General features: G+C 38.8%; 3 protein-coding genes and 1 non-coding gene across 4 annotated transcripts in view; 3 read left to right on the top strand and 1 right to left on the bottom strand.

The window, feature by feature from the left end:
- The first annotated feature begins 13581 nt into the window (after positions 1-13581).
- Positions 13582-18962, top strand: MED7 (mediator complex subunit 7). Its single transcript, XM_063087016.1, has 2 exons — positions 13582-13656; positions 17112-18962. The coding sequence occupies exon 2, from the start codon at positions 17129-17131 to the stop codon at positions 17828-17830; it is 702 nt and encodes a 233-aa protein (XP_062943086.1). The 5' UTR covers positions 13582-13656; positions 17112-17128; the 3' UTR covers positions 17831-18962.
- Positions 18963-21622: 2660 nt separating this feature from the next.
- Positions 21623-21813, bottom strand: LOC134371443 (U2 spliceosomal RNA). Its single transcript, XR_010022857.1, has one exon. It is a non-coding gene; the product is annotated as a U2 spliceosomal RNA (small nuclear RNA).
- A 15962-nt stretch (positions 21814-37775) lies between these two features.
- On the top strand, positions 37776-51631 carry HAVCR2 (hepatitis A virus cellular receptor 2). Its single transcript, XM_063088195.1, has 7 exons — positions 37776-37842; positions 38775-39113; positions 40000-40083; positions 43949-43989; positions 45472-45598; positions 49298-49334; positions 51472-51631. Exons 1-7 carry the CDS (start codon positions 37776-37778, stop codon positions 51629-51631), a joined length of 855 nt encoding a protein of 284 aa, XP_062944265.1.
- Positions 51632-70533: 18902 nt separating this feature from the next.
- HAVCR1 (hepatitis A virus cellular receptor 1) overlaps positions 70534-72089 on the top strand; it is an 18693-nt gene continuing 17137 nt past the window's right edge. Inside the window, exon 1 of the mRNA XM_063082877.1 lies at positions 70534-70579. Coding sequence (XP_062938947.1) covers positions 70534-70579 — 46 coding nt within the window. The remainder of the gene's footprint in view (positions 70580-72089) is intronic.

The following is a 72089-nucleotide window of genomic DNA, read 5'->3' as shown; positions in this document are numbered from 1 at the left end:
ACAATAGCCAAGAGTTGGAACCAGCCCAAATGCCCATCATCGGATGAGTGGATACGGAAAATGTGGTACATCTACACAATGGAATACTACTCAGCTATAAAAACGAATGAAATACTGCCATTTGCAACAACATGGATGGACCTTGAGAGAATTATATTAATGAAACAAGTCAGGCACAGAAAGAGAAATACCACATGTTCTCACTGATTGGTGGGAGCTAAAAATTAATATATAAATTCACACACACACACACACACACACACACAAACCGGGGGGGGGGGGAGAAGATATAACAACTACAATTATTTGAAGTTGATATGACAAGCAAACAGAAAGGACATTGTTGGGGGGGAGGGGGGGAGGGAGGAGGGAGGGAGGTTTTGGTGATGGGGAGCAATAATCAGCCACAATGTATATCGACAAAATAAAATTAAAAAAAAAAAAAAAAAAAAGAAAAGGCTTGACAACCCAGAATTCTATGCCCAGCAAATTTATCCGTCAGGAATGAAGGGGAAATCAAGACATTCTCAGCTGAAGAAAAATGAAGAAAATTTGCCACCAGCAGACTTCTCCTAAAAGCGAAAGGAAGTTCTCTAACTAGTAAAAAAAAAAAAAGATTTTTTAAAAGGGGGAAACCTTGGAATAAAAATGTGGTAAACAAAAATATGAAAAAATACAACAGATTTTCCTCTATTGAGTTTTCTAAATTATGTTTGACAATTGAAGCAAAAATGATCTCACTATCTGATTGGTTCCAAGTGTTTACAGAGGAAATATCTAAGATCATTATAAGTGGAGGAGAATAAAGGGACATAAATTGAAGTAAGTTTTCTATATTTCACTCAACCTCGTAAAATGATAACATGAGTGGATTTTAAAAAGTTATGTATATAATGCAATACCTAGAGCAACCACTAAAAAAGCTATAAAAGAGATATACTCAAAAACACTATAGATAAACCAAAACAATTCTAAAAAAATGTTCAAGTAACCCACAGAAAGGCAGGCAAAGAAAAACAGAAATAAAAAACAAAGAAAAACTGAAAAGAAAAAATAGGATGGCATACATAAGCCCTGACATATCAACAATCATATTTAGTGGAACTGGTCTAAATACAACAATTAAAAGACAGAGATTGGCAGAGTGGACTATGACCCAACTACATGCTGTCTACAAAAAACTCTCTTCAGATATAATGACCTAGGCAGATTGAAAGCAAAAGAATGAAAAAAGATATATTTTGAAGACATTAATCAAAGGAAGGCAGAAATAGCCATATTAATATAGGATAAAGTAGCCTACAGAGCAAAGAAAATTACCACAGAGAGACATATCATATAATGATAAAAGGAATATTAAAAAAAAACAAGAAGACATAGCAATCCTAAAAGTGTATTCACCAAACAAAAGAGCTGCAAAATATGTAAAGCAAAAACTGATAGAACTGAAAGAAACAAATCCATAGTTATAGTTGGAGACTTCCACACTCTTCTCTTGACAATTTAAAGAGCAACCACACAGAAAATTGACAAATCTGTAAGAAGAAATCAGTAACACTATCAACTAACAGGATCTAATTAACATTTATAGAGCACTGCATTGATCAACAGCAGAATGCACATCCTTTTCAAGTTACCACAAAACATATACCAAGATAGACCATTTCCTGGCCATAAAACTTCAGCAAATTTAAAAGGATTAAAATAAAACAGAATGTGTTCTCTGACTATAATGGAACCAAACTAAAAATTAATAACAGAAAGAAAACAGGAAGATCTCCAAATACTCAGAGAGTAAACAACACAGTTCTAACTAATCCATGAATCAAACAGGAGGTCTAAAAGGAAATAAAATATACACTGAATTGAACAAAAATTAAAACTACATAAAAATCTGTGAAACACTGTTAAGGCAGTGTGGACAAGGAAATGTATAGCCCTATACGTGTTTACTAGGTAAAAGCAAAAGTCTCAAATCAGCAATCTAAGCTCCTAGCCCAAAAACCTAGAAAAAGAAAAGAAAAATAAATCCAAAGCAAGCAAAATAAACTCGAGCCCAAAGAAATGAGAAAATAATAAGAGCATAAAACCAATAAAATAGAAAACAAAGAAATAATTTTAAAAAATAAATGAAATATGAAGCTGGTTCCTTAAAAAAGAGTCATAGAAGAACAGAACAGAACAGAGAACCCAGAAATAAACCTATACAAATATGGCTGGATAGATTTTTTAACAATGAAAGAAAGATACCATTTTCGACATATAGTTCTGGAGCAATTGGACATCCATAGGCAAATAAATAAACCTTGACCTACTCACACACCTTATTAAAAAAATGAACTCAAAATGGATCACAGACTTCATTAGGTAAAGTGTAAAACTATAAAACTTTTAGGAAAAAACTGTAGGAGATAATTGTTGTGATCTAGGGGCAGGAAAAGAATTCTTAGACTTAACATCAAAAGCATAATCCATAAAGGGAAAAATTGGTAAATCATATTTCTTAAAAATTAAAATGTTTGCTCTTTGAATGACAAGTTACAAACAGGGAGAAAATATTTGCAAACCACATATCCCACAAAGGATTAGTATCTAGCTAGAATATATAACAAATACTTGAAATTCAGCATTAAAATAACGAACAATCCAAATAGAAGACAAGCAAAAGATATGAAGAGAAATTTCACGGAAGAGGATATACACATGGCAAATAAGCATATTAGAAAATGTTCAAAATCATTAGGGAAATTCAAATTAAAACCACGATATAATACTGCATACCTATCAAAATGGCTGAAACAAAACTAATAAAGAGGAGCAACACCGAATGCTGGTGAATATCCAGATAAACTATACCACTCATGCATTGCTGGTGGGCACGTAAAGTGGTATAGCCACTCTGGAAAACAGTTTGGCGTTTTCTTAAAAACTAAACATTCAGGTACCATATAACCAAGCAACTACACCCATGGACATTCATTCCAAAGAAATGAAGACTTATGGGCTGGCCCGTGGCTCACTCAGGAGAGTGTGGTGCTGAGAACACCAAGGCCACGGGTTCGGATCCTATATAGGGATGGCCGGTTAGCTCACTGGCTGAGCGTGGTGCTGACAACACCAAGTCAAGGGTTGAGATCACCTTACCAGTCATCTTTTAAAAAAAAAAAAGAAAGAAAGAAATGAAGACTTATATTCACACAAAAATCTGTACACAAATGTTTACAGCAATTTTGTTCACAATAGCCACAAACTGGAAAGACCGTAGATGATCTTCAATGGGTGAATGACATCCACACCACGGAATACTACTCAAATGAGAAAAAACGAACTATTTATCCATGCACCAACCTGGATGAATTTCCAGAGAATTATGCCGACTGAAAAAAGTCAACCCTCAGTGGTGACATACTAAATGGTTCCATTTATATAACATTTTTTAAGTGACAAAATTATAGAAGTAGACACAGGTTGGTGGTTGCCATAGGTTAAGAAGGAGGTAGGGTCAAAGGGAAGTGGATGTGATATAAAAGGGCACCATGAGGGATCCTTGTGATAGAACTGTATCTTGATTGTATCCATGTCAATATCATGGTCACAATACTGTACTATAGTTTTGCAAGATGTTAACTTTGGGGGGAATTGGGCAAGATGTACATGGGATTTCTCTGCATTATTGTTTACAATTACATATGAATCTGAAATTATCTAAATTAAAAAGTTTATTTTACCCAGCAATTTATGTTGTAGATATTGACGAACTGATTCTAAAGTTTATGTGGAGAGGCAAAAGATCCAGACAGCCAGCACAATATTGAAAGAGAAAAACAAAATCAGAGGACTGACACTACCTGACTTTAGCACTTACTATAAAGCTACAATATGGTACTGGTGAAAGTTTAGACAAATAGATCAATGGAAGAGACTAGAGAGCCCAGAAATAGACCCACACAAATATAGTCAACCGATCTTTGACAAAGCAGCAAAGGCATTCTAGGAAGAAAGGACAATCTTTTCAACAAATGGTGCTGGAACAATTGGACATCCACACGCAAAAAAAAAGTATCTAGACACAGACCTTACACCCCACAAAAATTAACATGAAATAAATCAAAGACCTAAATGTAAAATGCAAAACTACAAAACTCCTAGAAGATAACATAGAAGAAAATCTAGATGACCTTGGATTCGGCACCAAGTTTTTGGATACAACACCAAAGGTACAATTTGTGAAAGAAAAAAATTGATAAACTGGACTTTATTAAAATTAAAAATGGGGCTGGCTGGTTAGCTCAGTTGGTTAGAGCACAGCCTTATAACATTGAGGTCATGGGTTCGTATTCCCATACTGGCCAGCCACCAAAATAAAAAATAAAAAATAAAAAAATAAAATTAAAAATGTCTGCTCCTTGAAAGACACTGTCAAGAGAATGAGAAGACAAGCCATAGACTGGGAGAAAATATTTGCAAAAGACATATCTGTTTACAGGTTTGTTATCTAAAATATACAAAGAACTCAAAAGTCAACAGTAAGAAAATGAACATGATTAAATAATTGGCCAAAGACCGGAACAGACACTGCACCAAGGAAGATATATAGATGGAAAATAAGCATATGAGAAGATGTTCAACATTATGTCATTGACAGATGAAAATAACAATGAGATACCACTACACTTCTATTAGAATGGCTAAAATCCAAAACATCACCACAAGCAAATGGTGTCGAGGATGTAGAACAACAGGACGTTTCATTGCTGATGAGAATGCAAAATTGTATAGCCACCTTGGAAGACATTTGGCAGTATCTTACAACACTAAACATACTCTTACCATTTGATCCATCAATCACACATTTTGGTATTTACCCAAATGAGTTTAAAACATATGTTCACACAAAAACTTAGATACAAATGTTTATAGCAGCTTTATTCACAATTGCCAAAACTTGGAAGCAATCAAGCAAGATGTCTTTCAGTAGGTGAATGGGTAAATAAACGGTAGTACATCCAGACAATGGAATATTACTAAGTGGAAAAAAAAAAAGCTATCAAGCTACAAAAAGAAATGGAGGAAACTTAAACGCATATTACTAAGTAAAAGAAGCCGATCTGAAAAGGCTACATACTGTATGATTTCAAATATATGACACTGGAAAAGTCTAAACTATGGAGACAGTAAAAAGATCACTGATTTCCAGGGGATTGGGGGGAGAAAGGAATAACTAGGTGGAGCACAGGGGATTTAGAGGGCTGTGAAATTATTCTGCATGATATTAAAATGGTGGATATATTTCATTATATATTTGTCAAAACTCATAGAATTCATGACACCAAGAGTGAACCCCGATGTGAACTATGGACTTTAGGTGCTAATGATGTATCAACGTTGATTCACTGACATTAAATGTACCATTCTGGTGTGGGATGTTGATGGTGGGGAAGGCTGTGAGTGTGCGTGGAGGGAATATAGGAGAACTCTTTGCACTTCCCACTCAATTTTGCTGTTTACCTAAACTTGCTCTAAAAAATAAAGTCTATTTAAACAGTGGACTGGCTATGGAATTACAAAGTTTTTTTCCTCCTGGGAAGGAAAGCATTTTTCCCATTGGAGATGGCTCTTCAAATGCTCTTTGAAATCTGTGATATTTCTATTTCTAATTTGTATATAATCAACAATACATACATAGAGAGATACTAGTAAGTCAAATCAATGTCAAATCTCAAGGAAATTTAGAGATTGATAGATACAACTATGAATCAGTGGTTTTCAATCTTTTGAAATGAAAATTTTCAAAATTTTTAAAATGAAATCTTAAATGAATCCTAGGAAACGAAAGAGATGAAGGTAAAGGGGCTCTGACTGAAAGTGGGGATAGCACGAGCAGGCTGCAACCCCACCAGCTTGGCTCCCCTTTGCCACAGTGGACACCTAAGAAAGAATTTTCATGACTTAGAGGCAAATGATTTTGCCAGAGCTTCTCATATTGCCAAGAGAGAATGTGGCTGCCTGAGGTTACCCATCAGACTGGTTGAACTCAGGTCTTCTGAATCTCAGGCCAGAGCTTTCTCCACTCTGCTCCACCTGATTGAATTAAAAGGTTTCTCAGCCCAGTTTAATACACTGGAGGACAAATTGAACTCAAATTTCAGAGTTGGTGGAAGATAAAAAGGAGACAAAGGAAAACAGATTGAGAAGCAAGATAGCCAAATCCTGTGCAAGACAGAAAGAATCTGTACCAGGTAAAGAAGCCTGTAGAGGTCTGAATTAATAAGATGTCTCCATCCTTTGGAGGTCCAGGGTTCTAAGAGAAGTTCATCTTGGACCTGAAGTAGGATGAAACCAAGTAGGTAAAGACTTTTTCAGATAACTTCAGGAAAGTGGCATCTGGACTTGCAATGGGTCAGGCCATTGTATCTCGATAGTAGCTGGCATTCAGTAATTGAGCGATAAATACTGAATGAATGAATGAATTTATTAGGACTGAATAAATCATTAAACTCTAAAGACTTGTATAAAAGGGCATTTCCATCCATACCTTCAGGAAAATGATTCTAATGTTTGAATGTTAGAGTTGCATGGAAGGACCTCTCCTCCTTAAATGGTGGAACGTGAACTACTGATCCTGTCTTTATTTCAAATTGTAATATGTTGTCCATTGTGGATTTTTGCATAATTTCTGTTTTTAAAATATTAAATTAAAATATTATTTATCCTGATTACTGAGTTTTGCTCCTCCCTTAATTCTATACCCGAGGCAGGCACCTCACATGCCTTACCCTAGTCTCAGTCGTGATATGAAATAATATTGAAAGCAGCTAGCTCATATACATACACACTCACCATTTAGTTAACCATTTCTTCTTTTGCTTTTGCTCAATATCCATCTTTCAACAAAAATATACTCAGCATTGGCTACGTGCTGAATGAGGCAATGCTGGGAACTGTCAAAGCTGATGCCCAGATAAGTCAGAAACTTAGGTACAGACATAGAAATGAAGCAGATGCATAATACATAATAGGTAGAGAAATTCTGTAAGAAGTAAAAAGGCTATGAGTGGGCACAGAGGTAACTTTTATGTGGATGAACTTGGAGAAATCTTTTGGAGAAGGTCACATTTAAGATGGACCTAAAATAGGAACCCTAAATGGGTCAGATATAGCTCAGATCCTTCTGGAAGTAGGTAGAAAATCAATCCGTCAATCAACCAATAAAACGTGTAAATTTTGTGATGATTCAAAGAACAGATATGAAAATAGTGTGCCTATTTTTTCTTTGGTGAAATTCCACATAATAATCTAAATGTGGACTTTAACAGTAACAGCTACAACAAATAATTCAAAAAGGCCTTCCTGCCTTTTTGTAGAATTGTAAATCCATTTTAAGTTTTTCAGCCTGCAAGGGATAACTGACAACGTTTCTGAATGGAGCACCATATACAGGAGACAAATCTTTCTGTCATGAAAAACTGTTTAAACTGGGGATAGTTTCCAAATGCTAGTGTTACTGTTGCACCCTGCTGGTAAGAAAAAATATAGCAGGCAAAGGAAACTCCCAGCACCCTCCACTCCCATCTACTGCGGACCAGTCTGGGTTGCTGACATTGTTATTAGTGATAAGTTTCATTAGTACTGATGAAGCAACAACAACAACAACAACAAAAAACCCCCAGTGATTAGAAATTGAAACTATACTGCAGACTACAGGGAAAAACTCACTAAAGATGACTCTCACCCAAAGTGCATTATTTAAGCAATATATATGAGTTGATAAAAATCACATGATACGAAGAAGCAGGGGCTGAAGACGAAAAATTTAATTTGCTAGCTTCCAATTCTTCTATTGGGGCCAATCAACAAGCTGAGAATACAATGTAATTGCCTAACAAGAGCTCAGAGATTATTATTTATGAACCTGTCTACTAATGACAGAGGTATTAAGTCCAACCAAGTCAACAGAGCACTGGAAATAATTGGACTTCCAGGTGCAAAATAAATAAATAAATAAATAAAAAGAATCTCAACTGTTACTTCACATCGCACATGAAATCAACTTAAAAAGGATCATAGACCTAAATGTAAAGCTTAAAATTATAAAACTTCTAGAAGAAAACACAGGGAAAAAGCTTTGTGACCTTGGGTTAGGCAAATATTCTTGGGTAGGACACAAAAAGTATGGCCATAAAAGAAAACCATTGATAAATAGGACTTCCTCAAAACAAAAACCTCTGCTCTTTAAAAGACACTGTTGAGAAAATAAAAAGATTAGCCACAGATTGGGAAAAAATGTTTATAAAATACATATCTAATGAAGAACTTACATCCAGAGTGTGTGAATGTGTGTGTGTGTGTACGTGTGTGTGTAAATATGTATATATACCCTCACGACTCAATGGTAAAAAAATAAGCCAATTATAAAAGGGGCAAAAAATTTGAAAAGAAGTTCAATAAAGAAAAGATAACATATGGCAAATAAGCACATGAGATATACCCAAAACTAGCAAAACACAGGTTGAAGCCACCACACAGCTATTAGAATGGCAAAAAGTAAAAGTAAACAGGACATTACCAAGTGTAGATTGAAGACACAGAGCAACTATAACTCTCATAGACTGCTGTTAGAAATGAAAAATGACATAGCCTCTTTAGAAAATTGCTCGGCAGTTTCTTATATTGTTAAACAGGCAATTATTATAAGGCCCAGAAATTCTATCCTTATGCAGTTATCCACAGAAATGAAACAAAATGAAAGCATATGTCCATACATTGTCTTTTATAGGAATGTCTATAGCAGCTTTATTCATAATCATTCTGTCTTAGTTCATTGTGTGCTGCTATACCACAAGAATATTCCAGACTGGGTAATTTATAATGAACAGAAATTTATTTCTCACACTTCTGGAGGCTGGGAAGTCCAAGAACAAGGGGTCAGCACCTCGCAAGGGCCTTCTGGTTGTGTCATCTCATGGCAGAAGGCAGAAGGGCAAGGCGGGGTGCAGGGGTAGAGAGACAGAGAGTGGCATAAGGGGGCCAAACTTGTCCTTTTATAAGGAGCCCACTCCTGCAATAACAGTATTAATCCATTCGTGAGAGCGGAGCTGTCATGGCCTAATCATCCCTTAAATTTCCCACCTCTTAATACTGTGAAAATGGCAATTAAATTTCAATATGAGTTTTAAAAAGGAAAAACATTCAAACCATAACACATCCCAAACTAAGATAACACAAATATCCACCAACCGGTGAATGAATAAATGAATTATGTTGCATCCATACAATGGAATACTCTTCACCTGCAAAAAGGAACAAAGTATTAATACATGCAACAACACTGATAGACCTCAAAAGTATTATGCCAAGTGAAACAAGTCAGACACGAAACTCTACATATTGCCTGACTCTATTTATATAACCTTCTGGAAAAAGCAACACTATGTTAACAGGAATCTAGTTTTTACTAAGGACTGGGGTATTGAATACAGAGGGGTACCAAAGGAGATTTTTGGGGTGATGGTACTATTCTGTATCATAATTCTGGAGGTGGTGGTTATATGCAAGTATCTATTCATCAAAACTCATTTAACTGTATACCTAAAGTTAATTTCACTATGTCGAACTTATACCTCAATAAACCTAAGCTGAGGGCTGGCTGGTTAGCTCAGTTAGTTAGAGTGTGGTGTTGAAAACATCAAGGTCCAGGGTACGATCACTATACTGGCCAGCCACCAATAATAATAATGATAATAATACCTAACCTTCAGAAAGTCAACAGGGTGGAGAAAAACTATGAATATTTCTGCTTGCCACTTAGGCTCAAATAATATAATGTGCCATGATCCTAAAAGAGGCAAGATGCCAGTTACCATGTAAACCAGCCTGTTTCTGCCCACTTGTCTCCCCCTTCTCTTCCTGTGCTCACTGTTTTAGGGCACACAGGCTCCCTTCCTGTCTCTCTAAATCAAGAGGATCATGTCGGCCTCTTTGCACTCGCTGTTTCCCAGATCTCTACACAATTCACTCATTGTCATCATTCATGTCTTATTTCCAAAGTTCTCACTGCTAGGTATACACTCAAAGGAATGAAAATCATCATGTCGAAGGGACACCTGCACTCCCATGTTTATCAAAGCTCTATTTACAATATTCAAGAGTTGGAAGCAACCTAAATGTCCATCGACAGATGATTGGACTGGATAAGGAAAATGTGGTGTGTGTATATATACATATATATATATACACACACACACACACACACACACACACACACACACACACACACACACACACACACACACACACATACACAACGGAACACTATTTTGCCATACAAATAATGAAATTCTGCCATTCATAGCAACATGGATGAGCTCAGAGAAAATCACATTAAGTGAAATAGGGCAGGCACATAAAGAGAAATACCACATTTTCACTCATAAGTGGGAGCTAAAAAAGTAAACAAACAAATAAATGCAAAAGAAAGAAAGATATAACAATCACAATAATATGCTGAATTTTAAAAGGAGAGAACAGGACTGTGGGTACTAGAGGTGGGAAAGGGGGAGGGGAAAGGGAGAGGAGAAGGGGGGTTAGCAAGAAATTGGTAAAGGGTCACAAAGAATGGTTACGTTTTGTAATGATGAATATACTAATTATCCTTATCTGATCATTACATATGTACACAGATATTGATATTCAACTCTGTATCACATAAATATGTATAATCAATTTTGTTTTAAAATTGAAAAGCAAAAACAAAAACAAAAAACAAAGTTACCTTTGGTGAGAGGCTACTCCAACCACTCTCTATAAAGTAGCTACTCCCCAACACATGTTACTATCACATTAATCTGTATTATTTTCCACCCATAATTTCACTAGTTGAAATTTTCATTTGTTTGTATACTTGTTGTGTGTGTCTCTCTACTAGAAGGCAGGGCTTTTGCCTGTCTTTTTAACCTTCTAGACCAGTGCCTGGCCCAATAGACACACAATAAAGATTTGTTGAATGAATGTATTCCTTGTTAAGCTATAGTAGTCATCTTTAAGGAATAAACTTTCCATTTAGATTCTGTAATTACAACCACATAAATAAACATTTATTGCACCCCATATTTTCACTAGGCCCTCTCATGATAGGGATTTCATAGCCATTATTCATTTGAAATTTATTGAAAAGAACATGACACTGAGAGTCAAGATTCCTAGATGCTAGTCTCGATCTCGCCACTAACTGTAAGAAACTGCAACATTGAGTCCAGTAATTCCATTCCTAGAAATTTACCTCAAAGAAAAAAATTGGACACATGCACAAATATATATGCACCAGGATGCTCATCACCCAGTGTACTTACAATAGCAAAAATAGAAAAATAATTTACACAGTGGGTCTTTGGCTAAATAGACTGTGGTATATCCATCAAAGTCACACTATGAATTCACATGAAAATGATGATTATATTCATTTCACTACATAATAAATGTTTATTGAGTGCTTGCCAATTTCAGGCACTGTCTTAGGTTCTGAGAATCCAGCAGTGAATGAAACAAAGTTTCTATGCTTTTACACCTGATATTTTGATGGCGAAGAAAGACAATAAAAAATAGATGAATAAATATACTGTGTAAGATGCTTTCGGATCAGAAGTTCTATGAAGCAAGGACAACCCATAGCAAGGGATTTGGGGGCATGCTATTGTGTACAGAGTGGCCGAGGAAGATCTGTTTGAGGTGATCACATTTGACCAGAGACCTGAAAGAAGTGAGGAAGTGAGGCATCAGAATATCTATGGAAAGAGAGTTCAAGGCAAATACAGTGAATGACTTTGAGGCAGGAGTGTGCTTGGCAATTTTGTAGGGCCTTGTGTAGACCACGGGGAGATGTCAGATTTTATTCTAAACGTGATAGAAAGCTGTGGAGAGTTTTGAATAGAGGAATAATAAGACCAGTCTTGTATTTTAAGACAGTGTGGTTAAACAGACTTAAGGGAAGACTGAAGAGGAAACAAGGAAATCAGTTAGGAGGCTATTTCAGAAGTCCAGGTGAGAGATAGTCGTGGCTCAGTAGCAGTGAGGATGGTGAAAATTACTCATATTTGGAACTTATATACTTATTTTTAAATATAACTAACGGAACAGGCTAGTATGGTAGTTTCGGTGGAGTATGGGAGAAAAAGGAGGAAAACATCACTCCCTAGATGTGAGCCTCTGCAACTGGGTGAAGTGCAATTGAGTAGAGGTGTTTAATACTGTTGGATGTGGGGGTATGCAGTACAGAAGAGAGGGTGTCCAGGGCCTGCATGACATTACATGGATGTATCACCTGGATGATACCTGACTGAGAAGTGGCTAGTGGGTAGTGGTCAGTTGAGTCCTCGGGCAATCCAAATGACGAAATGTGCCTAATGCTACAGACAGGTAGAGTAAAATAAGGGCTGAGAATGACCACTGGAAGTCACTCGTGTGAGTCATATTGGTGTCAGGGGTGGGGAGAAAAGCCTGATTGAGGTATGCTCAAAATTGCATAGATTTCTTCAGTGAATAAATTAATGGGGGTGGGGGGATTAAGATGGGGGAAAGGAACCTATAGATTAAAAGGTAATTAAAAGATACATCAGTCAGTAGAAAAGGGTGGACCTTATTTGGAACCCGAGAGGATGAGAATTCAGATACTGAGCTGATATTTGATGATATTAAAGAATTATTAATTTATTTTAAATGAGGCAATGGTTCTGTGGTTATGTTAAAAAAATAAATTTTTATCTTTTAGAGATGCATGCTGAATATTTATAGATAAAATGATGTCTATAAACATAATCGTGGAAGTTGGATGATGAATATATTCTCTACTTTGTTATATGTTTGGAATCCTGCATAAATTTTAATAAAATGAAAGCAAAGAATCTTACTTTTAAAGAGGTAAAGTTGAAAACTTTTATCAGAATAACAATCTTCTTTTTTATGTGCAGCATGCTCTTTATAAGACTACCACCAATTTGGAAATTTATGATACTCCAAAAGAAAACGTTAAGTCTCTCTTTTTTAAATTTGGTAATTTGTTTCCTGTAAATCTTATAATAGACATCTCTGAATTTCTAAATGAAAATAAAAATGATTGGATGACGAAGAAATGGAGATTCAGAACGTATTATTGATTCCCAATCATGGGCACAAATATTATCAGATTAAACAATATATAAATAGCAGACAAGAGTCCAATTTCATTTTTTAAACATTGTTTTTGACAGAGGAATTAGAGTTAGTATCGTTTTTTAAAAAACTGCTTATTATTTTCGAATTTTTATGCAAGGCATAATATCTTATTTAATTTTAAGTGTTAAAAAAAGAAAAAGAGAAAGGAACAGAGGCAGCAGCTGCTACTTTTACTAACTGAAAATACAAAGAGACCCACTCCAAACCCTGCAGGGCTCTATGCCTCCCAAAGAGGTGCTGGAGAGGCGGGAGGAGGGACGGGCAATGGAGACTATGCGCAGGCGCAATAGCAAACCATAAGCCTGAGGCGGGACTAGAGCCTCGGTTAAAGGACAGCTCTCACAGCCAATCAAAGGACAGCATCGGAGGCTTCTTTCAAGAGCTGGAGACCGGAAGTCGGATTTCGGCTGCGGTGGCGAAGGCAGCTTCCTCCGTAAACCAAAAGCTGAGGTGAGTGGGCGGCGACGATTTGGGGCCCTTGTTGGCGTGCGTTTCTCCTTCCGGACCCCGCGGCTTCCTCGGGGGCGAGCTGGGAACGGGGGAGGCCTGGCGAGGTTCGGCCCCCGCGGGCGCTCGCCCGCCTTCCTCTCCCCGTCCCTGTGGGAGCGCTGCCTCGCCGCCGCTCGCAGAGGCCCCGCGGTGGACCTCCGGGCGGAAGGTGTCCAAGGCGCGGCCGGCGCCGGGCTTTCCCCGGGTGGAGGTTGCGAGCGCCCGCGCCGCTGGTTTTCTAAGTTGTGTGACCTGGGAGGTTCACCTGCTCGCTCCCGCCCTTCGTCAAGTGAGAAGAACATCCCTGCGCTCCTCCTTGTGGGAGCAATTGTGAAATCAGCTGAGTTCATGGGGCGTGGGGAGGGGCGTGGGGAGGGCGTAGATCCCAAGTATCAAAGTCACGTTCATCTGGAGAGGTTTTAAAACAGACATTCCGGCGGCCCCGTTCACGGTAGACAACATGAGTCATATTTCAGGGGGTAGGACTCTGGAATACCTTTCTTTTGGTGAAGTGTCCACCCCCACATCCCACCCACCCTCTGTGGGGCAAGCTGGAAGGTGGATCTTGAGTCTGAGAATCGGCTATCCTGCTTGGTGCTGGTTTTACTAAAATAATACGTCTATCGCCTTTGAAAAATTCAATCGAGAGAGGTATAGAGAAACCATGTAATGTGTCAAGTTCTTATTGTACAGTTAGAAGCTTCATGGTTTAGAGATTTGAGAGAGCTTGAGCTTTGGAGCTGAAGAGGACCTGGGATAAGAATTCCTGTTGTGCTGTTTACTAGTCGTTTAATCTGGTCCACGCTTCCCCTTGTTGACGGTTGGGATCCTCATCTCTAAAGTGAAACTGATAATAGTACTCAATTCAGAATTGTTATGAAGACTACATAAGAGAGGGTATAAAACAGTGGTGCCTGTCATATAGTAGGCCTTCGGAATAACAACTTCGATGGAGGAATGCACGTGGTATAGAGAAGCACAGAACAGAACTCCCAACCTAAAAAGCCTTCAGTGGGCTGAAACCTGGACTATCTAAAATTTTATCTTGAGGTACCAGATCGAAGGTAATTCCTTGATTTTGGTAATTATGCCGTGGTTAGAAGAGAACATTCTTGTTTTGGGAATACGCACTGAAGCATTTAGGGGTAAAGGGATGAGAGACCAATAAAGCAGATGAGGGAAAAAAATAACATTTGGGAGTCTGAGTGAAGAATGTAAATTGTTCTTTGCATATTCATACAACTTTTCAGTGAATCTGAATTGATGTTAATTAAGAGTTTTAAAAAGTTGCAACTATCTGCAACTAAAGCATGTTACATGTAATTGAAACAATACACAAGTGTTTATAAACACTCCTACCCTTTTTCCCTTAATGGATGTATAGTATTTTATAGATATGTATGTTATCCAGCCCTCATATTGATGAAGGAATGTATTGTTTACAACTATTCCTACTCTTTTCAAACACTGCTGCACTAAACATCCTTGTATACATCTGTGTATACTTGTACCAGTGTTTTTATAGGATAAATTTCTAGAAGTGGAATTGTTAGTTCAAAGAATATTAGTACTTAAAATTTGATATTGCCAGATTAAATTCCAAATATACAGCTGTGCACGGCATAAGAACATTTTGGTCAACAGTGGACCACATATACAACAGTGGTCCCATAAGATTATGTTGCTGGAGGTGTGTAGTAGGCTATACCATCTAGGTTTGTATGAGTGAGTACATTCTATGATGTTTGCACAATGACAGAATTGTCTAAAGAAGCATTTCTCAGAACATGTCCCTGTCGTTAACTGATGTGTGGCTGTATGTATTTGTTTTCTTTTCCATGAGTTGTGTGTGAGAACTTCCCAGTATTCTCTTGGGAGGTATTGGCCTAGCATCTAAGAGAATTATGCAGTAGTTGTGATAGTGGCTTTTATGTGAGAGGTGTAGTGAGTGAGTGCTCTCCACCTCAGAAGGCTTCCCTGCTGTGCTAGAATAGCCAAGGGCCTGTTTCTAAAACTGGGATGACCACTGTGAAGAATTTGAAAGAAGAATGTGACTTCTGGGATCCAGAGCCTGACACATAAGAGGGGTTCTGATATTTGTTGAATGATGGAATATTTGAAATCTTGATAGTCCTTTATATTAAAAAACCTCTGTTAAAGCATGGTGTTATAACACCAAAATCAAGGGTTCACATCCCCGTACTGGCCAGCTGCCAATAAAACAAACGAAAAAACAAAAGCTCTGAGGCACACCAACATTAAAGTTTGAAGAGGCAGAGGCAGTAAAGGAGACTGAGAGGGAGTGGCCAGTGAGGTAGCAGGAAGACATGAACGTTGGAGGTGAGGGAGGATGGGAGTGTGCTGAGAAGGAAGAAAGCACTGCTGAGAGAGTAAGGGGAACTCAGAAAAATACCCATAGGATTTGGTCATGTGGTGATTCTTGATGACTTTGAGCAATTTTACTGGAGCGGTAGGGAGTTGAAGCCAGGTTGAATGACATAAGTAAATGTACAGGTGACTTGTGGGTTGGTTTAGTTGCAGTAACTCATGTTGTCCATGGCTACTGCCCCCTTGACTCTCAGCATCATTCTGTGCACCACTGTGTCTTGGTGGAAACTCAGGGCTGCCTCACAGCTGCCCTGATGACCTCACAAATTCTGAGTATAATATTGCTTTCAGTTTGTTACTTGTCCCACCTCATGTTGGAGGATATATCCTGACACTCTGATAAGATCAGTCTAAAAGCACTAGAAAATGATACATTTAGGCTTTAAATGTAATAAGTAGAGGTTATTGTGGTCATAGGAGATACTGGGTTTAAATTTGGGTTTGAAATTTTTGTGGTAGATGTAGAAAAGTCATTGTGTCCATATAAAATTGTAATTTACACTGTGGAAAAAAGTATGGAATTGGATCTTTTCATCCAGGAATGTTGGATAATACCAGGTAGGTGGTATTTAGCAATGCCAATTTTTTCCAGGTGTTTGAGTTATAAGTGTTTGCTTTTTGGAAGTCAATCTATAATATAAAACGAAAGTGATTGTGACATGAGATTGGGAGACAGCATGTGTAGCTTGGCTATAGAGAGGAGTAGAGAAATGGAGCATAACTGGTGAGGGGTGTAGAATCCATAAGATTTTTTTCATAGATGAAAAGATTCTACAGCATATTTTTTATGCTGATGAAAGTATTAAGGAGAAAAGGAAAAGTCTGTGGTAGTTGAGGATATAATTCCTAATTAGAAAAAGATGGCAGCCTTTCCCTGTTGTAAATGTTAGTTTTAGAAACTAAGGCGATCATCTTGTCCAGGGCCCCAAACTGCCATAACAATAGGAAGAAAATATTCTCTCTGTAGTCAGCAAATGTGACAGGTTTGTTTTGTTGCTCTCCTTTAAATCTTTGGTCTGTTTCTGTAGGTTCTTGATCCTCCACAATGGGTGAACCACAGCAAGTGAGTGCACTTCCTCCACCTCCAATGCAGTACATCAAGGAATATACGGATGAAAATATTCAGGAAGGCTTAGCTCCCAAGCCTCCGCCACCAATAAAAGACAGTTATATGATGTTTGGCAATCAGTTCCAATGTGATGATCTTATCATCCGCCCTCTGGAAAGTCAAGGCATTGAACGGCTTCATCCAATACACTTTGATCATAAGAAAGAACTGAGAAAACTCAATATGTCTATCCTTATTAATTTCTTGGACCTTTTAGATATCTTGATAAGGAGCCCTGGGAGTATGAAACGAGAAGAGAAGCTAGAAGATCTTAAGCTGCTTTTTGTACACGTGCATCATCTTATAAATGAATACCGACCCCACCAAGCAAGAGAGACCTTGAGAGTCATGATGGAGGTCCAGAAACGACAACGGCTTGAAACAGCAGAGAGGTTTCAGAAGCACCTGGAACGTGTAATTGAGATGATTCAAAATTGCTTGGCTTCTTTGCCTGATGATTTGCCCCACTCGGAAGCAGGGATGAGAGTAAAAACTGAACCAATGGATGCTGATGATAGCAATAATTATACTGGACAGAATGAACAACAAAGAGACAATTCAGGTCATAGGAGAGACCAGATTATAGAGAAAGATGCTGCCTTGTGTGTCCTAATTGATGAAATGAATGAAAGACCATGAAGGATGTTTTTCTGTTTTTCTTTTGGTGAATAGCATCATATATTAGTTTATTTTGTTTTGGACGGTCTTAAAAGAGGTTTAAGTAAAAATGTAAACACCTTTTATCTTGACTGTCCAAGTTTTCTGGTTAGGAGATGTCTCAGGCAGTAATTTCACTGTGTAACAAGAGTAGGCAAATGAGTACCCCTGCATTAAGAATAATCACCTTAAAAAGCAGAGTGTTTCCTGCTGTAGTGTGGGACATTCCTGTTTTTGGAGTTATAGTAAAACCGCGAAGATATCCTCAATAATAGCAAGGCTTCATCCTTGAAAAGTAGATATTTCATTTGCTTTAAAGATAATAAGAAAAGGATATCAAGCTGTATAAATGTGAAATTATGAAATCTTTAGACATATTCCATTAAGAATTTTGCTTAATCTCCAAAAAAGTAGTGTAACATGTTAAAAGAGAAGTACCCAGTAGAGTTATAAAACAGGAACTTTATTTTTCCTCGTGACTGTCCCTGTAAACCCACCATCTCAGCCCCTTCTCCTATCCTAGATGGAATCCTGGGTGTGGGGTTAGTGGTCCCATTAGCTGTTTTTTGTTTAGTCACTCAGGTAATAAGTCCTTTGGTCACTTTAGTTATAAATATTCATTTTAAGATGGCTATGTAATTAACTACACATTTTCTTTAAAGCTAAGCTTAGACTTGCTTAAGGCTGGAATCCTGCAATGGGAAAAGAGTTTGGTGGCAGATACTGCTAGATGTCTACCAAAGATTCTTGTTTCCCTTTGAGATGTGTTACTGAGCTACGGCTACCCAGCCATGGACTATTTCCCCACTGTCCTTGCATCTGTGTGAGGCCATGTGACAAAGTTCTGGGTAGTGGATTATGGGTGTAGGAATCCAGGCCTATCCCATAAAAATTTCTTGCATGATCCTCCATTCTCTTCTTTCAATCTGTTGGTTGGATTGAAATTATTTTGGCCACAGCCGAAATAACTTTGGAAGCTACTTGAAGATGGCAAAGATTCAGTGAGTTTGAGTCCTTTAATGACTGTAAGGACCAGGTTCTCTTGTTCACTCCTCTTCCCCCAGCTAATTTGACTTTATATGAGCAAGAAATAAACTTGTTTTGAGTACTGAGACTTTATTTCTGCACTTTCTTCTCTTCCCCCTCTACCCTTCTTCCATCAAGGTTTTGGTGGAGAGCTGGCCTTATATCTGATGACCTCTACCTGCCATTCTCTTAATGTAGGCCAGTGGTTCTCAGAGTGTGGTCTTGGACCAGCAGCATTAGTATCACTTTGGGACTTGTTAGAAATGAAAATTCTTTGGCCCAACCCCAGACCTTCTGAACCAGAAACTCTGAGGGTAGGACCCAGCAAGCTGTGTTTTTAACAAGCCTTCCGTGATTCTGATGCATGGTCAATATTAGGCACTACCGATGGAGGTAATACCTTTTCCCAGTTGTCCACTTTTGATTCCTCCCTGAGCCCCAGGTTTCTAGCATAGGGATTTGTTCCATAAAGGTGTTATTGGCTGTGGAGTTTAAAATGTTTAAAATGGCTGCAGGCCAATTCTCCTAAGTGAAAGATTCATCCTTTGCCTTCACAAATCTTGGGAGTGCAGGCTGTTACCAAGTATACACCTCTTCATCCCTCTTCATCAAGTAGCTAGTTGACCAATCTCAATTTTTGCTTTTTTCTGGTATGTGTTTGCTACAGACCTTTGGGTTCCAGAGACTCCAGAGGAAAGAGTCCAGGCACTCTGAAGCTTCAGTTTAAGTGGAGAGCACTCTCCATCCCCCTGTGAGGGAGCAGGAAGAGTCACAGTAATTTGTATATGAATTTATGTGTTGGGGGCAGAAGATTGAGGGATTAAAGTGGCATAAGCAATGTTCAGTTTAGGCCTGTGGAGGATCTGATCTTGCAGGTCTGCGAGTGGGACCTGACATACACTCTTAAAGGGTTCTGATTTGAACTCTTGCTATTAACAGTGGAATGAAGATACGTGAATGGTCTGATAGTTGCCACAGGTTTAAAAGCTTATACAAGGTCTTTTAGTTACATAAGGATTAAAATACATCTCTGCACGTTTGCTTATAATGAACAATCCTGAAAGATTGATTCATGAAAGTGAGATATCTGGAAGAATCCCCTGAGTAGCTCTTGAAATGACCAATGTCTAGGCCCCAGATTTTGATTTCATTTTTTTGAATTGGGGCCCTGGCATTTGTTTTAAGAAACCTGCAGGTAATTCTCCTGTGCAGTGGTTAAAGAGTGTTGCATTAATCTGTGCTGTGTTATTGGTGACAAAAACCCTGCTTGAAGTTGTTTAAACAAAAAGATGAATTTGTTGAAAGGATATGGGGTGTTATTTGATTGAAGGATAAGTTGAACATCGAAACTGAGGAGGATAGAAAGGGTCTAGGTGGAGTTTGAGTTGGTTGCCTTGGATACCCTCCCTGTTAACTTCATTCTCTTTACAAACCAACTTTTTAAATGATGTAGGTGGAGAACATGGCTGATAAAAGTTCCCAAGTGTTAAGTCTTTATGTGGCTACAACTGTTTGGGAGTTATTTGTGAAATACGAACTTAAAGAAAAAAAAAAAAAACAAGGGAAAGCTAACCAGCTAGGCATGAGGAATTAGGGTTTGCATACCTGATTCCAAATGGCCAATCAGCTGGGATGTAGATCTTGTAAGAACTGACAGTCCCCGCTATGTCCATGTATGGAAGAGGCAGTCCATCTCAGAGGAAGGAAGGGGTGCTGAGTTGACAATACTGTAAATATGCCCTCAAGTTAAGCACATGTAAACTTTTGATAGAAAAAAAAGAACAGATTATACAAATTTATATTCCCCTCGTCTGTATAAGAGTAGTTTTCCCCTGACCATTCATTTATTCACTATATTAATTTAATGAATATTTATTGTGGCCCTCCACACTGATTTGGGTGTTGGGTGTGTGGGGAGTGGGAAGGAAAAAGGAAGATAATAAAAAAAAACAAAGGAGCTAATTTTTGAAGATAGTAAGTTCTTGCCTTAACCACCCAGCCATTACAGTACCCTCAGAAGAATCCTTAAAATTATGTTTCTTTTGTCTACTCAAAACATATTGTCCACATTATCTTCTCTTTTCAAGGTATGTTTATATGTTCACATTTGTTAAGGGCTTTAGAAGGCATCTTCAACTCATGCTGTATTTGAGTAAAGATAGATCTATGCTGGGTGCTAAGGTCACTGGAACAGCAAGTGCAAATGTCTCATGAAATAAAAAGTTGGCATGATTTGAGGATAAAGACTATTATGGCTGCAATGTAGTGAGAGAGGAGTTTGAAGCTAGATAAGTAGATGGAGGGCAGACATACACGATTTAGAGGGCCAAGGGAAGGAGTTCAGTTTTTATCCTAAATCTGATGGGAGGTCAACTGCAAACACACATACAGCACATTGCTGGCATTGTTCTAATCACTTTACATACATAAAGGGTTTTATCCTCACAATGCAATAAAACCAATATTATTTTTATACCCATATTACAGATGGGGAAGTGGAGGCTCAGAGATATTATGTAACTTACACAAGGTCACCCAACCAGCGAGTGGCAGAGCCAGGATTGAAGCTAGGCATCCTGGTTTCAAAGACTTAAGTACTCAGCTTCCCTACTTTAGTGCCTATCTGTTCTATCATATTGTTAATAAGTCATATAGGTAAAAAAGTAGTTGAAGCCAAGAGTGGGATCCAGTATTTTGACCCTAAAGTTCATGCTCATAAATAAAACATGATACAGGACTGAAGTCTCTGTTGGCAATGCTTAATTACCATGGCAAGAAAGCAGCATAGACAATATGTAAATAAGAGCACTATGTTCCAATACAAACTGTATATATGGACTGAAATTTGAATTTCAATAATTGTCACTTGTGAAATATTTTTTTTAAACTGATAAGAACAGATACTACACTTGATCTTAGCCAAAAGGCCGAGAAGCGATGTGAAATTTTTTTTTTTTTTTTTGGATCTTTTTTCAACCAGTTAAAATGTAAAAACCACTCCTAGTTGTGGGAATACAAAATCAGACCGCAGACTGGATTTATCTGGTGGACTGTAATCTAAGTGGTTTGGATCCTATGCTCTGGGGTGTTTTCACAAACCTACTAATAAAAATCATAGAAATAAAAATTATAGAAACTTCTTCATAGGCTTGTTCAAGGATTAATAGAGATAATGGCTGGCTGGTTAGCTCACTTGGTTAGAGCATGGCACTGATACTAGCAAGGTCTGGGGTTCAATCCTTGTACTGGCCAGCCGCCAAAAAAAAAAAAAAAGAATGGCTACAAAGCCCTTTGCACAATGCCTGGTACTACACAGTAAGCTATCAAAAGTCAACTGGTATCCTTCCAATTGAGTCTTTTTTTAAAAGTTTTATTTTTACTTGACAAATAATAATTATATATTTATGGGGCACAACATGATATTTCTACACACGTATACCCTACTGAGTCTTTTGCATACCACTGACATTTAGAATTAACGATTTAAGAACTGGTTTCAAATTTGCAATGTGATGAGGCTACCAGTAAGTGGCACTCTTACCTCAAGTTTAAGAGTCTGTAACCAGTTACAGAGGAGGAGGGGCACCCAGAGGCACTGCTTATGATACCTTGACTTACAATACCTTAACTCTGGGGTTAGTATCAGAATGGCCTGAATTATTAGATATCCAGTTGGTATCTGCTGAATCAGAGAATTGATTGGTGTTGAAAAACACCCCAGAATGCTAAAATTTGGGCTGTACTATTTAGCTGTGTAGCTTTGCTTTGGCATGTTAACATCCACAAAACTATTTCCTTAGCTATGGTAATTAATAGTACCCATCACATAGCGTAGGTATCATCTAATATTGGGAATGAAAGAGAAGACCCAACCTAGTGCTTTCTGAAACTCATTTCCCCCCAATCAACATAGTCAGGTCTCAGACTGCTAACCATCTGTGTGTAACCATCTTATCTGAAAGGGCTGCAGGGGTGCCCAGGAGGCTTAAGTGGTGCTTGAGCCTAGGGCTCTGAGTCACCACTACTTTCAGAGGAGAGTGATAAAAAAAAAAGGAGGAAGGCACAAATAATCAATAGCAGAAATGAAAAAGGGACATTACTATAGATATTACAGATAGTAAAAATAAGAAAATATGGATAACTATCTCAATAAATTTGAAAATTTAGACAAAATGGACAATTCTTAGAAAATTACCAATACTAGTTTAAAAACAGGAAACCTGAATAGTTCTGTAATGATTTCAAAAAAATAATTAGTAGTCAAAATCTTCTCACAAAGAAACTTCAAGTTCAAATAGCTTTGCTGGCAAGTCTACCAAATATCTCCAGAAACACACATACACACATACAAACAATCAAAAACAATTTTAATCTTACACAGACTCTTTCACAAAATAGAAAACAGAAAATGTTTTCTAACTCTTTTTATGAGGCTAATATAAACAAAGTATTAGCAAATTGAGCCCAACAATATATGAAAATTAAAGGTAATGGTTTATGGCCAATCTGTGTTTATCTCCGGAATATATAATAGAAAAGTAATTAATGTAATTTATCACAATAATAGATTAAAGAAAGAAAATCACTTGATCATATCAACAGATGAGTAAAAGGCATTTATAAAATTTAGCATCCATTCATAAACTCTTAGAAAGTTAGAAATAGAAGAGAACTTTCATAATATAATAAATGGTAGCGCCATAACATCTATAGTATGCATTATACCCAAGGTGAAAACATAAAACCTTTTCTCAGAGAGTTGGAATAAAACAAGGATGTCTGCTATCAAAACTCCTATTAAACATGTACTAGATTTCTTTAATAGAATATGGTAAAAAAAAAAAAAGGCAGAATTGAAAAAAAAGAAAATATATGCAGAAAATGATTGCCAATATAGAAAATTCAATCATCTGTAGTAAATCTACAGATGATTTATTAATAAGAGTTTACTGATTGCTGAGGAAAAAAAATCAATATTCAAAAATAAATGGCATTTCGGTATACCAGCATTAAACAGAAAATAAGAATTTAAAAATAAGACACTGTAAAATAGCATAAGTAATATGCAATACCCATGAATAAATTAAGAAATAACTTGAAGTCTTATATGGAGAAAATTTTTAAATTTTATTAAGAAATGTTAAAACCTAAATCTAAGGAGAAATAAAACATGTTCATGGATTGGAACACAACATTGTAAAGGGGTCAAATTTACTCCAAATTGATCTGTGAATTCAGTGCAAGCTAATCAAATTTACACCATTTAAAAAAAATTTTATAAGCTGATTCTAAAATTTTTAGAAGGTGGAAAGAACCCAGATACCCTTGAAAAAAGGGGAAGATTTACCCTAATGATATCAACATCTGTCATGATGCTGCCACAATTAAAACAATGTGTTGTAGTGGCAGAAGGATAAACAAATACACTATTGGAACAAAATAAAAGCCAGGAAACATGGCCCAGACGGTTACTTCAGTTGGTTAGAGTGCAGTGTTATAGCACCAAGTCCTATACCAAACAGCTGCCAAAAAAAAAAAAAAAAAGCAAGGAAACAGATTCATGCCTATGTGATTTTTGAAATAAAACACAGATGACATTACAAAGAAGTGGGAAAATGCTGGAATTTTCAATAAATTAGGCAGGATAAAACATGCAAAAATCAATTCCAGGAGGATGAAACACCTAACCATGAAAGACAAAACTATAAAGCTATTAAAGTTAACGTAGGCAAATATTTTCATAATCTGTGGATAAGAGAAGAATTTCTTAAGTAAAATGCAAAATGTATTGCCCACAAAAGAGAAGATTGGTTAATTTCACTGCATTAAAATTAAGAAATTATGTTCAAGAAAACACACCATAAATAAAGTAAAAGACACAATGTGGGAGAAAATATTTGCAGCAGATTAAATCAGCAGAGGCTGAGTATTCAGAAGAAATAAATAATTTGTATAATCCAATAAGAAAAATATAGAAACTCAACAGAAAAATGGGCAAAAGACTTGTACAAGTATTTGTCCAATGGAAAAAAAAATCTGAATGGTTCCTAAACAAAAGGTCCTTAACTTGTTAATAAGTAAGGAACTAAAAAATAAAACCATAGTGGGATGCTGTCATTTCCTTACCAGTTTGAAAAAAAACAAAAACAAACAAACAAAAAAACCAAAATAAAAACAAAAAAGCCAACTCTGACAATACCAAGTATTGATGAGAATATAGAATAACAGAAATTCTTATATGCTGCTGGTGAGAGTCTTGGAAACTAAAAGGTTCAAGATATTTATATCCTCTAACCCAGTAATTCTACTTCCAGAAATATACTCCAAAGAAGCTCCTATACCTGTGTACCAGGATTTATCTATGAGAATGTCCAGAATGGCTTCATTTATGATAACCGAAAAGGAAAATGAAATGTACATCTAAAGTGGAATGAAGAAAGAATTTGAGGTATATCCATTTCCAGGAAATCTATTCAGTAATAAAAATAGCCTACAGGGACACACAACACAGCATGAATGGATCTCACAAATACACTGTTGAGTGAAGCAAAACGCAAAAGATCACAGCCAATATGATTTCATTCACATAATGTTAAAAACCAAGCAAAACTGTACATATCATTTTGGTATGCACCCATAGGTGGTAAAATATAGAAAAGACAAAAAAATGATCATTGCAAAATTCAGGATAATTTCCTGTAGGGTAGAGGGGAGGTTTTGTGATCAGGAAGGGACAGACACATGGTCTTGGAATGGAGGTCAAAGGCACTTTAGGAGACTGGCAATATTTTGTTTTTCGTTTGGGTCCTGGTTACTTGAGTGTTTGCTTTGTAAGTATTTGTAAACTAGAATGCAATGTTCTGTATATCTGTTTCATTTTCCATTAAACTATAGTTTAACCCTAAAACCATATTATGGCATCATCACATACCTATCATATTGAAAAAAAAAAAAAAGTCTGACAGTATATTGGCAAAGATAAGCACCGGAACAGTTCTCACTGCTGATGGGAGCCTAAGCTGGAATAAGCACTTTAGCAAGCTGCTCGTAAAGGGCATGTCTATGAGAAGAGAAGAATGAGAATGTAGGTCAGGGACAACGGGGGAATAGTAAAATGAAATATAACAAAAAAGAGACCTCATCGGGATTGATGCTGAGTATGTCCGTGACCTGAAGCGTATGAATCTGGAGTGAAAGACTGATAAGCAGACAGAAAGAAAGAAGTACCACATTAGAGAACATACTCAGAATGAGAGACCACTCACTCTGCTCCCCCACCTGCCAGTCCTCTGTAAGGGGCATTTTCAAGATGAGACTGCAGAGAGGATTTCCCACCATGACTCATAGCTCAGCAGAATTTTCTCGATGGTGGACCCCTTTCCACCCTTTTCAGTTTCGTCACTGGGAGTCTAGCTGAGCTATTAAGGGTGTATTATTTCTACACCCCTTCCCATTTCCTCTACTCTGGAGATGTTTGGTTACTTAGCATTAACTTCTCTTACTTGCTGTGTAAATGTTGTGATATCTCAGAACACTTAACTTGTCCTCACCGGGGCCACTGTTTTCTGTGCTGTGGGGCAAAGAGCACATGAGAGGGATCCAGGCTGGTTCTTGTGTTCACTTGAGTGTGACCTCAAGCTTAATCTCTCTGGCACCCATTCATCCATAGGTACTAAATATAAAAATTCTCTATAAACACCAGAGCTCTCTATCATCTGCTTATGGTTGTGAGAGCATATCCTTGTAAGTTAAAAAACACTGCATTAGTAGAATGCCATTTCTTTTGTAAGAAAATGAACCAGACATATCTGAAAGGGCAGGTTTCTTTCCTAGTCTCCCCACCTCATCCCTTTCTGGGTTGGGGTCTCTAGTGGCTGTTTGGTTTTGCTGCTCAGCATCCGTTTCTCCTCCTGAAATGCACTGCCATTTTTATTTAGGAGAAACATTCTTCTTTCACTTTCAAAACATGAGGTTTGGGGAGGTGACCCACGCCTAGGCCAATTAATGCTTTTTAACCCTTCAGACACAGTGATTGTTTGGAAATGAGTCTGTGACCCAAGTTGGGCCTTTGTTTGAGGCAGTGTGAATCCCTGGACTTGCAGGGAAGCAGCCAAGAGATGTTCTTGATGTGCAGACGTGTGCTCCGCAGGCATAAGCTAGGGGCCCCATGTAGAATCTGAGGAAGGAGCCACCCCTGGAGACAGCCATGTGTTTACTTCAGCCAGAAACTAGGTCTTCAGTGACCTCACTGGGCCATTGAATCAAGCCTTGCATGAACCTGGATTTTCCAGGTTCACATTATAGTTGAAGCCAGTTTGGGTTGGGTTTTTCTGTCATTTGCAGCATAAAGTATAGGGTCTTTGGTTAGAGAAGAGTTTGTTGGTATATGAACACACCAAAATTCATGTAAGAACACACAAAAGTCATGCTATAAGAGATGGTTAGTAGCAAGGGAAAATTTATTTGTCTTTATAAATATGTCATTCTGGAGACCCTGACAGATCCAGGTCTGGCGTTCCCTTCAGGTATGTTCGGGATTTCAGTGGTCCAAGTAGCCCTCTCATTACTAGAACTTGGTGGGGAGGGCAAAAGTGTTAAAAGTAACTTGGTACAAATGAGAGGACTGAGATCACAGAAGTAAAAATATTTCCATCTGAGATAGAGTCTACAAACTGACAGGTGATTTAATGGGGAATGTGAGGAAATGTTTTCTACCTTCTGCTAGATCCCATGTATGTGCATAATGCTCACGGTTGTCCAGGAGTGAGACTATTTTTCTAGTAATGTACTCTTGGGATCTGCTGACATTAATGAGAAGTTATGCATTTGTATTTTATAGAAGCATACAGAAAAACATCTGAAAGAAGACCCGTTATGTCGGAGTGGTTATTTCACAGTACTGAGATTATGGCCTTTGTTTATTTTCATCATTTTTTGGAATTTTCTACAGTGAGTATGACTTATATAATAAAAAGAGGTTTTTTAAATACACAGTTTAATGTCTAGCAGAATATTCCCTCTACAAAATTATAGTCAACACTCAACAACTGGCTCTTAGGAAAATTCACAATACAACTTCTAAACACAATTTAGAAATTGATTACAATACAAAATACTTCTTTACCAAAAACACATCCAAAGTCTTCTTTTAAAAAGCAAACTCCTATGGCATGTAATTAAAGAATCATAATCTTTGAATGTTTCACCTCTGGTCACTATTGCAATTGAAGAAACTGAGGCACCAAGTGTCCATTTGAAGGAGACTGATAAATAAACATTGTTATTTTCACCCAATGTTTTAATCTAATGGAGTCTATGTAGCTGTAATAAAACACAAGAACATTCTACATGAGCTAAAATAGATTTTTCAGAATCTAAAAAAGAAAGTTGCAAATTAATCAATCCTCATAATTATGATGGAATATAAAGCACAGAGCACCAGCTCTGAAGTGTTTTTGCCAAAAAGTCGAACCTGAATCTAACCAAACCTTCAGAGCTAAGTTTCATTTGCAGGAAATGCAAAGAGAAGAGGAACAACATAAATGACACCATAAGAAAACAGACAAACCCAGAATATGGAACATTCCATAGGACAGCTGGTTTGTACAACCAACCAATGGCAGGGACAATGCAGGGAAGATGGTCCTAGAGTGAAAAAGACTTAAGAGTCATAATAATCAAATGCAATGTGGGAACCTTATTCGGGTCTGCATTTAAACAAACCAATAGAAAAGGCCATTTTTGAGATAATCAGGGAAATTTGATTATGGACTGAAATAGTAGGTTCTGCTAAGGCATCATTATTAATTTTGTTGTATGTGATAATGGTATTATGGTTGTCTAGGAGAATGTCCATTTTTAAAAAAGGAAATGCACACTAAAGTCTGTAAGGGTGAAATGAAACAATGTCTGGAATTTGTTTTAAAATACATAAGCAAATAAAATAGCAAAAAAAAAAATCTGTAAGGTGCAAAAAGCATATAAGGTATACTATTTTGTCTAAGAAAGGAGGGAATAAGAATACATATTTCATTTTCTTGTGTTTGCATTGGGAATATACATAAGAGACTTATAAAAATGGAAATCTATATGGTGGGTGGGAGAAATAGGGTAGACATGGAGGGGTGGAAACAAGGCCTTTTAATATAAGCTTTTTTTTTTTTTTTTTTTTTTTTTTTTTTAAATTCTTATTTTTATTTTTTTTTTTTTGATGTTTTATTTTATTTTATTTTATTTTTATTTTTTTTTTTAATTTTATTTTGTCGATATACATTGTGGCTGATTATTGCTCCCCATCACCAAAACCTCCCTCCCTTCTCCCTCCCCCCCTCCCCCCCAACAATGTCCTTTCTGTTTGCTTGTCATATCAACTTCAAATAATTGTGGTTGTTATATCTTCTTCCCCCCCCCCCCGGTTTGTGTGCGTGTGCGTGTGTGTGTGTGTGTCTGTGTGTGGGTGTGTGTGTGTGTGAATTTATATATTAATTTTTAGCTCCCACCAATAAGTGAGAACATGTGGTATTTCTCTTTCTGTGCCTGACTTGTTTCACTTAATATAATTCTCTCAAGGTCCATCCATGTTGTTGCAAATGGCAGTATTTCATTCGTTTTTATAGCTGAGTAGTATTCCATTGTGTAGATGTACCACATTTTCCGTATCCACTCATCCGATGATGGGCATTTGGGCTGGTTCCAACTCTTGGCTATTGTAAAGAGGGCTGCGATGAACATTGGGAAACAGGTATACCTTCGACTTGATGATTTCCATTCCTCTGGGTATATTCCCAACAGTGGAATAGCTGGGTCGTATGGTAGATCTATTTGCAATTGTTTGAGGAACCTCCATACCATTTTCCATAGAGGCTGCACCATTTTGCAGTCCCACCAACAATGTATGAGAGTTCCTTTTTCTCCGCAGCCTCGCCAGCATTTATCGTTAATAGTCTTTTGGATTTTAGCCATCCTAACTGGGGTTAGATGGTATCTCAATGTGGTTTTGATTTGCATTTCCCGGATGCTTAGTGATGTTGAGCATTTTTTCATATGTCTGTTGGCCATTTGTATATCTTCCTTAGAGAAATGCCTACTTAGCTCTTTTGCCCATTTTTTAATTGGGTTGCTTGTTTTCTTCTTGTACAGTTGTTTGAGTTCCTTATATATTCTGGATATTAATCCTTTGTCAGATGTATATTTTGCAAATATTTTCTCCCACTCTGTTGGTTGTCTTTTAACTCTTTTAATTGTTTCTTTTGCTGTGCAGAAGCTTTTTAGTTTGATATAATCCCATTTGTTTATTTTTCCTTTGGTTGCCCGTGCTTTTGGGGTCGTATTCATGAAGTCTGTGCCCAGTCCTATTTCCTGAAGTGTTTCTCCTATGTTTTCTTTAAGAAGTTTTATTGTTTCAGGGTGTATATTTAAATCCTTAATCCATTTTGAGTTGATTTTAGTATACGGTGAGAGGTATGGATCAAGTTTCATTCTCCTGCATATGGATATCCAGTTGTCCCAGCACCATTTGCTGAAGAGGCAGTCCCTTCGCCACTGAATAGGCTTGATGCCTTTGTCAAAGATCAGCTGACAGTAAGTGTGTGGGTTGATTTCTGGATTCTCTATTCTATTCCATTGGTCAGTGTGTCTGTTTTTATGCCAGTACCATACTGTTTTGGTTATTATAGCTTTGTAGTATAGCTTAAAGTCAGGTAGTGTTATGCCTCCAGCTTTATTTTTTTTGCTCAGCATTGCTTTGGCTATGCGTGGTCTTTTATTGTTCCATATAAATGTCTGGATAGTTTTTTCCATTTCTGAGAAAAATGTCTTTGGAATTTTGATGGGGATTGCATTGAATTTGTATATCACTTTGGGTAGTATGGACATTTTCACTATGTTGATTCTTCCAATCCAAGAGCATGGGATATCTTTCCATCTTCTTGTATCCTCTCTAATTTCTCTCAGCAGTGTTTTGTAGTTCTCATTATAGAGATTTTTCACCTCCCTGGTTAACTCAATTCCTAAGTATTTTATTTTTTTGGTGGCTATTGTAAATGGGCAGGCTTTCTTGATTTCTGTTTCTGCATGTTCACTATTGGAGAAAAGAAATGCTACTGATTTTTGAGTGTTGATTTTGTATCCTGCTACTGTGCTGAAATCATTTATCAATTCTAGCAGTTTTTTTGTAGAGGTTTTAGGCTGTTCGATATATAGGATCATGTCATCTGCAAACAGGGACAGTTTGACTTCATCTTTTCCAATCTGGATGCCCTTTATTTCCTTCTCTTCTCTGATTGCTCTGGCTAGTACTTCCAACACTATGTTGAATAGGAGTGGTGAGAGTGGACATCCTTGTCTAGTTCCTGTTCTTAAAGGAAAAGCTTTCAGCTTTTCCCCATTCAGGATGATATTGGCTGTGGGTTTGGCATATATGGCTTTAATTATGTTGAGATACTTTCCCTCTATACCTAACTTATAGAGGGTCTTTGTCATGAATGAGTGCTGAACTTTATCAAATGCTTTTTCAGCATCTATAGAGATGATCATATGGTCCTTGTGTTTGAGTTTATTAATATGGTGTATCACATTTATTGATTTGCGTATGTTGAACCAACCTTGCATCCCTGGGATGAATCCCACTTGATCGTGATGAATAATTTTTCGTATGTGTTGCTGTATTCTGTTTGCTAGTAATTTAGTGAGGATTTTTGCATCTATATTCATCAGGGATATCGGCCTGTAGTTTTCTTTTTTGGTTATATCTTTACCTGGTTTTGGTATCAGGATGATGTTTGCTTCATAGAATGAGTTTGGGAGATTTGCGTCCGTTTCAATCTTTTGGAATAGTTTGTAAAGAATCGGTGTCAATTCCTCTTTGAATGTTTGGTAAAATTCTGCTGTGAATCCATCTGGTCCTGGGCTTTTCTTTGTTGGGAGCCTTCTGATAACAGCTTCAATCTCCTTTATTGTTATTGGTCTGTTCAAATTTTCTACGTCTTCACGGTTCAGTTTTGGGAGCTTGTGTGTGTCCAGAAATTTATCCATTTCCTCCAGATTTTCAAATTTGTTGGCGTATAGTTGTTTATAGTAGTCTCTAATGATTCCTTGTATTTCAGATGAATCAGTTGTAATATCGCCTTTTTCATTTCTAATTTTTGTTATTTGAGTCTTCTCTCTTCTTTTTTTTGTTAGCCATGCTAATGGTTTGTCTATTTTATTTATCTTTTCAAAAAACCAACTTTTTGATTCGTTGATCTTTTGAATTGTTTTTTGGTTTTCAATTTCATTCAGTTCTGCTCTGATCTTAATGATTTCTTTCCGTCTGCTAACTTTAGGTTTGGATTGTTCTTGTTTTTCTAGTTCTTTAAGGTGAAGTGTTAGGTTGTTCACTTGCCATCTTTCTATTCTTCTGAAGTGAGCGTTTAATGCAATAAATTTTCCCCTCAATACTGCTTTTGCAGTATCCCACAGGTTTTGGTATGATGTATCATTGTTTTCGTTAGTTTCAATAAATTTTTTGATTTCCTGCTTGATTTCTTCTTGGACCCATATGTCATTAAGTAGAATGCTGTTTAATTTCCATGTGTTTGTATAGTTTCCAGAGGTTCGTTTGTTATTAATTTCTAGTTTTAATCCATTGTGGTCTGAGAAGATACATGGGATAATTGCAATTTTTTTGAATTTATTGAGACTTGATTTGTGACCTAATATGTGATCTATCCTGGAGAATGATCCATGTGCTGATGAGAAGAATGAATATTCTGAGGTTGTTGGGTGGAATGTTCTGTAGATATCTGCCAATTCCAATTGGTCTAGAGTCTTGTTTAGATCTTGTGTTTCTCTACTGATTCTTTGCCTAGATGATCTGTCTAATATTGACAGTGGGGTGTTCAGGTCCCCTGCTATTATGGTATTAGTGTCTATTTCCTTCTTTAGGTCTAATAGAGTTTGTTTTATAAATCTGGCTGCTCCAACATTGGGTGCATACATATTTATGATTGTTATGTCTTCTTGATGGATCAGTCCTTTTATCATTAAGTAGTGTCCCTCATTGTCTCTTTTTATGGTTTTTAGTTTAAAGTCTATTTTGTCAGATATAAGAATAGCCACTCCAGCTCGTTTTTCTTTTCTGTTTGCATGGTAAATCTTTTTCCATCCTTTCACTCTTAGTCTGTGTGAATCTTTATGGGTGAGGTGGGTCTCTTGTAGACAGCATATAGTTGGGTCCTGCTTTTTGATCCAGTCAGCCAGTCTGTGTCTTTTAATTGGGGAATTTAAGCCTTTTACATTAAGAGTTGTTATTGAAAGGTGTTGATTTATTCCTAGCATTTTATTGGTTGTTTGGTTGTCTTAAGTGTCTTTTGTTCCTTGCTTTCTGATTTACTGTTTGTTTTCTCTGTTTGTTGGTTCCTTAGGTTGTAGATAGTGTTTTTGTTAGCTTGTTTTCTCTTCATGAATGCCATTTTTATTATACTAGCGGGTTTAGATTTTTCTTGGGTTTTTATGGCAGTGGTAGTTATTTTTCAGGAACCAAACCCAGTACTCCCTTGAGGATTTCTTGTAAGGGTGGTCTTGTGGTAGTGAACTCCCGCAGTTTTTGTTTGTCTGAGAAATATACTATTTGCCCCTCATTTCGGAAGGATAGCCTTGCAGGGTAGAGTATTCTTGGCTGGCAATCTTTGTCTTTTAGTATTTTGAAAATATCATCCCATTCCTTTCTAGCTTTTAGGGTTTGTGATGAAAAGTCTGATGTTAACCTGATTGGGGCTCCCTTATAGGTGATTTGACGCTTCTCTCTTGCAGCTTTTAAGATTCTCTCTTTGTCTCTGAGTTTTGCCAATTTGACTATGACATGTCTTGGAGAAGGCCTTTTTGGGTTGAATACGTTTGGAGATCGTTGAGCTTCCTGGATCTGAAGATCTGTGATTTTTCCTATACCTGGGAAGTTTTCTGCCACTATTTTGTTGAATATGTTTTCAATGGAATCTCCATTTTCCTCCCCTTCTGGAATACCCATGACTCGGATATTTGATCGCTTATGGTTGTCTGATATCTCTCTCAGATTTTCTTCAATGTCCTTGATTCTCTTTTCTTTCTTTTTGTCTGCTTGTGTTATTTCAAACAGCCCATCTTCAAGTTCAGAGGTTCTCTCTTCAACTTCGACAAGCCTGCTGGTTAAACTCTCCGTTGTGTTTTTTATTTCGTTGAATAACTTCTTCAGTTCAGCAAGTTCTGCTACATTTTTTTTCAGGACATTGATTTCCTTGTACATTTCCTCTTTCAGATCCTGTATACTTTTCCTCATTTCATCATGATGTCTAGCTGAGTTTTCTTGTATCTCATTCAGTTTCTTTAGAATTATCACTCGAAATTCCTTGTCAGTCATTTCAAGGGCTTCTTGTTCTATAGGATCTAGAGTTTGAGATTTATTAACTTTTGGTGGTGTACTTTCTTGATTTTTTGTATTTCTGGTATCTTTTTTTTGGTGTTTATTCATTGTGGCCGGGGGTTTCACAGTCCACTGGTTTGAGACTAATGACTAACTAGGATGTTGCTGTGGTTGCCAATTCCGTATGGCTCCCTCCGTGACTGCTCAGTTGGCCTCTAGTGCCTTGTGTGTGTGGTTGCCTCGGGTCTTGGGCTTCTCCGGGGAGCCACCTTTCTGGTCAGCTTGGACTCTGCTGGGCTGGTGGGTCACGTACCACAGGGTGTGTGATCTCTGTTGAGCTTTCACTTCCTGTGCAGGACTTCTCCCTGTTCCGTGTGCTCTGGCCCAGGCTGTTAGATCGTGCAGTAGCGACCCCACCTGGTGTGTGGTTTTTGTCGAGTCTCCGCCTCCCTGGCCGCACGTCTCCCCACTCTGTGCGCACTGTGCTGGGCTGGGGCGTGTCTTCTGCACCCCTCGTCTAACAGCTGGGCCTTCAAGACCCTGCTCGGTACCGCCTCGCCCAGGAAGTCTACCAGGTTTCTGCTGGGCACAGACGACCGGTCTCTCTGGGTGCCTTTGTGGCACTATGTAGATCTTTCTCGGGTCTTGTTCACCTTTGTATCCCCCCAGTATAAACCGAGTCTAGCGCCCACCTGTAGCCTGGTCTCCGGCAGGTTCAAGCGGACCTGGGAACTCTCCTACCACACTATTCCCAACCAGAAATTCGTTAGGCTTTTTTTCCAAACTGGTGGCCGCACAGATGGCATCTGCCTCCCAGTAACAGGGAGTTTACCTGGGGCCGGAGTCCAGGGTATGGTGGAGTGACAGTCGGCCCGCCCGTACTTCCTTGCCCTCCCGAAACTGGCCCGGGACGCCCTCCGCCACCAGCCCCGCCAGAGAACCGCGGAGGGAGTGGGAGCCAAGGCCGGTCCGCAAGCTCCGGAAAGCCTGGCGCCAGGCCAGCAAGTGGGAGGGCTCAGTGATGGCCGAGCAGGGCGGAGCTGCCCGCACCTGGGAAAATGGAGGCAGCACCAGCGGTGAGTGGGCTGGTGGTGCAGGCGGGGGCCGCTTGGGCATCCACCCCCTGAACAGAGCTGTGCCAGGGATCACTCACAGTGCTGTGCCAGGTCGGGCGCTCGCTCTGTCTCTGGTTTGTTGCCTTCCGTGTTCTCGGCGCTGCTGCCTCGGGCTGTTCAGTCGCGGCGGCGCCGCTCGGGCGCTCCCAGGAGTCTTCTTTAATGCCGGCCTGAAACCTCGAATCCTGAATAGGGCAGCTGGCCGCCTTCAGCGCGGCCCCGGCCTCCGGGATCCTGGCTGCATCCACAGCAGCCCTGGCGCTGTGTTCCCTGTTTCAAGACTCACATTTGCAGCTAAGAAACAGTTCTTTTCCTGCTCCACTCTTTAAAGCTGTTGTCTGTAAATGAGGCAGCCTCTCCTGCCGGGGGCAAAGTGGCGGTCACCCCCCACGACCGGTCAGCAGCAGCAGTCCTCCCTTAAGAGATGGCGAGAGGAAGGGCCACAAGTTTTCCGGCTGCCTGAGTCCCAGTGGCCGCCTTTTCCACCTCAGCTACTCCGCGCCAGCCGCCGCAGCCGCCGCCATCTTGAAAAACTAATATAAGCTTTTTATATTGCTCCATTGTTTTAGCCATTTGATTGTATGACATAAAGAGTTTTTTGTTTGTTGGTTTGTTTTTGATGGCTGGCCAGTACAGGGATCTGAACCTTTGTACCTAAATAGCTTCTTAAAAAAAAACCAAGAAGTAAAAGTTAAACAAACATGAAAATGTTAAAAAACAGTTTCTACACACAGAAAAAAAAAAAGGGTTAGAGTAGATCTCTAGGCTCCTTTATATCCAGACTTAAATGAATTAACAAATGATTAATGTTTTATATAACTGGTCTCAGTAGCAATTCTAGAGATGAACAGAAAACAGCATAACAAAACAAAACACAGAAACTGAGGACTGACGCTTTTAAGAGCCTTACCCAAGGTCATGCTGCTAGTAAATATGACCCCTGATCCCATGTTTAACCCATTCTACCTTCTACTTGAATATGGGCATTTGCTGGTTGTTGTTAGTTATGTGGGCAGACATTAATGACAAGCATTAAATTCATGAACCATAGGTTATAGTGGGAAAAATCTGGAGCTTAGGGGATTGCCTTCCATTTTAAATCACCAATCATGTGCCTTTGGGCAAATCAGTCTTTTAGACTCTTCGGTTTCTTTGTTTATAAAATGAGGAAATTGACAAAGATTTCTTGAGTAACTGCCACTCTGGGATGCCATGGAAGTACACGAATTGGATATTTATATTAAATGCCATTTGTTTATATTAAACAAGTTGGATATTTATATTAAATGCATTTAATGGCATAAAGGTGAGTGACAAGGAAACTCAGGAAGGCAAGACAAAGAGGAAGACCTGAGTCTTCAGAAATCACTCAGTCTGTGAGTTCACTTCCCTTTTGGCTTTTAAGTTATACAGATAAAAGTCACTCTCCCAGGGCTGAGACTACTTGGGTTGATGATTAGTTCCAGCCGCACCTAAAGGAGGGTGTGGCTGGAACTCAACTCTTTCTCATAATTCATGCCCAAAGCGCCCTGGAGTGGGAGAAGAGGGGACACTTTGTGTGCAGGAGATGAAATAGAACATTGTGGTCCCCTCAATTCCACCCAAAGTAGGGAGAAAGAAGCATTGCAGAAAGAAATATATCTTTTCTAAATTGAAGAGTTTGAAAGTTTGAAGTTCAAAGTCAGAATATTGGAGCAGGTTGCTGTGCATATATCATCTAACACAATTTCCTCATTTTATAAATTTTATGAATGAGAAAACTGAGACCTGGCTAAGTTATATGACACAGCCTAATCTGTGTTAGTGCAAGGATAAGAAGGAGGCTCATGATTGGAGTGGAAGTGGTCTATAAATGTGAGGAAAAGGAGCATGCCATTCTTGCTGTCTTCTCCAGCTCCTAGTCCAGTGCTTGGTACAAAGTAAGTGCTTCATAAACATTGGTCACAGGCCTGACCGACAGACTGACTTGGCTGACTGAATGAATGAATGATATGTTCGTACTCTCTGTCCTCTGTTAACTAGCTGGGTTTGCACACGTCCATTTCTGGCCTATTGTATCTGAGATATTTGAGGGTTCTCTCTACTTGCCGTGACTAACACTTTTCTGTCTCTGAAGTATTGCTTCCTCTTTGATGGTATAACAGGATAAACATCAGAATGCTTACAGGATATGTGTAATGCGGCATGACAGAGAACTGGGGTTTCCTCTGATGTGACTGTAGACTTGGCAGCGTTAATACAAGATTCGTTAGAAGCCAGACACCCTGGTGTGCTGGGCTGGCACTCGGTGAGGGCAGCCACCACTCATGTGCTTATGGAGCATTCAGTCAGAGGAAGTACCAAGTTCAATTGGAGAATTAAAACTGTACCTAAACAGAGCTATTCTTTGATTTTTTCTTCTGCAGAGCCCATGTTTTCACATCTTTCCTTTGATTGTGTCCTGCTGCTGCTGCTGCTGCTGCTGCTGCTACTTACAAGTAAGTCTGGGCATGGACATTTACAACTGGATAATAGTGTTGTATTGACTGCAAGAGAGAGATACAAGAATGGTCATCGTAATGCTGTTTGTAATAGCAAAAGTCTAGAAGAAACCTAAATTTCTATCAGTAAGGGAATGGGTAAATAAATGTGATATATCTGTGATGCAAACAGTGGGGGTAACTAAATATACTGGTATAGAATATCTACAAGTTATAATGTTATTGAAAAATGCAAGGAGCAGAATAGTGTGTATATTAGGTCTCTGTGTTGTGTGTACATTGCGTTGGATCAGCAATATGTGGACACTTTTTAATATATAGGCTTAATGTATATATATAGTTTTAAAGAAATTAATTTTAAATTCAACATTATCCATGAGTGGTTTCAAATACACAGCTTCTTATTTGGTCAAGGGTTTTATTTGGTGTGTACCCAGTGCTTTAAAAATAAACGAGATTTATGTTAGGATAGCACCCTTTGTTGATGGACAACTAACCTAGGTGGGTGGGCTGTTTTCCTGGCTTACAATGACCCATTCTCTGATAGTCTATTTCTCAGCTCTGTCCTCTCGTGTTCACAGAAGTGGTCTACAATTCTCTCCTAGGGCAGTGGTTCTGAAAGTGAGGTTCCAGGACCAGCTGTGTCAGCAACACCCGGGAACTTGTTAGAAACACAGGTTCTCGGGCTCCACCCCACATCAGCTGAGTCAGGTACTCTAATGGTTGAGGCCACAATCTGTGTTCTAACAAGGCTGAATGGTAATTCTGATGCCCCCAAGTCTGAGAATCCTTGCTATAGTGAGTCAACCGCAAAACAGGACAGCACCTATGGTTTCCCCTTGATTCTATAAAGCAGAACTTGCTGTTTTCATAAGATGGATCAACCTCACTGATTGCCTGGGTCTTGCTCTCCTTACCTCTCTATTCAGGCTCTCTAGAAGCAGCTTACATAGTCGAAGAGGGTCAGAATGCCTACCTGCCCTGCACCTACACTCCATCCACCCCAGAGAATCTTGTGCCTGTGTGCTGGGGCAAGGGAACCTGTCCTGCATTTGAATGTGGACATACAGTGCTCCGCACTGATGAAAGGAATGTGAAATATCAGGCATCCAGGAGATACCAGCTAAAGGGGAATTTTCACGAAGGAGACGTGTCCCTGGTCATAGAGAACGTGACTCTAGCAGACAGTGGGAACTACTGCTGCCGGGTCCAATTCCCGGGCCTAATGAATGATAAAAAATTAAACCTGGAATTGATCATCAAAACAGGTGCGTGGACCTTTGCATTTATTCTCTAAGATTCACCTGTGGATCATACTAAATATATTGTTTGTTCTCACCTCTGACCTCCCTAATCATAACCCTGAGAGTGGGATCCCGAGACCTAAAGTTTAACAGGCTCAACCAGTGATGCCCAGCATTGTTTAACACCCTCCAACTGTTTTGAAGTTTATGGATGGGGTCTACAGAATGAGAAGGCCTGGCCCCGTGGCTCAAGATCCTGACTGCTCATTAGAATCACGTGGAGAATTTTTAAAAAACAATTGCAGATGGTTGGGCCCACACACAAACCAGAGAAACCAACATCTCTGGAGGTAGACCCTGAGCATTCGCTTTTTACAAAGTCTACCGCAGGTGATTCCACCTAGTGTGCAGCCAGAATTGTGAACCACTGGGTTGTGCATGTGTGTTGGGGGTGGGAGGTGCACATGCTTGTAGGTTTTAAGATGTATAGAGCACATACTTTGTGGCCAGGTGTGACTGAGTTCAAATCCAACTCTGCTGTGTAATCTTGGGTGAGTTATTTAAACCCTACGGCCTCCTCCTCTATGAAATATGATAATACCTACCATACAGGCCACTGGAAGGATTTTATGAGATGCTTTATGCAGAGCATTTAGTGTGACCATTTGTGTGGCTGTTCATTCTATTGTTAACAATTAGACTGTTACAATGATGATTGCATCTCATGTCTGTCAAATGTTTCAAGTGTGCGATACGCTGTCAACAAAGGTGTCCGGGTAGGTGTGGAAGCTGAGGATGTGATTCTCTTCATTTGTTGTCTTTCTCATTTTATCTGTTGCCCCTTTGAATGCCTGAAACAAGCTCTCTGCTCTCAGAAAAACCTCATTCTTATGTTGGTTTCTGACATTAGCCAAGGTCACCCGTGCTCCAACTCCACAGAGAGACTTTACTGCAGCCTTTCCGAGAATGTTTACTACCGAGAGACGTGGCTCAGGTAATTACACCCTGGGTGTAGGAGGAAGCGTTTGGTTCTGAGTTCACAGGATTTTAAATATGGAATAAAGATGAAAAAACAGTTTAAGAGTGGAGGCACGAATGTTTCTGTACACTTGAAATAGTATTTGAGGTGAGGGAGGCAGTGGAGACACACTTGTGCTGGGGAAAAGGCACCATGACTTAGGATTCTGGATGAACCACAAACTAGTCATGTGACCTGGGCCAAGGCCTTTCCCTTCTCTGGATCTCAGCTTCCTCTTCTGTCCAAAGAGTGGGTTTAGAGACTTTTGAGTTTTATGTCCCAGTAAGATTCACCACCGCTCAAAAATAAATAAATAAAAAAGAATTTTAGTGAGCTACACATTTTGCCAAATAAGGAAAAAAAAATCTATCTACTGTTGCCATCATTGCATTAAAATAGACATTCTTTTAGTCTTTATTTTACTTATGTTTTAACTTAAAAAAAAAAACTTCAGTAAAAAACTTTAGTCTTTTCTTTTACTTAAATATTAAGTAATTTTAATCTATTGAAAAACAGTACATTGTCCTCATTACTTTCTCATTTACTCCTGGCCTGGTGATATTTTGTCATGAATTGGCCCCAGTTCATGTTTGGGGTCTAATAAGTTGGATTAGGTAATTTCTAGGATCCATTCTAACTGGAATAAAGTCCATCGACTTTGGATTCTGACCTCAGGAGTATCCAAATTCTTCACATAATTCAGCAAGTACTTTCCCAGGCTTCTCCAGAAGAGAAGATAAGGCAGAAAGAGCAGACATCAGCTCACATTAATCAAGAAGGTTAATCTTAAATTACTTCCTGTCAGAGTCCTGGTCTCTCCTAAACTCTCTGAAGCTCTTTTGTTCTGTAAAATTAGGTTAATAATGGGTAAGTCCCATCTCATAATGTCATAAATCTCATAAATCACACCTTATGTGATTTAAGTAAGAAAGAATGTCTAAAATACTTAGCCTAGTGTCTGATCATAGCATGTACTCAATGCATGTTAGCTATTATCATTAATATTGTCAGTAAGATCAGGAGGCAGAATGAGATTAAGTACTTCAGTGACAGGTAGAATGGGTTCTAATTTCAGCTGTTCTTGCTAGCTCGAACTCAGGAAAGTTGCTCAAACTCTTTGAAGCTCAACTTCCTTATCTTTACAAAATGGATAATTCCAGTGCCTACTTCATGAGGTTGTTTGTAAAAATTAAATGTGATAATGTATGTAAAATGCTCAGCATAGTACCTGGCCCATAGAAAGCACTCAAATGTTAGTTATTATTACAGTTATTAACTTTAGCTCTCTAAGAGTTAAATCTTTGGTTGGTCTCTAGTGATTGGTAGCTGACATTTCTTATGCAATTAGTTAGTGAGAAAATTAAATATGGTGGGAATAGATGATCACACACATTGTGGGCTAATGAAGTTATACCAGATATTTATTGTATGCCATTGTTATATTTTAAAGAATCTTAGAACCATAGATCTAGAAGGGACTTCAGGGATCATTTAGTTCCACTTTCCAATCCAGTGCTTCAATGCACTTTACAACATCCTCACGGAGAAAGCTGTATGGGGAGTTCAATTTCTCATTAGGTAGAGCATTTCCTATACCATGAACAGAAGTCCTGCCCTCTAGGGTGACAAAAGTAGGACCATCTCTTGCATTTGGCACAATACCTCTAGGCTCTCTGAGCTTTTCAAGGACCTGACTGAGAAAATATTTAAGCAAACAAAAGAAGACAGTGGCTGCAATACAGAAAAATAAAATGAAAAATTGAAACAAATGAATATTTAATGGCTTGTCTATGATATGTAATCTTATGTCAATTAGTTGCAAGTCAAATCTTATGTAATTATACATACCTTTTGTTTAATGTGGGATGTGGGTGCGTTTAATCTGTTTGATATAAAATGGAAAAATATAAAATTAAAAATAAAAAAAAACAAAAAAAAAAATAAAAGAAAGATACAAAATGGAGTGGAACCTTTAAAAGTAAGAGATCCAAGGGCCTGGAATCTCCTAAACCCACCTTGAACACAGAACAAATGTTCTTCCACCTAGAGGAGGCAGTACCGGGTCACAGCAAGTCCTCAGCCCAGGAGCAGACCTGCTTTGAACCCAGTTTTCCCAATTAATAGCTGTGTGATCTTGGGCAAAGTACTTCTCTGAAACTTTTTCTTCATCTAAAAAATGGGAAAAATAATATTACTTACCTATTGTGCTGAGGATGAAATGAGATTGTGCAGATATAGCACTAAGCACCATGTCTGGCACATAGTATGTGCTGAATAGATGGTAACTACTAAATTTATGTACTTTAAAAACCATCATATCCTAACCGCACTGCTGCCTCGACCTCAGTCGCATCTTGGGTTCTCCAGAAAATACATTGCAACTTCCTCCACCTGTTCCACCTGTCTTGGTTGATGGCCAAATCTGTGTGAAAATAAGCTGTGATAACACAACTGTGCTCTGTTTTACTGAACATTATCATAGCAAAATGGAGTTAAAAAAAAAGTCAGTTTTACCGTTTAGACTAAGAATAATAACTACGGGGAAGCAGAAACTGGATTTACGCTTGAAAATCTTGTGTGTGGTTAAGATTCATGTTTACTTAGCAGTTCCACCAATGTGGTTTTTATACTTTGAACTCCTTTCGGGTAATAAAAGCAAATATAAGTGGAATGCAATCTCTTTCCTATTTTTTTTTTCTTAAATAATTTTAGGCTGAGATTATGCCTGTATAATATTTAAATCATAGTCTGTTAAGCCAGCATTTAGTTAATTAAGCCCTTTACACACGTTAAAGGCTTTAGACTTTAAGGCTTGCAGAAGGTGACCATGAAATTTAAAAAGTTTCAAAGTTTCTGACTCAGCCAGAAAAATGAGTATGCATGCTTAGTTTTCCCAAAGCTGACAATCTATTTACTTTTAGTATGCAGTGTCAGGGCCTGTGCCCATCTGGTTTGCTGCCTGTCCCCTCTGCATGGCATAGAGTAGGGGTGTAGTACATATTCATTGAATGGGTGAGCAGATAAAGAAATAAACAAATGAACAAAAAAGGAGAGAGGAAGAGCTGGCAGCTGACAACGTGACCCTCTTCATATTAGTGACAATGCTAAGATAAAGGGTGTTGAAGGCAGAAGTTAAGAATGAATGTTTAACGCTATGTGGACTTAATTGGAAGTCCTTTTCTACCATTCACTAAACTGTATGACCTCGGATAAGTCACTTAACTTTCCTAATTCTCAGTTTCTTCATCTGTGTAAGGGGACTAACAGTCCCTACTTTAGAACAGTTGTTTTGAATGCTAAATGAGATACTTCACTAAGAGTTTAGCACAAGGCCTGGCTTCTGGTAAATTGTAGCAGTTATTATTATTTCCATTTGTAAGCAACCAATTACCCTGTCTCCCTCATAATGAGTAAATGTTAGACTTTTTCAAGGAAATGCATTTTTGTTGTCCTTTAAAATACTGAGAATATAATGCCTGAGAGTTATCAATGTTGTTGGGTTTTTATAGAACCCATTAGGCTCTGTGGACAAACTATACATTCAACGTAGGTCTTCCTGGCATAAGTCTCGATTTCATAAAACATAACTAGTAGGGTTCATTATCTAAATGAAAAAATGTAATCAGCCTAAAGTTGATTTGTAAGTATTCAATAAATTTTATTGGTTTCCCAATTAACTATTATGAAGAGTATGGCGTAGAATTAGTTTCAAATAGGATTATAGGCATAAAGATTAAAATAAACAAATAAATAAATAAACTCTGACAAAAGAAAACATTAACTATTCTATTGGCTATTTTCCCTTTCTTTTCTCTTTTCTTTCTTTTTTTTTTTATAACAGAGACACAGACATTGAAGACCCTCCATGATAAAAATCAAACAGTAAGTAACATTTTTTCGTGAGCTAACATCGTGCTCAACTAGGGGGAAAGAAAGTATGGCTTTAGACTTCCTTCATGCCTACCCTTTCCTTGGGGAACAAGCCTTAACCTACCTTAGCTTCAAATTCCAGAGCTGTAAGATGTTGATGCTGACAGTTCTAACCACATAGGCCTGTTGTGAGGCATGGAATGAGGTTATGCATGTAGAGTGCCTGGCACACAGTAAGTGCTGGGAAAAAAGAAGGAGCATTAGCCTCTTGTCCTCAGATTTCACAACTGTGTACCAGTATGGAAGGTTCAAAGACCCTTCATCTCCCTAGAATATGTTTCTTCTTGCTTTCATTGCTATCCTAATGAGAAAGATGATTTGTTTGTTTAAATGTACTTATTTATATATGACAGGCACCAATCAAGAATATTCAAAGACAAAAAATTTATGTATTTAATTATATGTAAAGCAATACTTAAATTAACCACGATTTTAGTGTGCCTCACCTTCTTGGAGTAAAAGGAAAACCACCAGAAAGCAAGCTGGTAGCAGTGACTTAAAAATTCTTTGAGGACATATCCAGGAGTCTGCATTCCTTTGACTCAAGCTCCTTCTTGTGTATTCACTGCTTAGCATCTTGTGTTTGTCCCTTCCCTTTCTGTGATCGAGGACTGCCTCTTAAGTACCTCTGTATACCCACAGTGCTTACTTAATGCACTATACCTTGCCTATAAGACTCCTGCTGTTGTAGGAGTATTGTGTATTGAATAAACAGAAGATTTAATTCCTTGACTTCTTTGTTTTAAAAGTATTTAATATTATTGTTTTTAAAGGGAGAACATGAACTGAAATTTTAGAAGCAGGATTTTTTGTGTGGCTCTCAGTTTTCAGAAAATCAAATTAATCAGAGCAATAACAATAACAGCTACCACTGATTGAGCATTTATCATGTACCAGTCCCTATGCTGAGTATTTTATGGTTTTTGTCACTTAATTTTCCCAATAACTCTACAGAGTCACTCAGTTCTTGGTGACAGAGCCAGGATTTGAACCCAGGCCTGTTTGGCTGCAAAATCCTGGCTCTCAAATCACTGCTTTTCTGTGAAAATAAGGGTTTCACTGCAAGACCCCAACTGTAGACCACTCTGAAACCCTCTGGGGAACACCAGGGGATCTTGAATGAACAGCACTCCACTCAAAAGCCCATTTTTGTTTTGGAAGGAGCGGTCCATTTACTAAGAGCTCCTTCTCCACCCACAGTACAATAAGGGTATATTTTGCTAACTTCAAAGATTAAGCTAGTCCCTTTCTTGGGATGGTTTGAGGCTTGTCTAGAAGAGGGTTGGGGCTTGAAAACATTAAGGGTGGTTTTAAGGTCCCTGCAATCCTGTGATGCTGTAAAAGAGATGTTTCAATTTGCAAGCCCTGAGACTGGCTGAGTATACAACCAATTTCTGGTCACTTGCTGCTTAAATTCTGTTTGTGTTTCCATAGCAAATATCCACATTTGTTAATGAGTTACAGGACTCTGGGGCGACCACCAGAATAGGTGTCTACATCGGAGTAGCAATCTCTGCTGGGCTGGCTCTCACTCTTATCTTTGGTGCTTTAATTCTCAAATGTAAGTGGTTTGACGTTGCTTCTCCTGCCCTCTGATGAGTAACTGTAAATACAGGAACCAGTACAAACCTAGTAGAAAAATAACTTCATAATTATACCCAAAGGTGATTAGACTAAATACCCTTTTGTCCTTCAAACCTGAATTGATTTTTAGTTAATGCTTATCTAATTTTTTATTCAATTTTTTAATTCAATTTTTATTCAGTGCTTACCATGTGTCCAGCAGACACTGTGCTAAATGTTTCACGTAAATTTTATTGCCATCACCATCTTATTAGATAGGTATTATTATTTCCATGGTACAGTGGAGGAAAGTAAAGTTTAAACTAAGCCACTTTCTCAGGTTTCAGAATCAGTAAGTGGCAAAGCTGGAATTCATACACACACACAGATCGATTTCAGTACCTGTTCTCGTATCTGTGCTTAAGGAAACTAATCTCTTTAATTCATGCATATGTCTAGGTTTATTAGGAAACAACTGCAAAACCCACTTCCTTCTGTTCATTTTCCCATGTTATTTCTCAGGCATAGCTCTTTACAGAGAGGTAGCAAGTCCCTTTAACACTGGGTCATGATCAGGATGACAGAATTTGTGTTCCTCCATCACGGCACTTACCACACACAGTGTTTTCTAAGTCACTTATCTTTATTAAACAAAAACAAACAAACTTTATTAAGTTATAATTTATGTACAACAAACTGCATATTTGAAGTGTGTGGCAGGGGCTGGCTGGTTAGCTCGGTTGGTTACAGCGTGGTGTTATAACACCGAGGTCAAATGTTAGGATCCCATTAGTGCCAGAACTGGGACAGTCCAAGGAAAACGGGGATAAGTTGGTCACCCTAACTGTGGCCTGAAGCTGCCAAGTGCTTCAGGTGCATTACATCCTGGTTACTACCCTGTGAGATAGATACTAATATCGTTCCAATAGAGAACGAGCATGCTGAAAGGTTAAGGAACTTGCCCAAATTCACACAGTTAATTTATAGATAAAGGATTTGAACATACGGTTGTCCTGCTCCTCATGATCTTGTTTGCTGCCATTACTGGTAAGTGGATTATTCAGAGAAAAAAACTACCCCACCCACACTTACCTGGGTTTACCCAGAGGTAGTCATGGTGTTTGCAAATTGATCACCTAAAGTATAAAGTCTAGGGGCTGTTAAGGGGCAATGATAACACTCACTACTTTTTTGAGTTCTGCCAAGGCCTGGATATTAGGGACCATTTTAGTTTGTGTAAAGGGTAATGAGGCATGGGAAAATCTGATGCCTTGTACACACAAATATATATTATTCCAAAAACATGGCTACTTAGAGGAGCCAATTAGAAAGTCCTATTCAATTTGCATTTTTTCCCCTGGAAGTTGCTGGAGAAAATCTTACAACCAAGGTGACAGGTTTTTAAGTCATGACTTCACAGTCACAAACTGTCACTCAGTGATGCCCAGCAATCCTATATCTTTCTAGTGCACTTTCTGCCATGACCATTTATACCTCACTACTGCTCAAATTTCTCAACTGATAAAATGTCAATGGCCTGTTGTGTCTCTGTTGCCTTTCCCAAGACTTCATCCCTCTTTTTATCCCTTTCTTCCAAATCATGCATCTCTCCATTTCTGTTAATGCTATTTTTATTAGCATAAAATACGTTCTAGTCCACACATTCCTCTCCAACTACTGTTGTCCCTCGGTATCCTTAGGGGATTGGTTCCAAGACCCCCCATGGATGCCATAATCCAGGGATGCTCAAGTCCCTGATATAATATGCATAGTATTTGCATATAATCTATGCACATCCTCCTATATTAAGTTGCCTCTAGATTACTCATAATACCTTACACAATGTAAATGCTATGTAAATAGTTGTTATACTATATATATTTTAATTTGTGGCATTTTTATTGTTGTATTGTTATTTTTTATGTTTGTTTTCTTTGAATATTCTAAATCTGTGGTTGGTTGAATCCACAGATGCAGAAGGCTGACTCTCTCATTTCTTCCTTTCTTTTACAGACATATTTCTTGAATGAGTTGTCCCTGTTTCTTACCCTTCTGCACTCTTTGACCCACCATCATTTAGGTTCTACCCCTTAAGTGCCATAGAAATAGTTTTAGTTTTGCTTGACCTAGTAGGTATCTTTGTCTTCACTGTAGTCAGTCGTTCAGCACTATCCTCCCAAGTTGACCCCCACTCATTCTAGAAAGTCCTCCTTCTCTTGGCTTCTGAAGCACCATTCTCTTACTTGATTGGCCATTCCTTTTTAGTTATTTTGCTGTTTCCTTTTCTGTGTTTCTGTGTGATCTGATCTTTAGATGTTGAGATTCCTCAGGGCTGGGCTTTTTCCTCTCTCTAAACCCTTTAGGTAGTAACATATATTCCCATGATCTTAAATGTCACCTTTAATTTCTTAACTATTAAAGTATTGGTACTTTGGTACTGCTTGCCCAACTGTCCAGTTGATATCTTTTTTTTTTTTTTTTTTTTTTTTATTTGCTGGCCTGTATGGGGATCAAGCCCTGGACCTTGGTGTTATCAGTACCATGCTCTAACCGACTGAGCTAACCAGCCAGCCCCCAGTTGGCACCTTCACTTTGATGTCTCACACACTTAACATGTCCAAAATAGAGCTCTAGATTCCACCTTCCGGAACCCAGTCTCTCCCGGGTCTTCTCCATCATAGTGAATTTCATCACCATCCATCTCGTTGCTTAAGCCAGAAATGCAGAAGTCATCCTTGCATCTCTCTTTCCTCATTCCTAATATGCAATCCAACTTCAATTCCTACAGACTTTCTCCAAAATATATCTAAAATCTCTTCATTATTATGCTTCTCTCTTGACCACCACCTTAATCTAAGGCATCATCATCATCTCTACTCAATTTACCTCTTCTTTTAAGTCTCCTTCTAATCCATTCTCTATATAGCAGCCAGAGTGATATTAAAACCCAAATCAGATCATGTATCTCTGTCTTTCAATAATTTCTACAGATCTTACAATACAATCCAAACTCCTGATTGTGGCTCAAAAGGTCCTATAGGACCTAGCCCCAATGTTCCTCTCAGACCTTCTCTGGGGACACTGTCTTGTTCCAGCTATGTCTTTGGTTTCAGGCATTCACCAAGATCTTTGCTAGGGGTTCTCTACCTGGAATTCTTCCTCTGGCTCTTTACTTGGCTGACTCATTCTCTTTTTTCAGGACTGAGCTTAAAGTTTATCTCCTCTGGGGATTCTTCCCTGACCACCCTCTCTATTACCTGTTTCAGTGTGTTGTTGGTTTCCTTTACAATAATACATCACAATTTGAAATTATTTGATGTTTCTGTTTACTGTTTTATTTTTTGTTCCTTTTCTTCTTCTTCTTCTTCATTTATTTATTTGTTTATTTATTTTTTGGTCTCTTTCAATAGCACACAGACTTCACGAAGTTAGGGCTCACAATTTACCTTTGTGTCCCAGTGCCTAGCAAACTGCCAAACACGTAGTAGATGCCCCATAATATCTGTTAAAAATGCATCTTTATTACTTTCTAGCATAATCCATATAATAAACTAAGACACACATTAGGAGTATGATTTAATTAAATTTGAGTTGAGACCAAATTTCCCTACTCTTGATTCCAGTGACCCTATTTTATTTTTTATATAATTTATTTTATGAAAGCATTTTTATTGACTTTTATTCCCTGTTTACCTAGGGTATTCTCACAGCAAAGAGAAGTTACAGAATTCAAGGTAAGAATAATGGAATGGAATCTTGGGGGCTCCTACTTTAATATGGCTTTGGTCTTTGATCTCTGAGAAGTCCTGCCCTAGGGATTTCGGATATAAGCTCATACAGTTGTCCTTCTGTATCCATGGAAATTGGTTCCAGGACCTCCCCAAAATACCAAAATCCTCAGATGCTCAAGTCCCTTATATAAAAGGGTATAATATTTGCATATAGCCTATGCACATCCTCCCATGTACTTTAAATCATCTCTAGATTACTTATAATACCTCATACAATGTAAATGCTATATAAATAGTTGTTACGCTGTTCTGTTTCAGGGATAATGAGAAGAAAGAAAAGTCTGTACATGTTCAGTTCAGATGCAATTTTAAAAAATAAATTTTTTCCCATCCCTGGTTGGTTGAATTCACTGTTGTGGAACCCAAAGTTACAGAGGGATGGCTGCACTTCCTTTTTGCCCTAGGACTAATTATGAAATAAAAATTTAACATACTCCTCTGTTTACTTCCTTAGCTTTCTTAGTTCTAACATTAATGTATAGAATTTATCTCCCTAATTAATAAAAAATGCTCCTTTATCTTTATATTAATGGGATAGTGGGGTTTGTTTTTGTTTGTTTGTTTTTCAGTGAACTGTAACTTCAACTGATCAAACACCTACTTTATCCAGGGTCTGGGCTGGACATTGGGGTTACAGAAGTGAACAAGAAACCCAGAATCCATTCTCAGGGTTTATACAACCCAGCCCAGGCATTTTTAATCCTGATTACCTATTAGAATCACCTGAGCACTTAAGCACACTGATGCAGGACCAACTCCAGAGCAATCGAATCAGAATCTCTGGGGATAAGTAAAAACTCTCTGGGTAATTCTAACACTCAGTCAGGGCTGAGAACTACTGGATTGTTATATATCCCTGTCTTAATCATTCCTGACTGCACAAGTGCACATACACATTCATTCTAAAGAGGCATAGCTTGCATAACTTTTACTAGAGTTTTAGTAATATTTGCTACACAAATAGAATGTAATATATTTTGGAAAAAAAAATGACTTGTCCACGGAGTGTTATCTAAACCACTAATAATTTTAGATTAAGTAAATTAGGATATAGTATGAAGACAAAATAATATGCAGTAAAAAAGTCAAATAAGGTAAAAAAATACTCAGTTATCAGTGGTTTTAGATTATTTAAATTATTATTTATATTATTTAGATTATGACAGTATTCTTTATTGGAACTGAAACCTGGAAATATGAAGTATTCACAGGTAATATTTACGTGCATTAATTCATTAGTTGTGATGTAACTTGGTTAATGCCCATCTCTCCCTATAAATTATATAACTCCATAGAAAATTAGGAATTTGTCTGCCACATTAACAACCAAAGTCACTTTGTCAGTATTGATGATTGCTTGAGTGAGTTCTCACGGCAGCCCTGTGAGATGGAGAGCTCATTATTCCCATTGTACTGATGAAAATACTGAGACAAAGTTTACTAATAGGCAGCCCCTATGGAACTGTACCCCTATGGAACTGTTCTCTGCTGTATCTCTAGCTGCATAGAACAGCGTGTAACTCACTAAATATTTCTTGAATGAAAAAATAAAAAAAACAACTTATCCAAAGTCATATGGCTGGTAAGTGACAGAATTCAAACTCAAGTCTGATTTGATCCATAACATATTCATTTCTTTTTCTCTTTCCTTTTGAAATAATTGACGTAACAGAACAAGGAACAATCAGACTCTTCTCGCAAACTCCTCGCAAACTCCTTGTTTAACATTTTGACATATTTGCTGTATCTATTTCTCTATATACATAATCTTTTTTCTCAACCATTTGTAAAGAAGTTGCAGAAATCTTGACACTTCAGCCTGCAACTCCTGAGAATAGGGATATTCTTTTATACAATACAATGCTATTTTTATACCTAAAAAAATTATGATTAATTCAAATGTCCTCAATTGTTCTCCAAATATTCTTTTTGCTATTTTATGGCTTTCCCCCCAGTCAGCATCCGATCAAGGATCATGCACTGCATTTGGTTGCTGTCTCTTCAGCAAAGCCTGTTCTCTTTTCCTATTCTGTGTTACCTGGGAAATGCTTAACTCAACTGCAACATTTTATTTCCACAGGCTCATCTCTTTGGCTAACCTCCCTCCATCAGGGTTAGCAAATGCAGTAGCAGAGGGGATGCGCTCAGAGGAAAACATCTACACCATTGAGGAGAACATATATGAAATGGAGGATCCAAACGAGTATTACTGCTCTGTCAGCAATGGACAGCAATCCTGATGACCTCGCAGTAGTCACCATTCTATGCCGTTGACTACAACCACTTCATTTTCAAACTTGGTGCTTTTTCAAAAACTATCAGATGTAGCGGCTGACTGGTTTTAGAGGTTCTGTCCATAGCCACTGAGCGGAGTTTTCCCATTTTCTGAAGATAATTAGCCCACATGGGCACCGAACTTAGGCATATCATTACCTCTGTATTCCAGCCATCAGGGCTACCCAACCCAGAGACTGCTACTCATGGGCATTAGAGCTCAAACGGGTTTTTACGTAGATTAGGAATTCTTGATATGTGGTCTCTGGAGCTCCAGGAAAGTTAGGCACATGATATGTCCATGAAGCTTCTGAAAATCTAGGTAAAATTGTATGCTTAGATATGAACACCTCTTTTTTTGGTACTGAAAGCCTAAAGGGGCCACTGATTTTCAAAGAGATCTGTCATGCTAAAAAGGTTAAGAAAGGACTGTATCAGCACTACATGGTCAGCACTAGAAGATTCCCTCTGAATGTCAAGGCTTATGCCTCTTGAACAGTAAGTGCCACGGCTCGGCTTTCCTTTGCTTCAGTTAGGGAGATTGCCCAGCAGGCCTGCAGTGTGGCAGTAGTGTCTGGGGTAAAAAGGAAGTATGTTCACTTGGTGTGTGTTGACAAGTTTTGCTTGTTGTGCACTCAGCGGGAAATATCTCTGACCAACTTCTCCATTCATGGAGAGAACTGGCACCGTATTTTTCACAGAAGAAGAAGCAGTGACTGGGACACAAATTCTTTTTCCTGGTGGAAAGAAGGCAAGGAGCTCTAGCAGTCTGTATGGTCAACCTCAGAACCCTTGATGGAAAAGCAGCGGTCCCTAAGACTTAAATTCCGAGGTGGTGGAGACCAGGTTTGCTGGATTTATTTTTGCCTCCCCAGTGCCTGGCATGGCTCTGACACATAATAGAAATTTGCTAAATATATTTGGAGTGAAAAAATTAAAGAAGCAGAAAGGCAGCTTTCTGGGAAGACTATTCCTCTTGGAGAACTCTCAGATACCCTCAAGCTCCCATATCAGCTTTTACCCAGCCCAAAGTGGCTTTTGTTTCTTAATGTCATCTTCCATCTCAGGCCCTTGGGAGTCTGTTACTCTTTTGTCTTGGAAGTCTGTTGCTCTTTTTTCCCTCTTTCTGCTGAGTCCGCCTCAGCACATAAAGAATGAATCAACAATATGGACTTGTCACTCTCTGAAAACTGCTCCTCCCAGCACGATGACTACACAGCTGCAGTGCTGTGTGCAGAAGATGTTGGTCACCAAGGATGCAGGCAGCCTGTTTGTCTCTAGAAGTCTTTATGGCAGCTCTTTGGTGAGAATTATAGTGTTTGGGCTGCATGTAGATAGTTTTGGAAGACACTGGCTTTTAACAAAGAGATGTATAAGGGAGGTCATTTTGCAAAATTAATTACAGGCAGCAGCTTTTGTACAGGCTGCAAATTAATCATAAGTGCTTTAAAGTTGTGAAATTCTAGTGGAAAGCAATTTCAGAACAAATCTGGACCAGATCAATGGTTCCCCCAAAACAGATTCGTATCCTGCAAAAATCTGTAAGGGTATGAATACAAGGATGATCATTGCAATGGTGTTTTACAACAATAGGGGAATAGTCGATTACATTGTGATATGTCAGTGCACTGGTGTAATTAAAAAGAATTAGGTGATTTCATCAGTGAGCTTTTTTGCTAATTCAACAAATACTTATTAAGTGAATACTATGTGCCAGGCACTTTGGTACTGGAACCATAGAAGGGAACCAAATAGGCACATCCCTGGCCCCATGGAACTTCTAGTTGATCTGACAGGAAGATTAATGTTTATTCATTCAGTCAGTGAACATTTATTGGTACCTACTCTGTACCAGAAACTGTCCTAATCTCTAGAAATATAGCAGTTCAGGAAGCAATCAAAATTCCTGCTCTCATGGAGCTTACATGTCAGAAAAGAATGCTATGTTGTTAAATCAAGAGAAAATAAAGTCTAGAATAGTATATTTAATTGATAGATAATTATTTTTGCCTTAAAATATGGAAGAATGTACCCAAATTAATATGGTAACCATATTAATGGGGACAAGTGGTTGAAACAGACTTTCACTTTTTTTTCTTTTACATGCTTCTGTTATAGCTTGAATTGTTTTCATTTTCCTTTGTAATAAAAAAATTAAATTTAAGCATTACAGCAATGTTTTCCTGTTTGCCCTCCTCATCATAGAAATACATGAAGACCTGGATAGGTTAAGATCAAAGTTCAGGGTCGGCAGTAGAGTGTGGCAGCAAGCCAGACTTGAACCCCGAGTTTCAGGTATGATCTGCTCTATATCAAGTATTTGGAATGAGAAAGATGACACCAAAAAAAAGTGTTTGTGTGTGGGGTTACTACAAAGGGCCCAGGAGATGGCAAGAGGTAATTTAGAGAATTAAAAAGTGTGTTCAATGCCAGTACCAAACAGCTGCTAAAAAATTTGAAAATAATAACATAAGTAAAAACAGTGCAATAAGATTGAATGTGTGGTTTGCTTTTAAAAGTGCCTCAGGATTTTTCTTACAGAACTGTTAAAGGAAATTGCAGGTTCCTCTGGCTAAATCCCAGTTCTTGGTGTCTCAAACAAAGAATTGGGCAAGCCACGCCAGAGGCAAAAAGCAAAGAGCAGTTTTATTTAGCAAAGTGAGAATACACTCTAGAGGATACAGCAGGCCCCAGCAAGAGAGTGGCTCAAGAGCCAGGACAGGTACATTCTGGGGTTTAAGTCCTCTTAGCTGGATTCGTGTTGTTTGGTCATTGGTTGAGCCCTGAATGTAGTCTCTGTTGATTGGCATCCTAGCTGGTGGAAGCTCATTGTTCCAACTAAATAGCTCCCAAAGTGAGGCGGAGCTCCCTGTCTGGAGTTTTGTCTCCTGTGGTCGCTTTTGCGCATGCGCCTGCCTACGTCCACTGGGAACCAGTTGTCCTATTTGCAAGTAACCAGGTACCCTCCTCCCGCTCTTGTCTTTATCTAGCTTCCTGCCTCAGAACTGCCAGCAGAGACCCCACAGGCTCTGAAAAGAAGGGTATCCCTGATCTTTTTAGTCTGAAAAAAGTAAAATCTTACCATGTTTTACTTGCCTGTTACCTCTAGATTTGGAATTCCCAAGGCAGAAATTCCAAGTGGTTCATTCTCTCGCTAATTGATTCAGATAACCTCAGTCAATTTTATTTACTTATTTATTTTGGCAGCTGGCCATAAGGGAATCTGAACTTTTGACTTTGGTGTCAATTTATATGAACAAAAATTTCCCCCCTTTTTAATATAAGAGGATGTATTTATGGAAATAACTTACTGATTTTTTAAAAAACAGGTATTATTTATATACAATAAAATGCACTTTTTAAAAAGTAGTAATGAAAAACTTTTACTAATAAGAAAATTGTATTTTTAGCTCACCTGTGCAGGAACATTATAAAGCTTTTTTGCCCAAGTTCTACAATACTTTGTTCTTTGGTTCACGTGGGTAAAATATTAAAATATTATTATGAAACATTCACAATAAAATGCACTCATTTTAAGCATACATTTTGAGTTTGAGAAATGTATACTTTTATGTAGATACCACCCCAAGCAAGATATAAAACATTTCCACCAGCAGAGAGGATATTTAGGAGGGTGGAACTATTCTGTATGATAATGTAATGGTGAATACTATGTAATGGTGAATAGATGACATTATGCATTTGGCAAAACCCATAGAACTGTACAACATAAACAGGATATCCTAACATAAAATTGAGTTAAAAATAATGTATCAATATTGGTTCTGTGATATACTTATATATTGGTTTTCATCCATGGTTCCTAGTTCATACTACTCTCTGAACTTCTCTAGCCCTTTCACCTGCTCCTTTTTCTCCCCGAGGCAGGAAATTCTTTGACCTACCTTAGCCGAATGTAGGTCATAAGACTGCTACCCCATGCCAAGGAGGAAGGAATGCTGTACAGAGAGGCCAAGAAGCACCTGAACAGACGGGCCTTGCTGGGGTTCCCCACCCAAACTGTTAGTGACAGATCATGCCCTTTTTATCCAACCACATTTCTACTCAGTTATCCATGCTGCAATCATACAGATGTAGCAAAGCTTCCATGAAGACACCAGAACACAGGGTTCCCGAAGCTTCTGGATAGCTGACCACGTGGAAGTTCCTGGAGGGAGGTGCACCAGGTGAGGGCATGGAAGCTCTGCGTCCCTTCCCCCATACCTCATTCTATACATCTCTTCATCTCTGTCCTTTGTAACATCCTTTATAATAAACCAGTAATAACCTAAGTGTTTCCCTGAGTTCTGTGAGCTGTTCAGCAAATCTGTCAAACCAAAGGAGGGGGTTGTGGGAACCCCAATTTTTAGCCAGTCAGAAGCACAGGTAAAACACGGGGCTTGTGTCTGGCATCTGAGGAGGTGGGCAGTCTTGGGGACTGAGCCCTTAACTTGAGTGATCTGATGCTATCTCCTGGTGAATAGTGTCAGAATTGAATTAGAGGATACCCAGCTGGTACCAGTGGGGAACTGATTTCTCGCTTGGTGGTGGGGAGAAATCCTCACACATTTGGTCACAGAACTCTGTCTCCTGTGTTGTTTCTAAGAGTATGGACAAAACCCCTCAGTGTGTGTTTTTCCCACTCAAACAGTTTCATAATTGTAATAAATGTATCACACTAATGTAAGATGTTAATAATGGGAGAAACTCGGGGGGGGTAAGTGAATTGTTTGTATTTGCTGCTCAATTTTTCTGTAAACCTAAAACTGCTATAAAAATAAAATCTATTACTTAAAAATAAAATTATAAACATGAAAAGAACCCAAACATTTCCACCATCCCATAATACGTTATAAATTTGAAATGGTCCTCATGCCTACTCCCAAAGGTGATTTATTGATTTAAAAAATTGAACTGAACATAAATTATTTTTGTCTCCAGATTTCTATTGAAAAAGTCTAGATCTTTCTGGAGATAAGTAGAGACCTTCTAGATTTCTAAGATTTTTCTTTTATCTTTTTCTGGGACTCAGTTGAGAGGTGGGAAAAGGAGAGGGACAGCTGACCATTTGGTTGGGGGTTCCCAAGCTTGAAGAGGGCTAGGATCTGAGTCAATTTTCAGTGGAAAACCTCAAGGAAGCAGCATGAGTCAGAAAGGTTAGTTTCAGGTTTCTAGATCCTCTATATCTTTTTCTCAGCCATACAGACTGCAATTATGAAGGTCATCCCATGTCATTCATTTACTCATAGTGGTGAATCTATTTTGTGAATTTGTGTTCTGATTCGTTCTGCTTATGGTTGATTTTCTTTTTCCACATAGAGCAGTGAGATTTTTTTTTTTTTGAAAAAAGGTTATTTAGTGCTCGCTTCGGCAGCACATATACTAAAATTGAAAAAAGGTTATTTAAGCTATTTATGTATGGTGGTGGTGGTGATGGGGCATCTGTTTAAATGTGCACATTATTTTAATATAACTGTTTTGTGGGTGGGTCATCTTTGGGAAATAAATCATTATAGCTTTGTATTCTTACAATCTGCTCCATGATAAATTGACAAGTTGTCCTGTGTAATTTCTACATTTTGTATCTGTATTTTTTCATTTGTTTTAAACCTAGTTCATATAAAATAGAAATATTTTACATTCCAATGCAGTGTTTATCTTCTTTTGGTCAGCTCTGAAATATCCACATATTGATATATCTATATCTAATCTGTTTTTAAGTTTATTATCCACAGTTTTGCTTGCCATTATTGCTCAATTGCACACTGAATTTAGTTCTTGTTTGGAAAACCCTTAATAAAAAGTAACAGCTGTATATACAGAGGAAAGTTTGTTTCAAATATTTTTGTTCTAATGATATAGGTTTCTTGATTCATTTCTTTATCCCAAAGTTCAGCGCTAGATCTTAGCAAAAATCTCTTGACCTTGGACTAAATCTGAAGATTGAAGTAAGGCTCCAAGGGGGAGGGGGCTCTAATATCTGCCAGCTGCCCAGGCCTCAGTGAAGTTTTCTGCCTTTTTCATTGTTTTCTCCAGCATCCGTCCTACTCCAACAAAAATTCCTATTGCATCAGGAGTAGCCAAATAGTTTTTAATCACCATGAGAGAAAAGAGTTGTCTGAACTGATAGAATTTCAGTAAAAGCTAAGAAATATGACATATGGTAATTCTAGCTGCCTTTTCTCAAGCACATGTGTTTATGAGGAATACTCAGGGTGGGATAGCCAACTGAAGACAATCGCCTTACAGAATATCAGGACACTGAGTAAGGATCTCTAGGCAGAAGACACACATCTTGTCAGATTGCTTATCTCCCTTATTGTTGTTTTTTAAATTTTTCTTTTGAAATAATTTGAGATTTACACCAAAATTGCAATGATTTTTATAGAGGGTTTCTGTATTCACCACAGTTTTTGCTCATGTTAACAGCTTACATAACCATGGCACATTTTTCAAAACTGAGTTAACTTGGTACAATATTGTTAACTAAACTACAGACTTTACTTGGATTCCTACTATCGGTTTTCATTTTTTTCTTATTATTTATTTTTATTTTTTAATGATTTATTTTTATTACTGGCCAGCCCCTAGTATTAGTTTTTAAAATTTAAAATTAAATGCTTTAATTTTGCACTTTTTTACATTTTAATTTTTAATTTAATTTAATTTTAGCCAGCTATCTAGTTAGTTCCGTGATTAGAGTGTGGTGCTGGATTTGATCCCTGAACGGACCAGCCGCCGAAACAAAACAAAACAATTAAATGCTTTTAGACCAATACAGTCGAGTTTAATTTAAAGCTGGAATTCCCCATTCTCGGTCTTCCCCATCCAGCCTTCCCCCCAGTCCCACTCCCCAGGAATAATCAGTATTATTGCTTTATCCTTCTAGACCAGCACTGTCCAGCACAAATACAGTGGGAGCTACATATGTGATTTTGAATTTTCTATCAGCCACATTTAAAAAGAAAAAAGAATAAAAAGGTAAAATTAATTTTAAGAATATATTTTATTTAACTCAAAGCATCCAAAGTATTGTCATTTCAACGGTTTACCTTCTTTTTTTTCATTGTAAGTCTTAAGACTTCAGTGTGTATTTTACATTTCTTGCACATCTCAGTTCTGACTAGCCATGTTAGTGCTCAATAGCCGTATGTGACTAGTGGCTGCTGTATCAGCACAGCTCCAAACCACTCAATATTCTCTCTCTTTCATGCTCACAAGTAGATACACATTGTAACTTACTTTTTTTCACTATTTGTAGAGGGCCATCAGTCCATGTCAGAATATTTGGGAGAACACCCTTTATTTAGATAGCTATGTAGTATTAAGTAGAACAAATTAATGTGTTCTATTAAACCATTCCCTATGGATAGATGTTCAGGTTTTTAAAATTCCATTTCAAATAAGGCTGCAAGGAACATCCTTTATATGATAACCTATGTGCATTTGTGTGCTTTCAAGTCACAGAGTTCTAGATATGGAATTGCTGTATTAAAGGGTATAATCCTGTTTGAAGTATTATAACTATGAGTATAAAACAATAACATGTTTTTAAACAAATGTGTCAGTAAGTGTATAGCTAAATGTATATCTTTTTCAAGATAATCATTTTAGAAAACCAAATTTTTATTCCAGCATGTTCCTTTCACTGCAAATGACTTGTTTTTGTTTTTGCTTTTTGAAGTTTGACTCAAGAACCAGTTTAAGCTAAAAAAAAAAAAAAAAAAAAAAAAAAAAAACCCCAGGCCAAGTGACTCTCAAGGGACTGTGCTTTATAATCACAGTTATTTTTTCACTGGTTCATCTCTTCCCTCCCTCTGTCTCTCCCTTCCTTACTTCATTGCCTGCATGCATGCATCCATCTAAGACATAGCTTCCTAACTGGTAATTCCTTTTACTCTCCTAATAGTCCATTCTCCTCATACAGCAGCCCACGTATTTTATTTTACTTTTTAAAATCATCAACCAGAATCAATTACTGTTGTTTAAAACCTTCCGACAGCTTCCCAGTTTATTTCCTACATAGTTTATTCCAATCTGAAATTCTTTTGTTTACATTTTTTGGTGATCTATCCCCCCAAACCCTTATCTAGAAAGTAAATTCTATCATTCATGTTATATCCCAGGGGCCTGGTACAATGCTTGACTTGTAGTGGGTGCTAAATAAGTATTCATACTCGTTTGCCTGCTATAATGCAAACTCAAGCTGGGATACAGGCACCACAAACACAAAGATTCATGCTTTTCCTTCAAGGAAGTCAGAATCCAGCAGGGCAGCCTGATATTGAAGCAAATGTTTATCATAAAGGCAATAAACATATAACAGATCTGCATACCAGATTTTGAATGATACAGAAAAGGATTTTCTTGATGATGTCTTTATTTTCATCTTTTTTCTGGAAATAAAAATCCTTAGCTTTACCACTCACTTAACTCTGTAAAAGTTCAAGTGACTCTCATAGAATAAGTATAGTCTAGAACACAGCAGGTGCTCAATAAATATTAATTGGTGAATGCATGGTGTGACACAGGTGACATAGATTCTAACAGTAGTTTCTCAAATAAATGTATAGTGACCTGCTGTATTTTATACTTGGTAGAACATGTGCTTCACAGTGAAGCATTTGTGTGTTTATTACATTATGTTCTATCCTTCTACATGCTTGGCAATACTGTTATCAAATGGACTCGACAAAGAAGCGGTCAGCACTGAGAGGGTTGAAAAGTCAGATATTTTATTACGCCGGCGGGCTAGTGCTCCAAGCTCTGAGCCCCGAGTTTAGGTCTTACAGGGTTTATATAGGCAAACTCTTCCGGGTTTTAGGTTTTGCTTTCTCAGCATTGGTGTAGCCAGTGCAGTAGCTATTGCAATAAGCAAGCACAGTTTACAGAAGCGGGAGTGCAGAGCAGTTGATTATTAGTAAAGCTGATACAATAAGCAGGTTCTGTTTTAAAGGCAAAACAAGCACTGAAAGAATTAATTTTGAATTTTTCCAACAATACTACAGTGTAGCTTCAGGTAACCTAAGTTGTTTTCTTTTCTCTCTGTCTTCCCGGAATAAAGAAAGAATGACTGCAATTAGGTTGTGAGTAACATATAATGTGAATGTAAAAGAATGTCCACTCTTGTAAGAATGCACAGTTTGGGGACTTGCTTTTTTTTGTCATTTTTTAGTTAAAACATTTTACATACCTTATATACACAGTACATTGGTACATTCTTGCTGTAAAATACTCAAGTGATACATAAATCTGTAGCCTCAAATGGAAAGTCCTTCTTACCTCAGTCTGCGTCCCCCACCAGATAAGATGCTCTGCGTAATTTGGAAGTCCTTTCTCATGGCTTTTCTTTGTAGATACGTATGCATATATACGTGTTGTCATTTTGTCATGGTGTTTTTTCAAAAATGGGTTCTTATGAAATAGGTTGTCGTGTGAGTTGTTTTTTCATTTAACATTTCTTACAAATATTTTCATGTCAGAGTGTTTCAATAAAATGTTGACTTTCTTTATCAACATATATTGTCAATAAGCATAGTCAACATTGTTTAAAGCCACAGTGTCCCCTCACCAGCACAATACATTGACAAGGTTTTGACAGAACTTGGTGTACATTTTACATAGTTGCTACTAGCAGGGGCAGTTCAGCTTGATGCCCAGGTTCTGTAATGGTCTTGGTTTGGGAGTGTACAGAGTCCTTTAAGAAATCTACCCTAACCCCATCTGGTAAAAGCCGAATGCTGTCAAATCTCCTTGACCCACCCATCTTCCCAAAAACGGATGTGGAAGAAATGTCTCACATTTGTGTGCTGATAATCTGGCAAGCCACAGTGGTTAAAAGTGAAAGTTTTAATCCAAAAACAAATCCATGATGTTGTCTTCAGTGTCTTTAAGTAGACAATACACATTGTTTTGATTCTGGGGGAGGGAGATCCCATCACCTCATAATTCCTTAGGGAAACATAATGCTTTACACAAGGTAGTGCCTTATAGCTGGGTGAACAGAAGCTGGTCACATCCAGTTTCCTAACATGTTACTGTCACATACAACTTCAATACCCTGACAGTCTCAATGGACATGTTATTAACATCTGAAAGGTGCATATAAATTTCCTTGGAACATGGTGTCTCTCTACTTTTTCTCTTTTTTTTCTTTGGCAGCTGGCCAGTACATGGGTCGAACCTGGACCTTGGCTGTACTTTTTAAAGATGGAAGCTTGTTTTCCTAAACTATGGAGGGCTGAGACTGTAGGTTTGACCTGTTTGGTTAGAATGTTCCATTCTTAGCATGGAGTGCTCAATAAATACTTATTGAACTAGCGTCTGTTGAGTAGAAAAACAGTGGGCCAGGAGTAGTTAAACCTGCCTTTCACTTCTGCTTCTGTCCTCCCTAGGCCTCTTTTTGGACCTCAGTTTATTCATCTGTAAATTGAGGGGGTTTTACTGTGCTGGCACGTACCAACAATCTCAGTCTATATGATTTTTCAGGCCCGGAGTGTGACCTAAAATCAAGATCTTTGCTGAATCTTTAAAAACAGCCCAGCAGAGAACAAGTACTGTTCCAGCCCATTAAGATCTCCCTAGAATCTGTTTAAATTAGTAAATGAATCAAACCTGGATTAGCCAACTGGAGAAATTTGATCTTCAAACATACTTCCCTGTGTTGTTATGTAAAGTTGTGGAGAAGAGATAAAGAATGGAATTCTGGGAGAAACCTGTCTTTATCCTTAAAAACCTTGGGAGGAAGGGTCGGTGACAAATAGACCACGAAAAGGAAGGAGAAGCTGTAAACAAGAAACTGAAAAACTACCTCCTAACTTGCGCGTAAGTACAGTTCTCTGGAAACTTATGCCAAAGAGAAAACCTGAACATTGCTTCATGGACTTTCTCAGAATTATAGGGGATATTGGGACAGTCAGTAGAAATTGGAGGAAATTGCATACAACAGAGTTCTTTGGATTTCTTGGGAAATAGATTCTCATTTAAACAGAGCGATGGATGTATACAGCTGAATTATTCTCCTGGGCAAGTTCAGTGTGAGAAATAGAAGGGAGAAACAAAACTGCAGAAAATAGTGTGCCACCTTTGGGTTAGGCTGTCTTGAAAGCTGTGTGACGTTAGGCTAAATACATACCTTTGCTGAGCCTTCTCTCATCTCTAAAATGGGGATTATATAATAATATGGACATGGGAATACGTGTGCTGAGGGCACAGCTATATTAGCAGCGTGCTCATTGGCTTTTGTGGTTTGTAAAGTAAAAATATTTGTAAAAAATAACTTGTTGTATACAGTGTAATGTTCCATGAAGGAGGAACCTCACACAGCTTGCTGACTTGGGAAGATTTGGTAATAGTCTCTTCTGTGTTATAAACTTCTGAGCTGGCAAAGGTGAGCAGGTACAAATGTTTTGGTTTGGTTGGAGTTTTGTGAGGTTTAGAGTGAAAGGGTGTGGCCAGCAGCTTTTGGAGTTTGGATTTTGCCTTGAGGGCATGGGGAAACCATTGAATGCTTTCTAGGTAGGGAGATATTTAGAGAAAGACCTGAGAAGATAAAGAACTTAGTTATCTGCTGATGTGGCTCCTCCTACTCCTCCCGGGTGGCCTGCACTACAGGTAGCTGGAGACCACCCCTCTTGGCCTGGTCTCACTTTCATGACCCCTACTTCCAGTTACATCCACATCTGAGTGCTGCCACACGGTCCTGCATTAGTCCCTAGTCCATTTGCTCTCCTCAGATCTTCCAAACCTCTGCCCTATTCTCACAGTCGACTTTTGACTGCATTTCCTACTTCACTGAGGAAGCAATCCACCCAGAGCTGCCCCAGACATACCCACCTAGCGTATGCACCAACATGATACTCCTGGCGTGTCTAAGCCAAGCCCTCTTTGAACCCTGGGTTCCATCCTTCCCATGGCTCCAGCAAATTTTCCCTTTCCTCCATCAATTTTTCTTCCTTCCCTTGATCATCTTCAGATAATACAAACATGCTGTTAGTTTTACCATTTAAAAAACCCAAACTTTCTCTAAATACTTTCCAACCTGCCCCCCTTCATTTTTGCTCTCTGTGTTGCAAAACTTAAAAGCATTCTCTGTTTCCAGTTATCTCCTGATATTCTTTTTCCTTGTAAACTTTTTACTGAAGTAGAATGTACCAAGTTACTACTGATCTCCAGGCTGGTCAGTCCTGTGGACATATCTCATCCCTGGCCTTTGTAGTGCTTGGCTCAGGGTCACTACCAGCTCCTTGATGCATTTGCCTCCCTTGGCTTCCAGGACCCCATTTACCTTTTGCTTTTCCTCTCATCTCCTTGGGCTGCTTCTGTTTGTGTGTTGGGGCCTCTTCTGTTAGCCAATTATGTTACGGCCGATGTCAGTCTAAGATGGCAGCAGGTGGACAGGAAGAACACCCAAAATGGCTGCAGAAAGTTTCAGGTTCCTAGAATAGCACATTTTCTGAGAACCACAAAAGACTCCCCCCCCCCCACCACCACCACATCACCTTCCAGCACACGTGATTTTCCCCACCTACAGGAAAGTCTCAGCTCAGCTTAAACTCTCGCTTGGTCCTCTCATCCTATGATAATGAGACAGCTCAACCTATTAGGATATATAAGACACTCCCTAGCTCTGCATGTGGCTGCTCCGCTTTGAGAGGGCAGCCCACCCCCTTGCCCCTGAAGCCCTCCAATATACATTCTGGCTGAGTATCTGTTTCTCGGTGTAATTGTTTGCGACTCTGGGCCATCCCTTTCCTCTTCCACCAGCTTTTAATGGTGGAGAGCCCCAGGGCCTAGTGCTTAGCCACAGGCATTCCCTTGAGTATCTCATTCAGGCACATGGCTTTAAAATACCATTTCTAAGCCAGTGACTCCCTGTGATATTATAATATGTATATTTTGGTTTTTGTCACAGTTCCTGGCTTGTTCTAATCTTCTCCCACCTTTATGTATTAGAACTGGCCATAAAGAAATCCTCTGACCCACTTTGTTTGATTGTAGTTCATAAGACCCCCCCCATTCCAGAAGGGGTCCTGCCCTACTATACCTGGGAGGAAGGAATGCCACACAGAGAGGCCAGGAAGAATCTGAAAGACAGATCTTGCTGTGTTTACCCACTAGTCTGTTAATAGTAGATCATGCCATTTTTGTCCAATCACATTTATACATGGTGTTCCATGCTTCAATCATGTCTATAAATGAAGCTTCCATAAAAACCTAAAAGGACTGGGTTCTGAGAGTTTCTGGATAGCTGAACACATGGAGGTTCCTAGAGGTTCCACGCCCTTTCCCCACACCTCATTCTCTGCATCTTTTCGCCTATATCCTTGTAATATTCTTTATAATAAACCAGCAAACATGAGTATGCATTTCCCTGAGCTCTGTGAGTGGCTCAAGCAAACTAATAGATAATAGAACCCATGGAGGGGGTTATGGGAACCCTGATTTATAGCTGATTGGTCAGAAGTTCCAGAGGCCTGGACTTGTGACTGGCATCTGAAGTGGGGGCAGTCTTGGGGACTGAGCCCTCACCCTGTGCAATCTGATACTACCTCCAGGTAGATAGTGTTGGAATTGAATTGGAGGACACTCCACTAGTGTCTGCTGAAGAACTGCTGGCTTGCTTGCCAGTGGGGAGAAATCCCCACACATTTGGTCATGGAAGTCAGTTTTCTATGATGATTGTGATTGTTGTTGAGTAAGAATATAGGGAAAGCACTTTGCTTTTGTGTGTGTGTTTTCCGAAATGTGTTTCTTTAGGCCAGCCCTCCCCCCTGAACTCCAGCAGTCTCCACTTGGGTCTAAGACATCTCACACTCAACATGTCCAAAACCCAGAATATTTCCTGCCAAACCTGTGGTCCATGCAGGTTTCCTTCTCTGAGTTGTGACACTTTCAGTCCTTTCCAGTTGCTCAGGCAAATCCCTTGGGGTCATCCTTAGGCTCCTCCTCTCACATCCTACAGGGAATCCTGCTGGCTCTACCTTCTGTAGACATGCACAGCCTGAGCGCTGTGTTCATTGATCATGTCCACAGCTAGCCCTTCCCCTGGGAATTCCTGCAATCATCTCCTAATGGGTCTCCCTGCTTCTCAACCTAGCAGCCACAGTGGTCCTTCTCAAAGGAAGTCAGATCCTGTCACCCCTAAGCCCCTGCAGTGGTGCTCCTTTTCACATGGAGTGAAAGCATACCTTCTCAAACATAGTTGTTAGCCCCATGTGTCTGTCCTCTGCCTGCCCCCTTGCCTTCTCTGCACCTCACTCTGTTCCTGTCACACTGGCCTCTCCCCTGCTCTGTGAACACAGCAGGCACCCTCCTGCCTTAGGGCCTTTGCCCTTCCTGTCCCTTTCTGTGGAAAGCTCTTTGTGGCTTGGCTAACGCCCTTTTTCTTTGTCTTTGCTCAACTATCACCTTCTCAGTGAACTTAGTAGATGTTATATTCAAGCTGACCACCTTATTTTAAATTGCAATCTGCCCCCTCCTCAACCCTGCACTCCCAAGCCCCTTTAACCTGTTCTACCTTTTTTTTCATAAGCACCCATCACCTGGTAAGAAACAACATTTTTATTATGTTTTTAAAATTTACATATTTATCTTCCAGTTAAATACAAGTGACATGCCGTGAGGGGGTCTTTGTCTGGCTCATTGATGTATTCCAAATGAATACAATCACTTCTAACATATTGTAGGCAGTCAATAAATACTTCTTAAGTGAATACGTTTTTACTAGTATACTTTTTTATATTTTCTATGAGAAACATGGGTTCCTTGTAATTTTAATATCTATCTTTATGATTTCAAAAATATGAGCATCATATGACTTTTTATTAAGTCAGAGTAGTAAGTAAAGCAAACTAGCTGGCTTAGGGCAGTGGGCAGGGCAGGAAGGGGAGAGTGGGAGATAGGGAGACGATTGTGGAGGGGATTGTAGAAGTCTAGGTTACAGGTAGATGCCTGATGTGAAGTGATGGGAGTGAGTGGAAGACTGACAGGTGCAATGGGGTAGACATGGTGAGTCCCCAGTTGTGGAGGGGGGTTAAGGAGACCTTGCTTTGGTGAGAACATGGTGAATACAAGCAGTTGAACTAGGTTGCAGCAAGCTGGAGCTGGAGGTAAGACGTGCACTGGAGGTGACAAGGGAAGTGGTGGCTGCGGGGAAGAACAATGAATTCATTCCATTTGGGAATTCACTGCATATAATCCTGCTTTATGCAGATGAAGCTCCCTAGTAAGCAGCTGGAAATTCAGGTTTGGTGCCTGAGTATTGTCCCCTTGCTGAGCCTTGCGCCTTGACTGGGATGTAGACTTCAAGGAGTCAAAAGTTGACTCTAGAGAGTAGTGATTCCTGAAGGTTGTATGGCTCAGATTAAAGCAAGAGAATCCACTGTGCTATGTGGTTTGGGGGTTCTTCAGGAAACAGTGGAGGCTCCCATGGGAGATGGGCTTATGTCAGTAAATTTAATCCTGTGGAATTGTATTTATTTAACGTTCTGGAGACTTGGTTCCATGCCCCTGTCTTGGCTCTTACTAATCATTTTCTCCACTTAAAATACTCTCCATCTCTACCCCCATTCTTCCTCAACTATTAACCTCACATGTCACTTTTTCAGAATCCTCAAAATGAATGCATTCTCTCCATGCCTTTGCACTTCCATCCATTTATCTATGTGATCAATCCTTAAATTGCCTTGAAGGAGTTTGTGGTCTAGAGTTGGGTGCTGTCCAACACAGTAGCCATGTGTGGCAATTCAAATTTTAATTAAAATCAAGTTAAATTAAAAAAACTTAATTTCTTAGTGTACTAGTCACCTTTTGAGTGCTCAATAGCCACGTGTAGCAAGTGGCTATGTCTTGCCCAGCACATACAGAATAACTCCACCATGAGAAAACATTCTCTTGGACAGCACTGTGCAGGAATGAGGAGAGACACTAAACACATCACATACACACATAAATATATTAAGGGAAATAAGGTAACAAGTGCTGTGTAGAGAATTAAAATAGGATGGGAGTAGGGAGAGGGACTTTAAACTGAGAGACCAGAAGGATGTCTGAGGAGGTGACATTTAAACGGAGATCAGAATAAAAAGGAAAGATGTGAAGATGATGGGGTGGAGGAATAAGGAGCTAGACAGAGAGCACAGCTAGGGAAAAGTCCCTGAAGTAGAAGCAAATTTGAAAGAAAGCCTGAATGGGTGGGGGATAGAGTGGGAGGAGGAGAAATCTAAGAGGTAGGAAGGGGCCAGATTACCAGGGGTTTTGTTATCTGTGTAAGAAGTTACAAATTCTCTCTTTTTTTTTTTCCTGAGAGAGCTAAGGGGGAGGGGGGTTGTAAGTGGGGAGGTGACATGGTCTGATTATATATTTACTATTTGTATCATTCTGCCTGATTTTATTAGTTAGTTGCTCACTTACCTGTGTCTCCGGCCAATTGCACAGTGCTGGATTTTTTATATCCTTAGGATATTGAATCATGTCCCATTAGCCTCAATGGATTAGTAATAACTGGCAAAAGTTAATTAAATTAAAAATATCTTTATCATTGACCTATTGGGATTTGGCCCAGTCTCAGAGTATAATAACACTAGTTACAAAATATTTTGTGTCCCAAATGAATAAGGCATGATTTAATTCTGTGTGAGCCTTTTCAGCATTTGTCCCCCCACTTTTGGTGGTTGATATGGGATCAACAGTGTCTCCTCCATTCACATAAAGGCAGAGAATAAGAAGACAGAAAGTATCCAGAAACATGATTATTTCTTGGTAGAACTCATCTTGTCACTACATTGAATTCAAGAGGGCGGAGAAAGTTTGGCATTATAAATCTGAAAATGCTGTTAAAGACCATGGTCCAACTCCTTCATTTTATGAAAGGATGATTTCAATGGGACTTCCTGTTTGGAGCCCCAATGACAGGAGGGAGTTGTGTTCAACAAGGTGAAGGAAGGTCTAAGGCAAGGGCCTCCTTCCAACCAAGGCCTACATGAGTCACTTAAACCCCCCAAATGGGGCTGGAGAGCTCTAAGGAGATAGAGTGGTATGGGCCATGTGTTGCTGATGAAGTTTGGATGTATTGTCCCCTCCAAAACTCATGTGGAGATTTGATCCCCAATGTAGCAGTGTTGGAAACTGATTGAGTCATGGGGGCAGATCCCTCATGAATGGATTAATGCTCTCCCTGGGGAAAGGGGGGTTAATGAGTGAGTTCTCGCTGGATTAGTTCCCGCGGGAGCTAGTTGCTTAAAAAGACCTTGGCACTTTCTCTCTCTCTCTCTTGCTTCCTTTCTCTTGCTTCTTCTCGCCATGTGATCTGCTTGTACCCACCAGCTGCCTGCCGCTTTTCCGCCATGAGTAGAATCAACCTGAGGCCCTTGCCAAATGCAGCTGTCCCAGAATCGTAAGCCAAATAAACCTCTTTCTTTTATAAATTACCCAGTCTCAGGTATTTCTGTTATAGCAACACAAAACGGACTAAAACAGTTGCCATCTAATTTTATCACAGAAAGTCTGAAAGCTGAGTTTCTTGTGGACTCTCTGGATTTTTAAGTTTTGGCCATCAATTAGAAATAAACTTTTAAACACTGCCATGCAAAACACTTCTGCAGGCCCAATATAGCCTTTGGGACACCAGTTTGTAGCATCAGGATTCAGATTTCTTCTGTGTACAGAGGCTGCTGAGGTTTGGGGTTCCTACTCCCAGGCAATGTGGGACCTGTGGCCATAGTATGCCAAGACCACCCACTTCTCCATGAAGCCTGTCATGGGCAGTAGGAAGGCCAGCCATGGAGCACCATTGCCTCATGGAAGGAAGTTATTGAATCTTTAGACTAGAGGGGTATGAATGAAGTACTAGGCAGGGTTACTTGTGTTTGCACAGTTTAATGATTAAGAGCAAAACTTAAGGGCCAGAAAGGCCGGAATCCAAGCTGGCATAAGCCCCCCCGAGCCTCAGCTTCCTCATCCATGAATGGGATGAATAACAACACCTACCCAATGTGTTCCGTGAGGATTAAATGCGTATGGGTGCTTGGCATGGAGCCTGCTGCCTAGTAAATTCGCTCCAAAAACCTAAGCTAGTGTTATTAATGCATATTTGGCTTTAGTTTTTAGAGTTCTCCCATAGCCCTTTTGCTCATTATACTACAACTTTGAGGGAGACAGAGCAAGTATTTTTAGTGCTACTTTACAAACAAGGAAATCAAAGTGTGGGGGCTCAGTAACTCTAAGGTTTACGCAGCTTTGTGAATGGCAGAGCTTGGATCTGAACCCCAGTCTGGTCCAGACTTCCGTTTCCTGAAGCGTTCTCTTGACATCCCTCAGTAAGATGCAGGGTGAGTCACTGTGCCCAGTAGCATGAATGGTCAGGCAGAGTGACTCACATGCTTGCTCAATTCATCTTGCCAATGGCAAACTTAGCAATATGACTGGTTGAAGCTAGGGACTGATCATTGTGGCCACAAAGCAGAAAGGGCCCTATGACCAGCACATGGCCCAAATCAAGTGCATCTCTGACATTGGAAGGCCGGTCTTTGCTATAGTGCTGTGCCATTGAGCCACACTGTTTGTCTCTGCCTCCAGTTTCTTTCCTGTTTGCTCTCATCTCTTTTGTCAGGACCAGGAGTCAGTTGGGACACTGTGTGTGGGGAAGGAGCTGGGAAATAAGGGGCTGTTTCCAAGGGCGGTTTTCTCTGTCCATCAGAAGGTGCAGAGCCTTCAGCCATCTGGAGCTAACACGTGGTCTTCTCTCATCCCCAGCAGGGGAGGTGCATGTGATTCACCAGTCAGGGTGAAAGGAGAAGTTGCAATCTGAGAATTAAGATTTGTCCAGATACCAGTCTATCTTCTCATTTTAATTCAGGCTGATACCATAATGCACCCTCAGGAAGTCATCTTAAGCCTCATACTGCTTCTGACAGGTAAGTGAGTAGGTGGGCTGGGGGAGTTGGAAGTCCAGAGGACAGAGGAGTGGAAGGATGTGGGGTAAGAGTTGGGGAGGAAGATGGAGTTCCTTGGGCCTTATTGGATGGTTATGGGTTAACTAGTGAGCAGAGAACCAGGATGAAATCTTACTCTAAAGAAACTGCTTAACTACTTTGAAATATAAATCCATGGCCAAGAGAGCAAGGCAAGATGCAGAACAGTGTGTCACGTGTTGCCATTTGTATTTAAACAAAAAAGGGGTGGGTATGAATAGACACAAGTATATGAGGAATAGTAACAGTGGGGTGGTGGGGGATGAGAGATGGGGTGGAGGGGAGAGTTAGCCCTTCATTGTACTCTTTTGTGCATTTTGATTTTTTTTTTACCATGTTCAATTATTTTATTTAAATATTTTAATTCAAAACATCCTATGAAATAGGGGGAAAATTGGAATAGACATATTCTAAATTTTAAAAACTAATTTCCGGAGAGTAGTATTACAGGGGAAAGTTCATTTTTTATTACGTACTTTTATAACCTAATTATAATAGCATGCATTATATTTGTAATAAAAAAAAATGATCTTAGTCAAAATTAAGTTATCAGAATTCCAGTGAGAAATATATATACTCTTCTTTTATATAACAATGAGTATTTTTTACCCAGAGTATTTTCCAAACTCACAGCCCAGTTCTAAATATGATTAGTTAGTGAATCTCAGATTTCTTTTAAGGGCCACCTTGAATGCATTTGGCAACAGGGTTTTTATTCTACTACCCCAAAAGAGAGGTTTTGGTTTTGGTTTTGGGTTAAGTGGCATAATTTTGTACTTGATTGAATACCCTCCAATTCTGTGGTTTTACCTGGGTAAGTGGGCCTTGCTCACTGGGATGTCGTCAATTTACAAGAAGGGACCCTTGCTTAGATTTTTTTTTTGGACTGATCCTAAAGCCCATAATGAGTCTCGGCTCCTCTTGCAAGTATTATAAACCTATTTTCTAAAAACTGATTTCCAAAGTTTATTAGACTTCTGCCTTTAAGTCAACAATATTTTAAATAAAACATTACCTGTGCTTTTTTGGGGGCGGTGGGGGAGGAAGATGTGAGATGATTTCATTTGCAACAGCAGTTTAAAAATTGCAATAAAAATCAACAATTTGAAATTTAAATGCAATAGAATTGATTTTTTTAAAAATGCATTTCCACTGATAAAGTGATTGAATCTGGGAGAGGGGACTGGGACACTTGAAGTGGAGGGAGACTTTTCACTACACACCCTTTGGTGCTGTTTTCATTTTAAAAAGCCACGTGCATGTATTACCAATTTAAAAATCAATAACAAGCAGATTCCTGGCAAACACAGGGTGAAATGCACATTCATGTATTACCTGAGTGTCATTTGGTTCAAACCTTTGGAAAGAAATTTGGTCATATTCTTCAGAAGACTGAAAATATTCCTGTCCTTTATCCTAGTAATTTCTCTCTTAGAAACTATTCTTTTGAAAG

This window comes from Cynocephalus volans, chromosome 2 (genome assembly GCF_027409185.1).
Source record: "Cynocephalus volans isolate mCynVol1 chromosome 2, mCynVol1.pri, whole genome shotgun sequence".
Lineage (NCBI taxonomy): Eukaryota > Metazoa > Chordata > Mammalia > Dermoptera > Cynocephalidae > Cynocephalus > Cynocephalus volans.
This window is presented reverse-complemented; position numbering and strand designations above follow the sequence as displayed.

Coding starts and splice junctions, on each gene's coding strand:
- MED7 (XM_063087016.1), top strand. CDS start 17,129: ATGGGTGAACCACAGCAAGTGAGTGCACTTCCTCCACCTCCAATGCAG.
- HAVCR2 (XM_063088195.1), top strand. CDS start 37,776: ATGTTTTCACATCTTTCCTTTGATTGTGTCCTGCTGCTGCTGCTGCTG. Junction 45,599..49,297: donor TGGTGCTTTAATTCTCAAAT/GTAAGTGGTTTG, acceptor CTGTTTACCTAG/GGTATTCTCACAGCAAAGAG. Junction 49,335..51,471: donor GAGAAGTTACAGAATTCAAG/GTAAGAATAATG, acceptor TTATTTCCACAG/GCTCATCTCTTTGGCTAACC.